Genomic DNA, 72,013 nt, shown 5'->3' with positions numbered 1-72,013 from the left:
AAATGGAGGACAGGTCCTGGAAAATGACATGGAAAAGAAAATGAAGAGTTTATTCCTGACATTTTGCCAGCATCTGTGGCTGGCTGGTATCTTCAGAGAATGCTGCGTATATATTCTCTTTGTTGATATCACTTCTTAACCTTCTCTTTCCCAGGCTAAACATATCCTTTAATTTCACCCTAATATTCCCAGGCCTTATTAAAGAAGGTTTCCCTATCAGTAGGCAAACTTTGTCCCAGAAATATTTTCACTTTTGCACGAATTTTGAGTCCTAAGTATAGTGTATCTCATCTATATATAATGTAGGGAAAGCCTTGATATGAGTCCCAATTGCGCTTCAGTGTTCTGGAACAGAAGCACTACCTCAAATGAAGATGTGGACCCATATGTATGGAAGAACAACATATTTATTGTATTGCATTAAACAGTGAAGTGGAAAGATACTGTACATTCAAAAAAGCATTTAGCAAATAAGGCTTAAAACAGAGATGGGATACTTGAATCCCTGGGGCTGCATCCAGCTCTTCTGAAGATATTTTCATAATATCATTGGTTTTCTCCCAGCCCCCCCCCCCCCCCCCCACACACACACACTTGAAAGTAAAATGCTTCTCTTAAGGCTTTGTTACTGATAGCAAAAGACAATACCAGCTAAAGTGTACTGGCATTTTAATCCTGTCCTTAGGTCCCACTCATCACTTGAAAGCAGCCCTGAGAAGTTCTCTCCAACTGAATTTGGCACTTAATGAAAAGATGTCTGACCCTTAACAATAAAGACACACATGCAGTCCAAGCATATTGGAACAACCCAACTCACTTATAAGATCTATTTTGAAAGTTTATAGGAAATCTCCCTGAAAAATGAATGTGAAAATCTGTGAAGAATCCATTTGCACATCTGAATGAGTGTGCTTCATTGCACAAATTGACTCCATCAGTAGATTGTATTGTACACAGTATCCCCAACTGCAATAGTTCCAGTCTTTTCAATTCCATATAGCCATCCAAAAGGCATGCTGTTCAGAAGGACCACACTTGCGATAACTATGAACAGAATAAGAAATTATAGGTTATTGATGGTAAAACAGAATAAAGTTAAGATTATATTGACACAAAATGAACAGAACACAAGATATGATAAAACAATAGCAAGCATGATAGTAAAATCACACAACCCAAAGGCAGATACATGCACACACGGTGGGATTCATAAGGTAGAATTTATTTTGTTGTTGTTTATGTGTCTTCAAATCAATTCAGACTTATGGTGACTCTATCCTAGGTTTTACATGAGTGTGTATATGTGTGTGTGTGTGCATTCAAGTCACCTGTCAACTTATTGTGACCCCATAAATTTCCTTGGATTTTCTTAGGAAAGAAATACTCAGAGGTGGTTTGTCAATGTCTTCCTCTGAGTATATCCTACAGCACTGGGTATTCCTTGGCAGTCTCCAAGTATAGGTGGAGTATCCCTTATCCAAAATGCTTCAGACCAGAAGTATTGTGGATTTTGATTTTTTTTAAATTATGATGTATATTGGAGATGGGACTCAGGCCTAAACACATAATTCATTCATGTTCCATACACAGTTTATACACATAGCCTGAGGAGAATTTTGTACACAATATTTTGTGCATGAAACAAAGTTTGTGTACACTGGGGCATAAGAAAGCCACCATTGTGGACAGTTTTGGATTTTGAAGAATTTGACATTGCTGGATAATCCATACTCAACCCATACGAACCAAGGCTAACACTACTTGGCTTCCAAGATCAAACGGGATCTGCTGCCTTCACAATATTTAGAGGGGGGTTGCCACTGCCTTTGTCTAAGGCCAAGAAAGTATGACTTGGAAGCACATAACAACTACAGTGATAGTAAAATATTAGTGAGCATACATTCTTATAGGAATGGAAATAATGAGCTATATTATACTAGTAGAATAATTTCTCACAATGAAAGGGTTCTGAGTAGCAACTGGTTGTGGCATAATATAAAGATTTGTTCTGTAGTAGATATGTACTGTGTACTCTGTTACTTAATCAGAAGCAGGAAAACGATACCAAGGTTGTACTTTACACTCCAAGTGCAATGTTGGACGAATCAAGGGCACTGTGTGCCCATTGCTGGAAGTTGGCTAATCCTCTTCCTAATAAAATGCACTGCTGTTGTATACAAGAAGAAGCACAGGGCCATTCCTCTTCTGTTGGCACTGCAGGATTTGGAAAAAATCTCAGTGGTCTTCTGAACCTTTCAAAATCTTCAAGCATATATGCCTTAAAACAAGCAGACATCCCTTGTGAATGGCAAAATCTTCTACAATGTTTCAAACAGCATCCCAAGGGATCTTATACAGGGTGTAAAGAGATCCTCCTTTTCCAGGACATGTCCTACATTTCAACCTTCTTTCCAGAAGGAATTTCAAAATGTCCTCCATTTAAGCATGACTAAGAAGCATGAATTTACATTTATATAAGGTTTTTTTAGCTTTTATTTTGTAAGGTCCTATATTTTTATTGAATGTTCTACATTTTGTGGTACCTTGTCCTTCTTTGCAGTTATGACATCTGGTCACCCTGATCTTGTAGCACTTTTGAGACTGAAGTCATAGACTTAAGTCTATGAAAACTTGTGTTACCAATTTCTTTCCCAGTTAAAGGTGCTACAAGCTTCCTTTGCATACTGATCCAGCCTAACACTTTGAACATTTTAAACAGTTGAGTTTTTAAGTGTCTTGCATTCTTACTATTAAACAGTCATAAACTGTCATAGGACTGTAAAGTCGAAGGCTTTCATGGCCGGCATCCATAGTTTTTTGTGGGTTTTTCGGGCTATGTGGCCATGCTCCAGAAAAGTTTCTTCCTGACATTTTGCCAGTATCTGTGGCTAGCATCTTCATGCCAGCCACAGATGCTGGCGAAATGTCAGGAAGAAACTTTTCTGGAGCATGGCCACATAGCCTGAAAAACCCACAAAAAACTATGTCATAGGACTGCTTCACAAACAAAATGAAAGGAAAAAGGCACCAGTAAATAAAAGAAGAGATGAAAAAATCTTAACAGTACACAGTAATCTAGGGTCTTGCAGAAGTATTCACCCCTTTGACTTTTCCACATTTTACTGTGTTACATCCTTGTGTGGAAATTGATTTAATTGGCATTGTTACCACTTGATGTATACAAATTGGACAAAAGAATCTTGCCAAGAAAAAACCCTGTGATATGTCCGTCTTAGAAACGACTTGAAGGCATATGACAACAAGTATGCACTGAAACATATAAATGGTCAGATAAGTAACAAAATATATCAGGTACCTTTTCAATGTTTTCAGTGGTTCTTTCTTATCCATGATTCCAGTATTTGGATCAATTGTTGTGAAAATGCATCTGGGTTTGTTTGTTTAAAAAAATAACAATGAATTTCTTGTTAACTGTGCAAGAAAAATCTTAATTTCATCTAAGAATAATATTTTCTAAGTATACTGAAAACACTTGCAATGGGGTGGGATCAAAAGACTTGACTGCAAAGACCAGGGCTCAACATTCTTACCTGGGGCAAGACATTCTTCCTTTCATCTGAACATTACCAATTAATATTTCAGACCAAGAATCCTATATAAAGATAAAATTATAGACAGTTATCCATGTATATTTAACTTCATGCATGCCCATACTAATAAGGACACCCATGTCCATAGTTTTTTTAAAGTAATAAATTCAATTATGTTAGAAAACCTATCAATATTAATCAACTTATATAGTACTTTTCGCTTGTATGTGTGTGCGTGTGCTCATGCATGCACGTATGCCTTCATGTCACCTGTTGACTTATGGTGAGCCAAAATAATTTGATAGAGTTTTCTTAGGCAATTAATACTTAGAGGTGGTTTTGCCAGCTCCTTCCTCTGAAATACAGCACCTGGTATTAATTGTTGGTCTTCAATTCAAGTACTAACCAGGCCTGACCCTGCTTAGCTTCTAAGATTAGACAGGATCTGGTGCCTTTAGGTATTTAGGTCCTGCTAGTACTCTTGTATTAGCTGCCTATTTCCTCTTCTAGGGAAATAGGATGATGATGATGATGATGATGATGATGATGATGATGATGATGATGATGATGATGATGATAATTTTGTATTTATATTTCCCACCTCTCCCTGCGGATCAAGAGAGTATAACAGAGAAATTAGGATTTTGAATCAGCTTTCACTAGACACATTAAAAGAGATTCATATTACTTACTTCCTCATAAGGTGTACAACCTGTAACAAAAATGTTTGGGCGGAAGTTTGTTATTGCAACTTTCTTTTCTAGCCTGTTGTTTAGATCATCCAAGGACGCTTCAGAGATTAGCAAAATGGGACTGTCTTCAGCATAAGCAACCTATACAAATAAATGCAAAAAGGTTTGCCATTGATAGGATCACGTTGGTCACAGTATAACTACAAAACAGGGAACATTTTTTATGGCACTAGTGTAAGTTCTTGTAAGAAAACACAGCCTTCATTTTTCATTAAGTAGAAAAGCTGACTGAAGCTTGAACATCTGAACCATTTTATTTCAGAAATTACTCCAATGAGAGGTTATTGTTGTTGTATACCTTCAAGTCATTTCTAATTTGTGGTGACCCTGAGGCAAACCTATCAGAGTTTCTTCACAAGATTAGTTCAGAGGAGGTTCATCATGACCTTCCTCTGAGACTGAGAGAGGATGACTAAGAGAAGGTCACCCAGTGGGTTTTTATGACCAAACAGGGATTCAAATCCTGGTCTCCTGGTGTCCTAGTCCAGCATTCAAACAGCTACACCATACTGGCTCTCAGCAAGAGAGTGCATTACCTATTTTGTATTTCTTAAGTGATAGAGAAGAGACAAACTAGTGGCATCACAAGATCATGTAACTATAATATCTCTACTCTGCTAGAAATAAAAAAAACAACCATAAGGGTAGCTAACTTTGTAATTAAAGAATATGCTTGAGCCATAATAAAATAATTTGAAGTTTAATTTTTTAAAAAACTGAAGCTTTAATTTCTCTAGCTGCAAACAGTGGGGCCTAACAGTGATTAACTTTGGTTGAATTATAGCCCAAGATTTTCTCTGTTATCCGTATTGGAATTCATACCAAAATATGCTTCATCATAAAAGAGTTCTTTCATCTCTCAACCCTGCTTGTAGCAGAATGCATGTCTGTTTTCTTGACATGATTAAAAGAAAACATGATCATTATGATTTTTCACAAAAAATATGAGATTATAAATGGATTGCAACATTACACCGAAAATACAATTAGATCCACTCTCCAAACAATTCCTGTGTATTCCACTAAGAACTGCCTGAATCACTATACCTTTCCACCTTAAAAATAGGACCTATGAATAAATATTAAAAAAACAGACTAAAATGACATACATATTTTTATGAGTATACTGTACTTGACTTTCTGGGCAGCTTTCCATTTAAAGAATTAGCAGAAAAATAGGTAAAAGATCAGCATTTTAGCTCTACAAAGAACCCTAATGTGGGAGAAACTAATGGAGAGGAAAGCCTTATACTTCTTGGCCCCAGTACCACTCTTCTGGCACTGATTTGTACAAGGACATGCCCTCCCAAATTGCATATACATATGGTTTTCCCTGTTTGTGCTATCTGCATAGGACTTAGGATCATAACCGAATATGAAAAAAAGCATAAATGTCCATGAAGATGCCATTAGCTTTGGTAAGGATGAGTTTCATGTTTAGTTATCCTTTTTGGTTACTTATCCAGAAGCAATGAAAAACATGAAATAATGTGATAGAAGGTTTGATTCATTGGTTTTACAACTGCTTGCCTCACTATGAGCTGCTGTTGGATTGCCTGGGTAATTGCAAGTAGTTGCAAAAGCAATGAATTGAATCTTCTATCAGTGGTGCGTTCCCGACGGGCCCTATGGGGCGCCATCGTTACACGCGAGGGGCAGCCCTTCCTGATGTGCCTTGTCCCTCGCACATAACGAGGGTGTCAAAATGGTGGCGCCCTATACAGATGGGCGCCACCATTTTGACGTGAAGGACACTTAGCGTCCACACATCTTGGCACCCTTGTGATGCCGCAAGGGCGCCATTGGTGCCTTGCGACATCACAACAGCATTGCAAGACGAAGCCGCTTTTGCGGTTTCTTTTTGCTGCGCGGAGGAGCCGCGTGGTTTGTCCGCTGCGGCTCCTTCGCGCAGCAAACAAGGGCCGCTTTTGCGGTTTCTTTTTGCTGCGCGGAGGAGCCGCGTGGTTTGTCCGCTGCGGCTCCTTCGCACAGCAAACAAGGGCGCCAGCAGACCGCCCTTTTGGGTGGACTGTAAAGCACCATTAAAAAAACTGATAGAAGATTTGATTAATTGGTTTTGCAACGACTTACCTCAGTGATCGCAAGTAGTTGCAAAATCAATGAATCAAATCTTCTACCATTTTTTTTAAAAAAGCATATGCCCATAGGTCACACCACAAGCACAAAGGCAGCGCGGGGGGGGGGGGGATGGTGGGTCTACCAAAAACTGAGGAGGGATGGTAAACACCCCTCTGCCATTAGTACCTCCCTTTCAGAATGATGTGATTCACATCTGTTATTCCCACTTGTTGAACACACCTTGGAATCGATTCTTTTCAAAAGAACCGTCAAAGAACTAGTGTCAGAAAAGAATGGGCTTTTTGCATTTGCCTCACTTCATTGTAATTGAAATCGATCACAGTAGGATCGGAACTGGTTTCAAATGGGAATGATGGTCATATAACCCAATCAGCAATTTGCTTTAAATCATAGTGGGAATGTGGCCTTAGTCTTTAAAATTAGTATGTAAAGAGGTCTTGTAGCACTTTTGAGACTAACTTCATAGACTTAAGTCTACTTTCTCAGATGCATCTGAGGAAGTAGACTTAAGTCTAGGAAAGCTCGTGTTGCCAACTTCTTTATTTCAGTTAGTCCCAAAGATGGTACAAGATCTCTTTGCATAGTAAGTATCATAGAAACTGGGGGTGAGGCAGCATCAAAATGGTTAATTGAAATAATAGTTTCCATCCTAAGCACTTCACTGGAACTCCCTATGAAACTACTAAACACTGTTGTTCCACTGCATCTATTCCAAATGTTCTTCCAGTTTCCCAGTCAATACTCTTTTGCCAGACATTGCTTTATCATTATGTTTACCTTAACTACTTGTTACTTCCCTTTAACCAGATCTGTCTCAAGATACGTTGTTCTCTGGTAGATCAGCTAATCCATCCCACACACCTCACTTTCCCAGATCAGTATGCATAGTAGCACCCAACACTGCCTAAGCCATTTTGGTACCCCTTTCCATCCCTGGATATAACAATAAAATAAATAATTATTTCCTGATCTTTTCATGTTTGTACAAGTAAAACCTGCTGGCTGAGGCAGTTGCTTCACTCTCTGCCTGCCTTCAATTATGCAGCAAGCTGCTGCTTCCCTCTTTTGATCTTCCAGAGCCCCACTCTTTTTAAAGTTCATATTCCACTCCTCTTGCCACAGATCTACCCAACTGTCCCTCTGGCTAGTTTTTCTTTCTCCTTATCTGTTCCTGGTGATTTCAAAACGTTAGCCCTGCTTCTTTTTCATGGGGTGGGGGAGATAGTCCTTTTCTAGTCCTGCTAGCTCAGAAACAAGTAGGAGCAGTTTCTTATTGCTGCAGGAGTGGATTTGCAACTGCATTATCTGTTGTAGATTGCATAACACAAGCACACAACATAAAAGGAGTAACCCTAGTTTAGGGACTGTGGGGTGACCATGCAAATCAATCAGAAACCTACCTTTTGGATTGCTCCTCCAAGATCCCCTTAACACTACACTACACTAGGATCCTGCTTTGATTGCCATGGCATGATGCCATGGACCCTGGGATTTGCAGTTCCAGGGAGGCACTAGAGCTCTCTGGCTGACGATTCAAAGTACTCCCTAAACTGCAAATCCCAGAATTCTGCAGGATGAACCAATGGCATTCAAAGTGGGGTCAGAGCATTAGAGACATTATCACTTGGGGATAAGAAATGGGAGAAAAACGGAATGCTCCCGTCATAATCACTCAATCGCACAAAGATTTTCACATAACGTCTTGCTCATCCAGTACTTCTCCTGTCAATAAACTAAAATGCTCCTGTAACTTCTTATTCATGGGGAAACCCCATGAATGGCTTGCCGATAGTGTTTCATTCACGCTATTGCGAAGGTGAGGAAGGCACTAACTATTCATTCATGCTATCGTGGAGCAATTTGGGACATTTATCCAGAGTGTATTTCAGTACAGGCAATTCCTCTTATTCCTAGGATTGTTTTGGGAGCAGATTTCTGTCTTATATCAAGGTGTAGGGCATAATTTTGTTCCTATCAGATAAAAATAATGTTCTTTAATATATACATTTTATTTTCTTCTGTTTGGGACAGAACCATGATTTTCAGACATGTGCAGTAGCATGAAAATGGTGCATGTGTGAAATACTCAATAATGCCATATCAATACAAGAATGGATGTATGTAGAATGCAGTTGAATTTCTCTTTTGTTTTTATATCATTACGGTGCGATTGTGCAACTATGTGAAAGTATCAATTGCTATAACACAATGGCCCTTATCACACGTGGGGGGTTGCAGCTCAGATCCGCAGTCACTCCTGTTCTAGCAACGTGAAAAGTGATGTTTTTTCACACCAGATCCAGAGTCACTCCTGTCTAGCAATGCCTTTCCATTGCCCTTCCGAATCGAGGGGGAAGCGGAGTCAGTTCGATTCCAAGCAAGTCACATGATGCGGATTCAAGCAAAGAGGAGTGAGTGCACACTGTATTACCACAACAGGACATGCGGATTCAACTTGATTCAAATTGGGACCCTTGCACATGCTCAGTGGGGGTCTGAACGCATCCTGAACCTTTGCACTTCCGGGGTGAAGAAGGGAGCCTAGTTCCACTTTCACGTGAATGACAGCCTCACATGAATGACTCCTATTTTCCCATCCCTGGCAGCCAAATTCAAACGGGTCCTCCAGCCCCCATCCATTTCAGCCACATCTACATCTATCCTCCTGTCATTCTCCTCATCTATTTCAGTTATATCTGCATCTATTTTCCTGTTATTCTCCTCATCCATTTCAGCCACATCTATATCTATCCTCCATGTCAGAGCCCCCATCCATTTATTATTATTATTATTATTATTATTATTATTAAAACAATTTTTGTTTTTTTTTAATTATAATTATTATTCTCCATGCTTCCTAAAGTACCACCTCCCTGAATCCAATCCACTCTCCTTCCCTCTGTAACAGTTGCCTTCTCTTAGGCTGCATCTGCACTGGGAAATAATCCGGTTTAACTCCACTTTCAATGTCCTGGCTCAGTGCTACGGAATTCTGGGAACTGTAGTGTTGTGAGACATTGAGCCTTCTCTGCCAGAGAGCTCTGGTGCCTCAGCAAACTAATAAAAATAAATTATTATTATTATTTTAAAAACTTTTTAAAATTATAATTATTATAATTATTCTCCATGCTTCCTAAAATACCACCTCCCTGAATCCAATCCACTCTCCTTCCCTTTGTAACAGTTGCCTCCTTTTTAACTCCACTTTCACTGTCCTGGTTCAGTGCTATGGAATTCTGGGAGTTGGAGTTTGATGCTCCCCTCAGCCTCCCATCTCTCCCCCCAGCCTCCTGTTCATTCCCTCCATCCCTGTCATCTACCCTTCTGAGCAACGGAAGCAATTGGGGCAAAATTGCAGTGCAGCATCATGGGAAATTTGCCTCTTTGGAGGTTTGGGGGGGGTGTACCGGGAGGGAAACAAAGTTGCATTCCACACCAGACCAATTTGGAGTGAAATCGAAGTGAGCTTGAATGCAAATTCTGTGAATTCACTTTTGTACTGAATTCACCAAAATGAGGAGTCACTTTGGATTCACCACGGAAGCGCCACGGAAGGAGCTCCCATAGAAATGAATCGCATGTGACAACACATTCACGTTATGACGTGAATCCACATCGTTGGACCCACAGTCACCACCAGAGGCAGGAGAAATGCTATGTGAAAGTTCATAGAGAAAAATTTACAGAAGTGTGTCGTATTTAAGCTCACTTTCATCAATGGAAATGAAACTGGTTGGAAAAGTAAATTATCTTTCACACCAACATATCCTAAAAAGATGGCATGGTTAGATTGTTTTGATTCTCTTATTTTCTGGCAAGGCTTCGAAAGAATTATTATTTTCTCAATGACTGTCAAATCTTGTTCCATTTCATTATCTCCATTGCCTTAACATAAGAGAAATCTATCATTTTCACATTCAAAACTAAGCAATGAAATCCTTTTGTTCCTAGTTAACAGTGCAGTCTTATGTTTAGCCAGAAATATGTACAGTGGTCCCCCGGGTTACGAAATTAATTCGTTCCGCTGCCCTTTTCGTAACCCGGAAGGCTTTCGCAAGCCGAATTGCCATAGGCGCTAATGGGGAAAAGCCGCGATTTGGTGCGAAATAGCGCCGAAAAGCACCAAAAGTTTTTTCGTAACCCGAAAAAACTTTCGTAACGCGGAACAGTTTTTTTAAATAATTTTTTTTCGTAACCCGGGAATTTCGTAAGGCGGCGCATTCGTATCCCGGGGTACCACTGTACTACTGAATGCTGTGGGGCTTGCTAAGAAAGTGTATGTCAGGCCCCATTCCCAGCATCGGATTGCTGAGCAAATTAAATGACCCTAGTTCCCATTTGAAACCGGTTCCTGTCACAATGTTACTGAATCTGTCATGATGAAGTGAGGCAAAGGCAAAAGAACCAGTTTTTTCAGACACCAGCTTAAAAGAGATTCTTTTGAAAAAATGAGATTCCAAAGCTTGTCGTGCAAATGGGAACGAAAGATTGGAATTGCAGCTTTCTGGAGGGGTGAGACTAATGGCAGAGAAAAGAAAAGAAAAGATGTCCTGTCCTCCTTCTCACAAATCTCCCTGAGTCCCAGTGTCCTCCACTTCCATCCTCCTCCTCCTCTTCCTCTTCTCCCTTTCTGGCCTGGTGATGTCCCTTCCCCAGCCCCAACCTCCCTTCCCATCCTTGCCTCCATGTCATCCTCCTCCTCTTCTACGCTCCCCTCCTCTGCCTTGCCTTGGTCCATTGCCATCCTCAATGTCACACTCTTCCAGCCTCAGAACACACTCTCTAAGCCTCCAACCCCCCCCCCCCCCCCATTTTCAAGCCAGGCTTACATCAGATGATTGACAGGGGAATTTAAAGCAGTGCTGCCAGTGGGAACCACAATCGCCTCAAACCCCCCCCCCCCAAAAAAAAACCTTCCATAATGAGAACTAGGGGTCTTTTGAAATTGCTTTCCAAACTGGGGCAGGAGCAAATCACGAAGCGATTAATCCTGCCAGCGAGAATGACCCCTCAGATTGCACTGTTGATCACTTTTCTCTAAGTTGCATTGTACATTTTGCTAAAAATGGATTTAAGAATAAAAGACACCATATTTTTTGCCAAGTCCTTAGGTTATAAAACTTCAAATTAGGTGTAAATTAAGTTTACTAGCAGTTGTAAAACAGATGTTAGAAAACAGGATTGTAGACAAATACATATGAATTTTCTAGCAGTTGTTTCAGTTGAATAATTACGTGGAAATCTCTTGTAATAAAAAATACACTCAAACAATATTTCCAATATCAGATTTATTTATATACATTGCAGCCAGTGAATTTGATTCTTTATAAAATGATTCTCAACAGAAATATATTTTGCAAAATTAGAGAACTTTTAAGAATGAATTAAGTTATGTCTTGAAACTGAGAATGCTTTTGTGTAGGGACAGCATGTGTGTATAGTGTTATTGTATTTTCTAATTGTAGTAATATAAGTGAAACGGAAGAAAATACATTGCAAGTGGTGCTGCAATAAAACAAGATGCTGAATATATACGGTCTTGTCCAAACCAGAAGTCATCACATGTAATCAAATCGTGCTGCTTATTCCTGAATTCTGAAAGAAGTCACCTCCAGTTTCTGATTACTATATATAAAAGGTCTACTATACATATATTTCTACTATAACAATTTGCTCTCCAAATCTCCAAGATCATCTCATTATGTACAACAGCACTGTTCAGTAAAATATTACATTTTATTACTGCTGAATGCAAGGTATAAAATATCCATTAGAAACACAGCAGTTTCCACAAAAAGGCACTTAGAAGATCCAAAATATAGTATCCATTTGGAAGACAGCTCCACCATCAGCTTATTTTGTACACAATGTCACCAACTTGAACTGTTCCACTTTTATCAATTCCAAAGTACCATCCAAAGAGAGGACTTGATTTGTATATATGCCGTTTAGAAGGCTCACATAAGCGATAACTGTAGAGAATATTAAACTGCAGTAAGTCACCTAGACAATAGTTAAATATACTTGCTTCAAAGAACCACTAAAGAAAGAATTTTGGTTATAAGAAGCTGATAGATAGAAACTGTAATCGATATAGCTATATGAAGTTATTACATTTGACAATCAGAACAACTTGTTCTGAAGGTAGATACAGAAGACATTGCCCGAGAATAATACACCTTCTTAACTCACAACCACTGCCAAATTAAGGCTGTAATCCTAAACACACTTGTCAAGTCATAAGTCTCAATGAACTTGGTGAGACCACTGAAAAAAACATGTTAAATGTTGCATTATACCATTTGAAATCAGTACCAGAGGTACTCAAAATATTTTATTATCTTTTTTAAAAACTAACCGTTTCTCCTTAATTAACATTGTCAGCTTATCAGTTTCTACATGTTCACCCAGTTTTAATAACCCTTTCAAAAAAGATGTTATGCAATTTTAAAGGAAAAAAAGGGGTTTTATTTCAGTATGTTGATTCAACTAATAATTATAATTCATTAGTAGTAGTAGGAGAGTTATAGTAAACCTATGAAGGTAAAGGTAAAGGTATTCCCTGTTAACAAGGTTGTCAAATCCTGTCCAACCATAGGGCTCATTTCCATTACTAAGCCAAAGAGCCAGCGTTGTCAGAGACTACTCTGTGAATATACTTTCAAGTACAGCATAGCCAAATGTTTTGGGGAAGAAAATCATATTTGTATTTTCTGTTTGTCTTTTCTCCTTTTTGAAGCTATCTTGTTAGGGTTTCCCCCTGCTTTACCTTGTATTTCTGTTTGATTTGTATGTTTATGTATGTAGAGAATGTATATGGTCATAAAAATGTTTAAATTTCAGAAACAAAATTTATTACCTTTTCAAGGTTTCAAGAGGCTCTTTTCTGTCCATAATTCCAGTATCTGGATCAACAGTAGTAAAAATACACCTAAAATGATAATACATGTTTTAGTTTATATTTTAAAAATTCTTTTTAAAAAAAACCCACAAAAACAGGACAATAAATGAAAAACAGCTTGTATACAAAAATTCCAAAACAAGACATATAATTCATTGAATAAAAAAAGTCAATATTGTATCATTTCCTTCCTTCTTTCTCCTGAATTTGTCTGTTAAATTGCACTGCAGTATGATCTGCTTTGCCAATTTTTTGGTTTTTACATCCATTAGAAATCTTTCTTTGATTTGTCTGTATATAAACCATGTACAGTTAGAACCTTCATAATAATAACTGCTCTTGATTTTCATATCTCTTGATTTTTTTATCTATCAAGTCTTCATAAGTTAACCATTTTCTTTATTCATTTGAAATCTATTAAAAAGGGCTTCATTTGTTGATATCTATTTCGGTATAATTGAACAGCATTTAAGTTTGACTTTCAAACCTCAAATATGTTTTAAAAATGTATTTATGCCTTCAAATGCAATCCAAAGTGCTTACCTAGGGCAGGCCAATGCTCCTTTCATTTCTACATCTCCAATTACAATCTCATCCCAGGTATCCTACAGAAATATACCATTTTGCATTTAGACTATTTCATACTGCAAAAAAGATGAAAGGGTGTAATAACAATTACTTGAGTAGTTCAGTCCATGACTATATTAATAAAATATTAATTTGTAATATTTAAAAAGGTTTGAAAATGTTTATAGAGAAATAAAAAAGTGGGATTCAATATGTATATTATACATACATACATACAACACATGCAAAGATAAGTGTAAGAACGTTGAAACAAAAGTTGGTTATACAATTATTCAAGGTACTGCTGTCTGTTCAGTTCATAAAAGATATTGACACATTAGGTAAATTATGTTTCTACATTGAGAACCCTCAATGGGTGGGGGAATGGAAAAGGGGTGCGATTTTTGCTGATCTTTCTTTCCTTCTGAAGTCCCAAACACCATTTCTCCTACCATTCAAAATTCCCCCAAGTATCTGGAGCAGATCAGGGAAATAAAGGACTAATTGGAAACTTGGCAAGGTTTGCCATTGACTGTTTCAATCTGCCATTGGGATTCTCCCGCTGGATCAGAAGATTCCTGAGGAGAGAAGGAGACCTTTGTGATAATTCTTCCATTCCATTCATGGGTGGGCAGATTCTGGATCCAGCTCTATGAATACATAAATGTATGCCTGGCTGATAACTGAATCCACCACCACTTTTGCATGGACTTCTCCAGTCCTTATTAGATTTACTATACTATCTTCTAGGCTAAAGGCTGAAACTGTGCATTATTCCAAATGTTGTTGGACTGCAACTCCTATCATTCCTCACTATTGGCTATCTTGGGTAGGACTGCTGGGACTGGAGGATTTTCACACAATGGGAAATTCAGAAAACTGCTAAAATAAAAATTCTTTGGTACAAGCCTGTTGTTGCCTGATATAATTTTTCCTCCCAAGAAAAAACGACTTTTCACATTTTCCAGCTCCCAATACTAAATGCAAATAAGTTACCTGACAAATCTGGCAGGTATATTCAAAATGATTTGCTGTGTAATAGCAGTAATGTACTTAACCTGCTAGATCTTTGATTTTTGCCTTTGGTTTGATTATTACATATTTCTAATCTTTCAGGATGGAAAAACTGATACTAGGCCATTTAAATGATCACTCAAAAATCTTCTATAAAATATCTCATAGTCAAGACTATTAACATTCACTTAAACTGGATATCCCCCCCACCCTGATACTTCACAGGAAATTAGTTCAGCAGTAACATTAGGTACTCAAAGATGTAGCTATGTTAGTCTGTAGAATCAGTACGTAGAGAGATCTTGTAGCACCTTTGAGACTAACTGAAAGAAACTGGCAGCATGAGCTTTTGTAGACTTCGGTCTACTTACAAATGCATCTGAGGAAGTAGACTGAAGTCTACAAAATCTCATGATGCCTATTTCTTTCAGTTAGTCTCAAAGGTGATACAAGATCTCTCTGAATTAGGTACTCAAGTTACAGTCAAATGTTAAATGAAAGAAGGCTTCTGTCTCCATAGTTTCTTGAAAACCATATCATTCATTTGCTCACTAGATAATGTAATATGATGGTTAATGTTTATCAACAAACCTGACACTCCTATCAAATAATTCACACTCATGTACAACCAAAGGTTGTTATTGTTGTTTTTTTAAAAGTTCTCTATTACCTCCTCATGAGGACCACAGCCTGTGACCAAAATGTTTGGCCTGAAGTTACGTATCTGCACTTTCTTCTCCAGTCGGGAATTTAGCTCTTCTAAAGAAGCTTCAGAGAGGACCATAACTGGACTACAGTCAGGATAGGCAATCTAGAAACATACATTTTAATGAAATGAGTACTGTAAAACCATTCAAAGAAAATGCATCTAAACTAGGGATGGCCAGCCAGTAGCCCAGACTGAACGAAGCCCTCAGAGTACTTGGTTATGACCTCTATCCAATTCATCAAATTGTTATTAAGATATATTGAATATTTGAAAACAGACCATAGGCAAGAAAATTCAACCTGTAGATGCAGAGGAAGGTCCAACAGTGGAAGAACTGTCTAACTGAATGTGGATAGAGTGGCACTTTTCCTTTCAATCATTTTTAACATCTTTTTCTAAATGTTTTCCCTCTTGTTAATTGTGAGAAGCAGAAAATGAATTATGGTTAGAATCCCATGAGGCACCATGCTAATTTGACCATAGTTTTACAAGCAGCGACTCTGTCTTAAACGTTGTGCAAATGCAGTTCTTAAAACACTCAGTCATTTCACAAACATTCATGTAGCCTCCTCTCTTTTTTCTTTTTGTGGCTGGAGAGCTCATCAACTGTTGTGCAACAGGTGAGTTCAAGGATGTTGCATCCATTGTATTATTAAGTTGACATTTATTCACACTACACTAAAAGTGTGGTCTAAATATCCTAAGGCAACAGCTCCCATCCAATCTTGGAAGCTAAGCAGCATCAGCCCTGGTTAGAAGTTGAATGGGAAATTACAAACAAATACCAGATGCTATAGGGTAAATTTCAGAGGAAGGAGCTGGCAAAACCATCTCTGAAAAGGTTATCAGACAAGGGAAATTGGAAGTATAATCCAATGGCAATCTGAACGCAATCATGGGGTTTAACGTTATTGCGTGATAGACTACCACATGCAATTTCAGGCAATGGGAAGTCAGTCTGAACGCAATCATGGGTTTTCACATTATTGCGTGAGAGGTGATCACATGCAATTTTGGGCAATGGCAAGCTATTTTCAGGCAATGGGAAGTCAGTTCGAACGCAATTCGAATTCATGTAAATTTGCTGAACTAGCTAACTCACGTGAATGTGTTCTGGCCCCACTTTCTTTTCATTCGAAACTAAGAGAAATGGCTCCCGTGTGATAAACTCCTCTGTTTCTCTTGCCTAAGAAAAACCCTATGGAATTCATGGGACCACCATATGTCTACAGGTGATTTGAAGGTGTGTGTGTGTGTGTGTGTGTGTGTGTGAGCGCGCACACACAAATATGTACAGAAAGTGTAAGTTGTTCACCTGTATAGGGAGTTAGGAGGGCTTTAGATAAAGCAGATTCACAGCATGTCAGCAAAATTCTTTTCTATACTCTAAAAATATCAGAATCCCAACACTGGATAACACTAAATGCACTTTTCTTCAGGCTCACAAAGAGGCTTGTGAGTTCAGAACTCCCTCTCCAAGAGTGGACATCTATTTCTACTCTGTTAGTTATGGAGGCTTACAATTACTGTTTCTGAAAAAAACATAATTAACAGTAACTGCTGAGTGACACTTAAGGTGACAACTATCAAATATGTAAGAATTTCCATTTATACTGAAAAGAATGAGTATCAGGCAAGTTGTGTTGCTGCATGCCTTCAAGTCAGTGACCTTAACATAAACCTATCACAGGATCTTCTCGGGCTGAGAATGTGTGAGGGGAAAAGTAAAGGAGGCATGCAGTTCTAAAACAGTGGCAGAGAGGTAACTGTATTCGTGGTGGTCTCATATTGTAAATATTGAGTACTATTGTAAATATATCACATATTTGTGCATTTTAACTCAACAGAATAACAGAATATTCATATAGCAAAAACAATGGTTCATCAAATAGGAAGAATCTGACTTTCAGAATTTTCTGAAAGTTAGATGGAGACATATTCCATGTACTTTAAAAGTATACCAGTGCACTTTTAACATCAACCTGCTTACACAGCATACACTCCTACAAATCATTTTTGAAATGGACAATAAATCCTAAACTGGTACACAGATAATTCCAAAGTTAACATGACAAACAAGAAAGAAAAACATTGATCTTAAAAATATTGACTGCAAACTATAGATTAATGCAAAGCTTGTTTTTTACCTTATCGCTTGGTCGAAAAAGCTCAATTAAATCGTTTGCATTTCTTGGACTCATGTTTGGTTCAAAGTGAACCAAACGATATGGCTCTGATTTCAGAAAGGCTGTGATCCATTTAGCTGCCTCATCTCCACAGTCTCTGCCCTGGATATCAAAGCCAAAAATTCTGTGGGGGAAAAAGGGAGAGGCATTCATTATGATCTCTGCTAGCTCCTGAAATTATTATTTTAAATTATTAATGAGAAAAATACTTTGAACCATTGCAAAATGTTACTTAAAAAGAATTTTGAATTTATAGTACAAGTCCTCTTACACCATGATGTTTATGAGACAAGTTACATGCGTTTGAGTAACACTAACTGACCTATCTTGGGTAACACTGGATTAAGGACCACACTAGATGTCAGATCTGAAAGTAAATGACCCATCTCTATTTTGTTGTTGTTGTTGTCATGAGGAATCCTGAACTGGATCATGATTACACTGGAGGAGGAATTAACATCTTTTGTAGAACCACAGAATGTTAAGGTTGGAATCAGCCATTTAGTCCAACCGCTTGTCATGCAGAAATCCACTGCTAAAGCATCCCTGAAAGGAAGTTGTCCACCTTTTGTTTAAAAACTTTGAAAGAAGAATCTACTTTCCTCTGAGGCAGCTATTCCACAATTTTCACTGGATAGTAGAAGAGAAATGTCAGAAAACATTTAAGTGGAGCCTCTTTTCTTGTTATTTGAATCCACTGGTTCATGTCCTAGTGTCCATAGTAGCATAAAAGAAGTTCACTCCATCTTCTACAAGATATCCCTTCAGATATTTAAAAATGGCTGCCATGTCACCTCTCCATCCTCTCTCAGATAAACATAGCTCACTAAGCTGTTCCACATAGGGCTTAGTTTCCAGACCTTTTACTATCTTGGTTGCCTTCCTAGGGATACATTCAAACTTCTCAATATCCTTTTGATCTGTGAGGCTCAGAACTGGATGCAGTATGCCAGGTGATGTGTGACCAAAGTAGAATAAAGTGGAACCATGTCTTCCCGCAATCTTGACACTACATTTCTGTTGAGGCAGCCTAGCATTGTGTTGGCTTTTGGGGCAGTGCACGACATTGTTAACTCATGTTTAGCTTATGGTCTACTAAGACCCCTAGATCTTTTTCAAGTGTACTGTTGTCAAGCCTACCCTATATTTATGCATTTTATTTTTCCTTACTGTTTCCCAAATGTAATCCTTCCCAGCTGCTATTTTCCCCTACAGAAAAAAAAAAATCCATGGCCCCACAGATTTATTATAACACACCACCACACTGTAGAAAACCCCATAGATCAAGAGCAGAAAACATGAATGAAGTATTCCTTTATAGGAAAGGTGTTATGTGATGGTTGGAGTAGTATACTGGGACTCAGGAGGCATAGATTTAAGTCTTCATTGAGCCATGAAATTCACTGGTTAATTTTGGAGCAGTTACTCTCTCTCAGCCTGACTTAAATCACAAAGTTAGTATGAAAATGAACTGGGAAGGAAGAGACCATAGAGGCCAACTTGAGTTCATTAGATAAAATGTGGGGTGCAAAGTACAGGTTGAGTAGCCAAAATGCTTGGGAGAAGTGTTTTGGATTTCAGATTTTGGAATATTTACTAAGGCAGGCAGAAGCAGCAAGTGCCTGCCTCTTGGAGATTGGGTTTGCCATTACTGCCTTACACTCCCCCACTGCTTCTGCCTGCAATGAAATGGAAAGCAGCATGGGCAAGCCCAAGCTCTGAGATTCTGGCACTTGCTGCTCCTGTATGCCTTAGTTAACTACTTCCCTGGATGGATTTCAATCAGCAAGAAGGGAGGAGGCAGTAAGCACCCCAAACACTATGCCTACATTCTTCTTGCTTTCTGGCTAGCTGCCCCTTCCTAACCAAATCAGAGAAACAGGGAATACTGTATGTCCCTGGTGCCTGGAGCATCCTGTCCAAGCCTCCCTTACCGCCCCAAGACAGCTTCTCAGCCTGGCTGCCATCAATCTCAGTTTTAAAAAATTCAGTGTTTCTTCATTTCATGCTGAAATCTGTAGATATCAAATCCACGGATAGCAAGGGCCCACTGTAAAAGTAAATACAGTTGTAACAAATAGGTAAAGTAGTGGGCAGATAGGGATCCATCAGTGAAGACATTCAGCCACATGTTCTCTCATGCACATGTATACATGCACACAGAGGCAACTGACATATGCTCAGCACTGCAACCTGTATTAGGTAAAAACCTCTTACACAGTACAATGGGAAGTTCCTCTCCCCTCCCCCCCTGCATCTAATGCAAAGTGGCAGCATAGAGGATCCAAACTGGAATCCTGCTGCATATGTGGGGAAGAGGACAGAGTGGAAGTGCTTTAACTGTTTGCCCCACAGTGTAATCCTTATCTGAGCCTAGCCTTCTGTAAAAGTATTGTCCATTAGGCAAACCTCCCACTGGGTCAAACTGTTTTTCTTCATGCAAGCTGCAAACCTGATCCAAGATTGGCAGCCATTTTGAGACCGTGTGCTTGAGACCGTGTGCTCGTTGCTGAAGGGGAGGAGCTTCTGTGAGTCACATCTGTGAGTCACAAGGGGGCGGAGCTAGCAGACTAGCTTTATATACCAACTTTTATATACCAAATTTTAATTTTTAATTTTAGTTTTCTTTAACTCAACAACTCTGCTCAAGTGGCACCAGGTTAGAATCAGATATTGAAACAGAACCTTCCCTTTAAGTGTAAGATAGCAGCCAGTACATTCCTTTCAAGAAGTATTCCCAGTAGATTGACTGTTATACTCATTACTAAAGACTTTGCAGTATGGACAACGAGGGATCTGCTGCAGTCACCTGCAACTCTTGTGGGATGTTTCTCTTCTTGCCTACAGAAGTGGAGAACTTCACATGCACCAAGTGCAAGTTGGTAGCACTCTTGGAGGAGAAAGTGCAGCAGCTGGAGTCCAGAGTAGCTACACTTCAGCAGATTAGGGAACAAGAGGATTTCCTAGACACAATAGAACTAACCATCTTGGATGAGTACCACGCAGAGGAAGATGCTAGGGTGGAAGAGGTCACTTGCCATACACAGGAGGCAGACAGCTGGAGGAATGTCACAAAGAGAAGTAAGCCAAGAAGGGATTGTTCGGGGAGCTTGCAGCTAGAGAATCGATTCGAAGCTCTTTCCCTTATCAAGGAGGATGAAGAAGAGCAGCATGGACAAACTTCAGGGACAGAGCAGGGGAGCCTGAGAGTCCCACCCGAGGGAACAGTCGCTGCTAAGCCTCGGAGGAGGCGTGTGGTCGTAGTGGGGGACTCCTTACTGAGGGGTACAGAAGCAGTGATTTGTAGGCCTGACAAGATGTCTCGAGAGGTGTGTTGTCTTCCAGGTGCAAAGATCCGTGATGTCACAGAGAGGCTGACAAGACTGGTCAAGCCTACTGACCAATACCCCTTCCTTTTGGTCCACGTGGGAACTAATGATACTGCAAGACACAGCATTCAGAACATCAAAAGGGATTACGAGGCGCTTGGTAGGAAGCTGAAAGGAATGGATGTACAGGTTGTCATCTCGTCTCTTCTGCCAGTTGAAGGGCATGGTCCAGGAAGGGAGAGGAAAATAGCAGATGTGAACAACTGGCTTCGCAGATGGTGCCGCCGAGAAGGATTTGGATTCTTCGATCACGGGCTGCGGTTCCATGAGGAGAGACTTCTTGCAACAGACGGGTTGCATCTCACGCCAGTTGGAAGAAATGTTTTTGCCAACAGTCTCAAGAACTTGATCAGGAGAGCTTTAAACTGAGTTCCGAGGGGAAGGGAGACAATATTAAGGAAGGCGAAAGGGATGGCAAAAATAGTCAAACTGACACAGAGGAAACAAGGCAAACAGTGCAAGGACCCAACAGTGGGAGGCAAAAAAACTTGCACAGGCAGCAAGTAAAAGGGAACCATGGTCTGCGATGTCTCTACACTAATGAACAGAGCATGGGAAATAAGCAAGATGAACTCGAACTCCTAGTACAACAAAGCAAATATGATATAATAGGCATCACTGAAACCTGGTGGGATGAGTCTCATGATTGGAATGTGGAAATAGAGGGGTATAACCTTATTAAGAGAAATAGGCCAAACAGGAAAGGAGGAGGAATAGCACTATATGTCAGAGATATTTACACCAAGTGAAGAAATCCTGGACATCAATCATGGAAGCCAGGTGGAGAGCATCTGGATAAGAATCAAAGGGGAGGGAAACAACAAGGATGTTACGGTGGGAGTCTACTACAGACCCCCAAGTCAGACTGAGGAATTGGATGATATCTTTCTAGAACAGATGACCACACAGTCAGAAAAGAGAGATGTAGTAGTGATGGGCGACTTCAACTATCCTGATATTTGCTGGAAGTCAAACTCAGCAAAATCCTCAAGGCCTAGCAAATTCCTCACTTGCCTGGAAGACAATTTCATGGTCCAAAAGGTGGAAGAGGCAACAAGGGGGTCAGCTATTTTAGATCTGATCCTAACCAACAAGGATGACTTGGTTAATGGGGTGCAAGTGGTGGGATCATTAGGTGGAAGTGACCATGTTCTCCTGGAGTTTGTAATACAGTGGAAAGGAGAAGCCAGGCATAGTCAGACACGCATCCTAGACTTTAGGAGAGCGAATTTCAGTAAACTTAGAGAAGTATTGAGGGCGATTCCATGGTCAGAAATACTAAAAGATAAGGAAGTTCAGGATGGATGGGAGTTTCTCAAAAGAGAGATACTGAAGGCACAATTTCAAACAGTTCCAGTGAGAAAGAAAAACGGGAGGTGTCTCAAGAAACCAGGATGGATGACTAAGGAACTTTCAACTGAGCTAAGTTTGAAACGGAACATGTATAAGAAATGGAAAAAGGGGCAAATCACAAAAAAGGAATTCAAAGAAATAGCAGGCATGTGTAGGGGTAAAGTCAGAAAAGCTAAAGCGCAGAATGAACTCAGGCTTGCTAGAGAGGTTAAGAACAATAAAAAGGGCTTTTTTGGATATGTCCGCAGCAAAAGGAAGAACAAGGAAACAGTAGGGTCACTGCGTGGAGAAGATGGCAAAATGCTAACAGAAGACAGAGAAAAGGCAGAATTACTCAACACCTTCTTTGCCTCAGTCTTCTCAGAAAAGGCAAAGGGTGCTCAACCTGAGGATAATGGAGCAGAGGACAGAATAGGGGAATTTCAGCACAGAATAAGTAAAGAGATAGTAGAGGAACACCTTATTAATCTAAATGAATTTAAGTCTCAGGGACCAGATGAACTCCATCCAAGGGTATTAAAAGAACTGGCAAATGTAATATCGGAGCCATTGGCAATAATCTTTGAAAACTCCTGGAGAACAGGAGAGATCCCAGCCGACTGGAGGAGGGCAAACGTTGTCCCCATCTTCAAAAAGGGGAAAAAAGAGGATCCCAGCAATTATCGTCCAGTTAGTCTGACATCAATACCAGGAAAGATTCTGGAGCAGATCATTAAACAGAGAGTCTGTGAACATCTAGAAGGCAATGCCATAATCACAAAAAGTCAACATGGGTTTCAGAGAAACAAGTCATGCCAGACAAACCTAATCTCTTTCTTTGATAAAATTACCAGCTTGTTAGATGAAGGGAATGCTGTGGATATAGTATATCTTGATTTCAGTAAGGCCTTTGACAAGGTTTCCCATGACATTCTTGCAAACAAGCTTGTAAAATGTGGGCTAGACAAAGAAACTGTTAAATGGATCTGTAATTGGTTGACCGGCCGAACCCAAAGGGTGCTCAACAATGGCTCCTTTTCATCCTGGAGAGAAGTGACCAGTGGGGTCCCACAGGGCTCTGTCCTGGGCCCAGTGCTATTCAACATCTTTATCAATGACCTGGATGACAGAATTGGGAGCATACTTATCAAATTTGCAGATGACACCAAATTAGGGGGAATAGCTAATACCCCAGAGGACAGGATCAAGATTCAAAATGACCTGAATAGACTAGAAAGCTGGGCCAAAGCTAACAAAATGAAATTCAACACAGAGAAATGTAAGGTATAGCACTTAGGGCGGAAAAATAAAATGCACAGATATAGGATGAGTGACACCTGGCTGAATGAAACTACGTGTGAAAGGGATCTAGGAGTCCAAGTAGACCACAAGTTGAATATGAGTGAACAGTGTGATGCGGCAGCTAAAAAGGCCAATGCTATTTTAGGCTGCATCAATAGAAGTATAGTGTCTAGATCAAGAGAAGTAATAGTGCCACTGTATTCTGCTCTGGTCAGGCCCCACCTAGAATATTGTGTGCAGTTCTGGGCACCACAATTCAGAAAGGACATTGAGAAACTGGAGCGTGTCCAAAGGAGGGCGACAAAAATGGTGAAGGGTCTGGAAACCATGCCCTATGAGGAACGACTTAGGGAGCTGGGGATGTTTAGCCTGGAGAAAAGAAGGTTAAGAGGTGATATGATAGCCCTGTTTAAATATTTGAAAGGATGTCATATTGAAGAGGGAGCAAGCTTGTTTTCTGCTGCTCCAGAGAATAGGACCCGGAGCAATGGATGCAAGCTACAGGAAAAGAGATTCCACCTGAACATTAGGAGGAACTTCCTGACAGTAAGGGCTGTTCGACAGTGGAATGCACTCCCTCGGAGGGTGATAGAGTCTCCTTCCTTGGAGGTCTTTAAACAGAGGCTGGATGGCCATCTGTCAGGGATGCTTTGAATTGGATTTCCTGCATGGCAGGGGGTTGGACTGGATGGCCCTAGTGGTCTCTTCAACTCTACGATTCTATGATTCTAAGATTCAGAGCAGCATTGCTTGGCAACTCTCCACAGCTGTTACTAGAGCTCAAACCTTTTCATCAGTTACATTACTACATTTACTTCATTAATACTAACAGTATATAACCTCTCCTATTGCAGTTTGAGGTGGGAAATATTACACATTAGCCAATAGCACCTGCAATTCTGCACTGGATTTTTGTTTGATAGAGTGGCAGGAACATGAAGATCTTTCATCTCTGGAGCACTCAGAATTAAATAACCATTTTCATTGGTGATGGAAATCAAGACCAGCCGAGGCTCTTGCCGCGCCGTCACCATGTGTCCATCTTCCTTTATTACAAGCCAGCACCTGAATAATAAAAAAGACTACAGTTCACTTAACACTATTGAAAACACAAATATTTATAGAACTTAACTTTGACAATGTTCGGCCAGTAAAAACAGCAATCATTTATACTGCATTATCTATAAGGGATGCAGTTAGTATTTCTACGAACTTTAAATATGGCGCCAAACATGTGGAAAAAGTTTATGGCTGCTCAGATTTGATATGCTTGTTCTAACACAAGTTCCCATGAGACTTTCTCCCAGGTATAATAAGGTTGCAACCACATTCTAACAAATTATACAGAGAGAGATAACGGACACCTTAAAGAGTGACATTTTATAACTAGAATTCAGAGACATCTTTGTGCAAAAGAAGTTGTAGAATTTATTTTCTTTCTATCTGCTTTCTTCACTGTCCAGCTGTCACATCTATTGGTGATGGTAAATAAAATGGGCTTGGACAAACCTCACTTTAGTGTTCAGAGTTATATCTTTACTCTTTAGGATTTTATCCAGTTCTTTCATAGCTGGCCTTCCCAGTCCTAGCCTTCTTCTAATTTCTTGACTGTAGTCTCCATTCTGATTAATATTTGGTCCAAGCTTTGGGGATTCTTTCACTTTTTCAATTTTCCTGTTATCTAGGATGAATTTTTGTACATCTTCCGTGATCATTATTTTTGTTTTCTTGATGTTCAATTTTAAGCCTACCCTGGCACTTTCCTCCTTGATCCTCTTCAATAATTACTCCAGGTCTTTCTCGGTTTCTGCTAGTAGTATTGTGTTTTCTGCATATCTTAGGTTGTTGATGCTCCTAATTCTGATCTCCTCTCCTCTAGATCTTCACTGGCCCTAGTGACTGAGATGTCATAGAAATGTTACTGTATGCTTTTAAGTTGTTTCTGACCTATAATGACTCTAAGGAAAACTTATCACCAGTTTTCTTGGCAAGATTTATTCAGAAGCACATTGCCATCACCTTCCTCTGAAGCTGAGAGAGTATGACTTACCAAGGGTCACCCAGTGGTTTCCTTAAGCAAGTGGGAATTGAATCTTGGTTTCCTGCCAGCACTGAGACCATTATACTTCATTGAGTCCCAGCCTGGGAGAAAGGCAGGAAATACACCCCTCAAATCCCTCCTCAACCATGGAAACCAACTAGGTGACCTTGGACAAGCCACACTCTCTCAGATTCAGAGAAGGCAATGGCTACCCCTTTCCCAGAACAAACATTGCCACGAAAAATCCATGATAGGTTCACCATAAATTGGACATGACTTGAAGACATACAACAACAACAATTATGTTGTGACCACATTCCCCATCACTTCATGAATCTCAAGGTCTTCCATGTGGAAGGAACCTAGTGTTACCAATAAAAAAGCATTGAGCAGATATTATATCTTTCCCTCCCTGGAAGATTTTCTTTATAATGAAAAAAAAAAAAGATGACAGTGGAAAAACAGGATTGCAACAGGAAGAAAACAACTTCTAGAATCCTTGTAAAATTCAGTGAACTTATCAGTAAAAAGCATCATCTGGAAACAAGGCTCATCTGCTGCCTCATCACACACAACCCAGTTGCAGTCTTTCCCCACATCTTGGGTAGTGTACTGAGTAATGTGCTACTTCTCCAGGCAGATGAAAGGGTGGGGTGGGGGTGCCCAGTTTTGGCTGGCTTGTAACAGTCCTTTGTCTTTGTGGCTGTCCTGTAACAATACTTGAATTTGACCTGCCACAATAACCATGTGAAGATGTTTAGAGCAATGTCATGAAAAATGTCATCTACCAACTTCAGCCTATCAAAGATCTTTTAAAAAGAGAGAGAAGCATGCCAGGAATATCAACTAGAGAGGGTTGAGGGACCTGTCCACTTTCAGATGTTAGACTGCTTCTTGCATCATCTCTCACCATTGACAATAATGGCAAGGACTAATGGGAGTCAGTAGTCCAACAACTTCTGAAAGGCCACACTTTCCCTAACACTGGAATGTTAGTTAGAATGAAGAAAGCTTCCCTGGAACAAGGTTCACGGTCTGGAAAATAAGCCAAAAGAAGAAGAAGGGAGGAGGAGGAGGGGGAGGAGGAGGAGGAAGGAATTCCACTGAATTAATTTGTGTATAATAGTTACAGATATGTAAAAGGAGAGAAGAAAGATTGGGGATAATGAGGTACTGTAGTATTAAGATTCAAAAGGCTGGAGCACTGCAAGAAAATAATCATGGTAAAGGAGAGCTGTAAAAGGAGAAAACAGGCTAAAATATATTCAATCCCAGCTTCTGCTTTTTCTGTGTGTGTGTGTGTGTGTGTGTGTGTGTATATATATATATATATATAGAGAGAGAGAGAGAGAGAGAGAAATAGATAATATTCTTTAAAAGGCAGCGACAGGGGAATAAACCCAATCTGAAACTTTTTAGGTGAAGTTTTCATCTGGGTATATGGATCTGTGAAAACAGACACCTGCAGTGATGTTAGACTAGGACTCTGGGAGATCAGGTTTCAAATCCCTGCTCAGCCGCAAAAACCCACTGGGTGACTATGGGCAAGTCACATTCTCTCAGCCAAAAAGGAAAACAATGGCAAATTTCTCTGAATCAGTCATGCCAAAAAAAAACCTACAGTAGGGTCAGGATAAATAAGCACCAACTTGACGGCATATAACATCAAACATATATCTGTATGCTGTTAAAAAGTTCACAGTTGTAATCTTTTTATTGTTTCCCTCAGTTCAGTCCTCAGTCCTCAAATCAGTGAGGCCTATTATGAAATCAGTATGTTCCTAAGCATATTTACTCACCAAATTTAATGCCACCACCTTTTCCCTGGTAAGCATTCAATGGACTTTAACCAAGTTACATAATTTATAACCCACATTTGAAAATAGTTTACGAAACCAGACACACTTATTTAGCAATAAGACACACTCCAGGGAATAATAACTTTCCAATTTCTGTTTCTATAAGCAGGTACTGGAATGGTGAAAAGTTACCTTTTTATTAGTATTTATCCTGCAAAAACATTAAGAAGGTGGAGGAGGGGAAGCTTCAAAGTGCAATTTTTACTGTTAGCACTTAGAAGGAACTTGTCTAAAAGTATCCCATGTCTATCCTAGAGCAGCTATAATTCCACATTTATTATAAGACCCAATGCATGTTTTAGGTTACTTCCAAGAAAACATTCGTAAGATCGAAGTCAAAGGCCTTGGCCCTATGCTTAATTTACTAAGGATTACATCAAACTCATTGGCCTTAAATTTTACATTCTCCAACCCTGTACATGCTTTCTTTGGATTAAGCCCAGATTGACAAAGCAGTTTACTTCTGAGTAAGCATACTCAGGGACATGGGGGGCGAGGGCAGCAGCGAGTGCACTCTCACCTGAAGACTTTAGCCCTCTTCCATTAAATTTGTCTTCAAGCCCCAAATTTCTAGCACTGCAACTGAGTATATATAGTTCAAATCCCCGTTTGGCCATGGAAAGCCAGTGGCTGTCTGTGGGCAAGTCACACTCTCTCAGCCTCAGGGGAAGGCCATGGCAAACCTTCTCTGAACACATCTTGCCAAGAAAATCCCATGATTCGCCTGAGGGTGGCCAGAAGTCAGAAAGAAAGGCACACAACAACAACAACAATAAAGATGCAGTAGTATGTTTGTTTGTTTAGTTGGTGGTGCAGTGCGTAGATGCAGGTTTTCTTCCATATAGGTTGTTTGACGCTCTTAAAAAATTGTGTTTTCTCTCTTGTGTAAATATGTATGTTTGTGTATGTGTATGGTTTTATTGTTGAATAAAGTAAATTATTTTGGGGGGAAAGCTGTGTAATAATAATAATAATAATGATAAGTAGCTGCCTTGATTCCCTATGCTGGGGGGAAGGCAGGATATAAACAAATATTATAATAATCATAATGATAATAATAATAATAAGAATGTAGAGAGATCTTACACCTTTGGGGCTAACATAACTGAAGAAAGAAGATGGCAGCATAAGCTTTCCTAGGCTCCAGTCTACTTCCTCAGGTGCAGCTGGATATACAATCATAATAATAATAATAAGTAAAGAGAGATCTTGCAGCTATTAGCTCCTTTGAGACTCGCTGAAAGAAAGAAGTTGTCAGCATGAGCTTTCATAAGTCTGTTTCCCAGAGGCATTTGGATACACAGTAATAATAAAAATGATGATGATGATGATGATGATGATGATGATGCAGAGGGATCTTGTGGCACCTTCGGGACTCACTGAAAGAAAGAAGCTGGCCGCATGGGCTTTCAGACTTCAGCCTACTTCCTCAGGTGCAGCTGGATAGACAATCATCATAATACCTTCGAGGCTCCCTGGAAGAAGGTGCAGCAGAGCTTTGCTAGGCTTCGGCCCAGGGCTTCAGGTGCAACTGGAGACATACAATAATGATAACGAGGAGGAGACCGAGGAGAAATGCAATGCAAGACGGCGCCGAGGGGCGCTGCAGAAGAAGCGGGATGGGCCCGCTTTCGCCCCCCGTAATACTACTCCTACTGCTACTCCTCCTGCTACTCCTGCTACTCCTACCTGTCTCCCAGGTCCCCGCTGCGGAGGCCCATGGGCGTCACCTGGGCGCTCTGCACAGCCACCCCGCGGCAGGACTTGACCGGGTAAACGAAGAGCCCGGAGACCGTGCCCACGGGCTTCAGAAGGGGGCTGCTTCTCCTCCGCCGCCGGCTTCGCGCCCATTGCCAGGCCGCGGCCAAGGCCAGGGAGGCCAGGGCCAGGCCCAGGAGCCATGAGGGCCGGGGCAGGAGGAGGAGGAGGCGGGGGTCGCCCATGGCGACGGAGGGCTCTGCGGCCCCGACTGTGAGAGCAGGCCAACGCCACGGAGGAGGAGGAGGAGGAGGTCATAGGCGCCCCTGGTATATAAGGCAGCCAGGCAGAGAGAGAGGGAGGAGGCCCTGGCCCTGACTCATGGGCCGCCGCCGAGGAGGAGGAGGAGGAGGAGCGGCCTGGCCTTCCTGGCAGCAGCCCTGGCCTCGGGCTGGCTGAGGAGGAAGCGGGGAGTGTGAGAGCCTAGGCCTCCCCTGAGGTGATTCTGCAGGAGACACCAGCCACTCTGAGACCGCTTTAACTGTCCTGGTGGATGCATCCACACCAGAGAAAGGGCCCGCCTTGGCACCGCTTCCATTGCCTCCTTGGCTCAAGGCGATGGCATTCTGGGAGAGGAGTTTGTGGCGGGGCCCCAAACAACGAGGCAGGAATAAGCCCAGTTGGAGGCCTCTTGAACTGCCCTGGCTCAGGGCTAAGGCATCTGGCAGAGAAGGCTTCTAGCATTCCCTGGCAGTTAAAGCGCTCTCAAACTGGATTATTTCTGCAGTGTGTTTCAGACCTTAGTTGTTATATCTAATTCAGGAGAACTGATCTCAGGCTCCTCTTGAAGATGGCTTTAGCAGCTAGGGCAGGGTTTAAAGAGCAAGGCACTGCCTGTTCAGCCTTGTTTAGCCACAGTCTTCCATAACCCTGATGCAATTTGTACTGACCACATTTAAAACTAATTTGTCTTAACACTTAGATTTTGTGAGGCTTGCTTTAATTCATGAATAGCAAACACTGTGCCAATCATTCATTTTGCAATGAATGTGGAAATGGCAAGGGGAATCCAGTCTGGCATGTCAACATGCGGATGCTTAGATCAAGAGTAGTAGCGTATAGAGGTGATGCCCATGGCCCACTGACTAAAAAGACTGAAAGATCCCTGCTCCCAAATCCTATTCTCCATGGTGTGCTCTTAACCCTTGTAAAGCCACCCTATTCCAGGAGAAAGGCAAAGTATAAATAAATAAGTAAATAAATACCTGTATAGTGAATTTAAATAAGTAGAATGAGTTGGAAATGATCAGTTATAAATTGATGTGAATCACTGCATCATTAAGGTTATCTTCAGTTGAGTTTTACCTGGGGAAAAGTCTCTATTCACCATGGAGGAATATTGAATCTATCTACCTATCTATCTATATCAGATGTTTAATTTTGTACTTAGACTTTTATTCTCATTGTTGATGCTGTTTGCACACCTTTGCACACTTCAATTGTCTGCCCCTACATTTTCCCATATTTGCCATATAGCAAGGTCCATTTCAGCATCAGGAAGAACTTAGGGACTATAAAAGCTGTTGGACAGTAGAATAGACCATTTTTGCTATTGTAAGTCCCCAAAGCATCAGTCACCAGTCCAGAAAAGAAAGAAACAATTGTAGCTATTGGGAATTACTGGTCCCCAAAATCACATAGCCTGAGAAATACTGAAACAGACTCTCTCAGAAGGTAGTGTGCTCTCTTCTTTGGAGGGTTTTAAAGAGAGGTTGAATGGCTATATCTCAGGAGTGCTTTAACGGGGGATTGCAGCATGGCAACATCCTAACATAAGACTACATGTTAATTCTTCCAAGTTTATGATTCTGTGATATGGCTCTCCAGATACTGTTGGAGTTACAGGCTCTCATCAATCCTGACCAATAGCTAAAATATCTGGACTGATGGGAAGTGCAGTCCAACAACATGCAGAGAGACACATGTTTCCCATCCCTGCATTAGAAAATCCAGTGTGGGGAAATGAAGTTAACACTGTTTTTGTTCCTTTCAGCGTACCCATTAGAAAGTAAAGAGTACTGCTTTATGGGTGACAGTGAGGACCTTGCTGGGTATAGTGACAGTTAAAAGGAAGTTGCTGGGTATAGTGACAGAGTCTTCTGACATCACAATGAGCCCTTAGCAACAGTTGATGCATAAACGCAAAAAACAATAGCCTTGTGAGCTCAGACCTGCCTTGGCTGGCTAAGTGAAAGAGGACTGTGTTGAACCTCTTGACATCTGAGACTTGAGGTGTTCAAGCTGATCTTGAACTCTTGTTGAGCTCAGGGTCCTGAGCTGAACCTCAGTCTTAAACTCTCCAGGGCTTCAAGTCCTTACCTCTGATCCTTTCAGGATTTCAACTCACTTTGCATCATTTAAAAAGTGCTGTGGAGTTGTTGTTTTTAAGGAGGTATTGTATGGGTAGATTATTCTTGGATTTGGGAAGATAGACTTTAGCTAGTTCAAGGTGGGACTGTGTTCCTCTTAACAGAACTTTTTTTATAGCGTTGGGGTTCTCCTAGACTGATCTCTCTCTTCAAAGTTATTTTTGGAGACTCAAGTGGAGTATGTAGGCTACATTTAAATGCTAGTCCCAACTACAAAAAACCTACTTTGGTAAATCTACATTTGTGTAATTGTGTAAATTCCATTGGTTGGGACTGTCTCTAGTTGGGGCTAACAATTGGATTTAAGTGTAAATTGTTGAATGTATTTGATCAGTTATGGCTGACTGACCATCTGCAGCTTCTCCTGAACAGTGATGTCATTGCCATAATTGTCCATATCGTGGAAATTTAGGTTACTAAAATGTGTTGCATGTTAGGCTGGCTTTGAAAACAGCTTGGAAGTTTCAGTTAGCTCAGTGGATCTGTCTGTACAAACTCATTTGAGTTATATCTTCCCAGTCTTAAAAGAGTTCTACTGGTTGCCTTGTTGCTTCCAGGACCAATTCCCTTACTCTCAAAGCCCAAAAGATACTGGGACCCAAGTGTCTGGAGGAACAGCAACTCATTTCTCAATCTGCCCACTCTGTAAGGCAGAAGCAGGGAATTTGTTTCAAGTCCTGGAGCTGGATTGTTGCCAATATGGCAATCCAGGTAATGCTGGGATGAGGTGAGAAATCCTGAGGCCAGAGAATGGGACAGATAGAGATCTCTGTGTAACCTCCAGTCAGATAACAAAATAATTTCCTCTGCATCCGGCTCAAGTTTGTAATTTGGAGGGGGAGAGGTTTTAGAGAAGGGCCTCCTCTGGTTCATCTGTGGACCAACAGCTGAATTATGCATGGGACCTCCCCTCCATCACTAGTCATTTGCCACCATCAGAAGTGAGGCAGATGGGAGGAAACCCTAGATGACAAGGAAACCTTGGTTAATGCCCTCCCAAGGCAGATTGCCCTTCATCAGTTGTTGTCGAGTTAAAAACTTTTTCAGTCAACCAGCTGTTTTAAGTGCTTCTCTCCTAACTGATATAACAGCTTCTGATGCTTTTCAAATCCTGGTATGTTTAGTATGTGTGTGTGTGTGTGTGTTTAACTTTATGCACATTCTTTTATAGCGTTGTTAACTCTTTGGACATAGTTTTGATGAAGGTTATTAACACTTTAAATTAATAAATGTAAATAAAATCTTATAGGATTAACTGGGAGTGCTGAAAACCAAGAAAAAAGCAACAGAAGACTTGCTGAAGAAAAACAATTGTGGAAGAGAAATCACCATGGGAGACTGGAAAGCCTACATAAATACAGTCCTGAAGGACAAGAACATTGAAGATGTGGCTATTGTGGGACACTCAGACAATAAATCTGTGTGGGCTTCTAAGCCAGGAGGCCTGCTGGCAGCCATCTCTCCCCAGGAAGTCGGTCTGATCACTGGGCAAGACAGAAAAGCATTCTTGCAGACTGGGATCACCATAGCTGGGAAGAAGTGCAGCGTAATACGTGACAACCTCCTGGTAGAAAAAGATGCCGTGATGGACACTCGTACCAAAGGTGGTGACAGCAGGTCCATCTGTATTGGGAAGACTCCAAAAGCTCTCATCTTCCTCATGGGCAAAAAGGGAGTCCATGGAGGAGCTCTTAATAAGAAAGTGCATGACATGATAGCAAGCATGAAGACAAAAGGCAGCTAGAACCAGAGACTTGCTTGAGTTGCTTTTCTCCTGGATGAAGCTCATGGGGGAATTATTGTTGCTTTAAAATAAAAAAGGCATTTAAGCCAACTCTGTTTCATTGAGTTTTGAGATAAACTAGATTAGTTTGAGGCAGACTTTGCCAAACCTATGCCCTCCATATATGTTGGACTATGAAGAGATGTGACACATTAGGTTGTTATCTAACAGAACCATCCATCTCCTACTTGAGACCATATTCCAGTGGAGTTTAGGGGTGGTTTATAGGGTTGAGAAGGAGATGGATCATTTCCCCTGTACTTTTTAAAGTGAGTGCCATTGGAAAGTTTAGTTTGGAAAAGTAACACAAAGATGTTCTTAATAAACAATGTGGTCTTTATGGGCTAGGTCATATGAATGTTTTGCATATTCAGGATTGCTTATTGACATGCACCATGACCCATAAAAGAAGGAGAGGCCAACGAAGAATGCATTGCAATACTCTTATACCAATGCTATCTCAATAGGTTCCCAATTTCCATTAAGAAACTTCATATATACTTTAAAGTCAGCCTTTTAAAGTCTTGGACCTTCAGTGGAAGGATCTTCTAAGTTTGAAGGTCTCTTTCACACTACACAATTATGCCACTTTAATAATTATTAAAATATTCCTATGTATTAAAGTGTTCTAAATGTATACAGTGGTCCCTTGGAGTTTCAGGAACACAAACACCAGAATACAAAAACCTGTGGATGCTCAAGTCCGATTGCCACAGAGAGTAGACAGCAGAAGCCAAGATGGAAAATTTGGATCTTCAAATGTCGTTGGACCCCCCCCCCCCAAGTGACTGTCCCTCAAACCCTCACCATTGGCTATGCTAGCTGAACACACAAACCTCATCCTTCCACTAAAATATCAAATTTTGGGAAATGAAGGCTAAAAGGGAAAGGGATTCCCTTCCTAACATACTATAAGAAAGTAAAGCATATCCCCACTTTATGGGTGGGGTGATATGAGGCCATAATGGCTTACTGGGTCTGGTGACAGGTGCAACTGACATCATAATGAACCCTTTAACAATAACTGAAGCTTTTGCCTTATGAGCTCAGGCCTGCCTCTGGCTGGCTAAGCAACAGTGATGTATGTTGCATTTTCATGACTTTTGATGCACAAAAATGTCAAGAAACATGCTAATGTTCAGCTGTCACTTAAGATTCTGAGCTAGAACCTGCATTTTAAACTCTCACGGGGCTTCTTTTCAGGTCCTTACTCAAATGCTTTCAGAATTTCATCTCAACTTATATCATTTAATCAAAAGCCCAATTTGTTACAGAGATCTAGTGGGTGTATGGATCTAGAATTTGGGGAGATGGTATTTAGCCCATGGTGAGGTCAAATGGCATGTCAAAGTGTTGGGATTCTTCTAAGCTATCTGTAGTCTACTGTGGAGTGTGCTTGACCAGTTACGGCTGCTACAACAGCCACAATCTCCTGGACAGGGACTGCCATGGCTGTTCATCCCCAGTTACCTAGTAACCCACAATTACTGTTAGTGTATGTAACTGTATCCTCTTGGCATCATGGTCAAATGTTAACAACTATCCAGTGACATGAAAAGTTAATTTCTATCAGTGAATTTGTAAGATACTTTTTGCAATAGCTTGACAGTGTGAGGATGAGAAGAGACATGAAAGCTGGGAATGGACTGAGAAAGTGATTTGTCCTCTGTTGCTAACCTGGTTGCACAGTTCTCATAGCTCTTGTGGGTTAGGTGGGAGTTGAGTCACATTTATGCCCTTTGATTTCTTTTGTCTCCTTCTGTACTATATAACCTTTCCCTCAGCCTTGGTTGAGAGGGTGCACTCAAGCTCCCATGTCTCATATGCCAGCAATAGAGAATTTGTCAGTCTGGGTAGAATTAGTTTGGGGGCCTAATTCTGTGACTGTGAGGGGATACTGGACCCTATAACCAAAAGGAATGGAATACATATCTGATGTGTACCTGCTGGTGGTGCATGTTCTTCCTTCTCCTATTTAATTATAGCCCACCTTTCTTATCTTATAGCAGTAACGTGTGTCGGTGTCAGACACTGAAAGAACCCTTGAGGAAAATTGGAGCTACACCTAGTTCAGGAATAGAACACCAGTGTTACCCCAAGGTCAGGTCCCAATCACTCCTATATTTGATATCAATTTAATATTAAAAGGGACACTGAGGTAAGTGACCTGGAAAGGTGAAACATGGACATACCATATTTGGAAATGCAGTTGGCTCTAGTAAGGGAGCAAGCAAAGGCACCCACCACAATGAGATAACCGAAGGCATCAGCTTCATCTCTTTTCTCTATGGAAAACAATGCACATTGATGGGCTTCTGGCTGAAGAAGATGGCTTAGCATGCATAGACAAAGGAAACTTCCCATTGTCTGAGATAGCCAATTGTATGAATATTTACTCCATCTCTTGACCATTCTATTCTCCTGGATAACAGTTTAGCAGTGAGTTAACCCATTCATTCTGAGATTACTGCCCCGGGATATGATTTTGAATATGTATACCACCACCTACACACTAGCAATTTGGCCTAGTTTGGGACTGGGCAGACACTCTGTTCGTTCTACTAAGCTGGCCACCTCACTTTCCGAGGTGGCTTTGAGCCATCTCCTTTCCAGGTGTCCATCAATTGGAACCATGCATCAGGATTAGTACCGTATTACCATTAGTAAAGCCTCCCACCTTTGCTTCGTTAGTTCTTGTGTGTGCGTGAGTGTGTGCTTATTCGCTTAATAACACTACAATGGTGGCAGCATTAGACTATAACTCAGGAGACCAAGGTTCAAATCCCAGCTCAGCCATGGAAACCCACTGGACCTTGGGCAAGTCAAATTCTCTCAGCCTCAGAGGATGGCAATGGCAAACCTCCTCTGAAGAAATTTGCCAAGAAAAACCCATTATACGGTTAGCCTTAGATAGGGTTGCCATAGTGCCGGACCTCCAAACCGGGAAAAATGTAGGACAAATTTTTCAAATGTAGGACACACATAAATGTGTCCTGCATTTGAAAATTTTGTCCTACATTTCCCCTCGTGATCGCGGCGGGGAGCAGAAGCCAAGCGGCGAGGGAAAGCCTCCACTTAAGGAGGCTTTCCCTCCCCATCTGGGCCCCGGGCCTCGCCGCAATCGGAGGCCAGGATCGGGGCCTCGCCTCCTTCTTGGCCCCCGCAGGGACCAGGAAGGAGGCGAGCAGGCCGCCGGCGATGGCCGGGGCCTCGCCTTGTTCCTGGCCCCCGCGGAGACCAGGAAGGAGGAGAGGAGAGCGCCGGCCATCGCCGGGGCCTTGCCTCGTTCCTGGCCCCCGCGGAGACCAGGAAAGAGGCGAGCAGGCCACCGGCCATCGCCGGGGCCTTGCCTCATTCCTGGCCCCCGCAGGGACCAGGAAGGAGGCGAGCAGGCCGCTGGCCATCACCAGGGCTTCGCCTCCTTCTTGGCCCCCGCGGAGACCAGGAAGGAGGCGAGGAGGCTGCAGGGAGGAGGGGAGGTTGGCGTGGCTGCGCCCAAGAGGCGCCGCCTCCCTGCAGCCTCCTCCGCCCCAGGCCTCGCTGCCCTCCTTTTCCTCCGTGCAGCCATGCACGGTGGAGGAGGAGGAGGGCAGCGAGGCCCCAGGGTTGCCTAGCAACCCCGCTGCAACCGGGCTTTTCCCGGTTTTTGGCTGCACCCGTGCCGTGACCGGGCAGGTGCCGCCAAAACCGGGAAAAACCCGGTTGCAGCCGGGTTATGGCAACCCTAGTTGCCATAAGCCAGAAACAACTTGAAGGCATACAACGATGTGGTTGATCTTGAGTTCTGTAAATCTCACTTTGGGAGGTGAGAGTGTTAAGTGTCTGACTGGTAGCAAAGCCTGAGCAAAGCAAAATAAAAATCTGGAAAGCATGTATTCACAGTAGAAGAATCAAAGGAGACAAAGTCCCATGTGCTATGTGATGGTCAACAACTTTTCTGTCTTAAAAAGCCTAACTGGTCTTCTTCAGGGAAGATTCTAAAAGTGCCTGGTAGCAGAGCCTGACAATATCTGCCTTTGACACCTGCCCAATGGTTGAAAAGCCCTGGATTTTCTCTGTGCTAGGTGCACATTACTTGGCTTGTGATATACTAAAGTTAACTGCTGAGTCACTCCACTTATTTTTCCAAGGAAACAAGGAAAGCCAAATTCTTCACCTTGGAAGCACAAAAGAACACTTCTGTACTGGCCACACTGGCTGCAAGATTCTTGGAACTGTACTCTAAAAAGCACTGTCCATGCTATCTGGGAATTTTAGGCGTTGTCATCCAATTTTTTTTTAAAATCCAAGCTGAGAAGAATACTCTGGGATTGGGAAAGTACTTGATATAGAAGGGCGAGTTTGCCTCACATCTTTCAGAGTGACATCAATCTTTATTTTAGGTCTTGCCTAAATTAAAACAGACTTTAATGGAGAAGGTTACCCCTAGGTTTACCAGATCTCAGGGCCTGGCCCTCAGTCTCCAATTTTCATGGATCATCTCCAGGCAGGAAACGGGTATAAATTCCTCAGTTTTCATGGGCTTAGTAAAATAGCAGCTTCCTACAATTTTGCAAAGCTTAAATGATTTGTTGCTACAACTTTCAGAGCCCCTCCAGCAGGTCTATGCATTTACACTGGGCCTTTAGTTTGGTTCCAGGACTGTTGCCAAGCCCCCATGGATACCAAAACCAGGGATGCTCAAATCACATTAAACACAGTGGCATACTAAAATGGTGTCCCTTATATAAAATGGCAAAAACAAGGGTGGCTTTTTGGAATTTATATGTCTTTAAAATATTTTCAAGTCATGGATGCTTGAATCTGTGGACAAAGAATCTGTGAATATGGAGGGCTGACTGAAGTTAGTTAGGTTCCCCCTTCCATCCCAGTTGTTTCAGTGACAAGGCTCACCCTCTGTTCTGCATTCACCTTCTGGTTAACGTAATGTCCCTTATCTTGTCTCTTCAGATTCAAAGTAAGAAGAAATAAACTCCCCATTTCACTAGAACTGGGAACATCCCCTTTAACTATGATTTTTCTCTTAAGCTCCAAGCAGGAAACTGTGTTTTGTTTGTGTTTGTATATGAGAGTGAGGGGGGAGGGGGGAAGAGTGAGCATGCTTGTGCACATGCATATATGTGTCTCTCTGTGTGTCAATTACAAGCTGTGAGAACTTGTGGTTAGTACTTAATGCATAGCTCTTAATACACCACACCAAGTTATTCCTAGATTTCAGATTTTGGCCTGACAACCTCAAGACCTGGGACAGTCCTGACCTGGCAACAGTTGCGTCCCTAAGGTGGGTGTCACCTGGTGTGGGGCGGGACTGCCTTGCTCTCTCCCGGACCCACCCAGACTGCTGCAGGCTCCCCACAAAGCCTTCAGAGTCCTGCATGGCTACTGCCATGGGGGAACTTCAAAGACTCCTTTCTCTCCCCCTTCCCCCAGCAGCTGCCACTACTGAGGGGTGGTGCTGCTTGGCAAGCAGGAAAGCACCGTTTCTCGCCTATCTGGTAGCCGTGCCTGTTCCTTTGGGTGTACCACCCCACTGGATGACACTCCCCTCCAGGGTGTCACCCAGTGCAGTCCGCACCCCCTGTATCCCCCTACTGATGCTACTGACTAGCAACCTTACCAGTGGAACAGTCTATGTCCAATGGTGCAAGATAACTTTTATGCAGGAGGAAAGCTTTTATCGCAGGCTTTCTTCTGCTACATGCAGTTTCACTTGTAATTTGCATCACAAATTATGCATCACTGAAAGCCACTACACCTGCCAAAGGGGTTTCTGCCAATGAAGCCCATTATCTCCCTTGCTTTTGCAGAGGGGCTCTCCTCTCACAGGCATTTATTATTAATGGATCTATTTTTAATTGACTCATGGGCCAATTATTTGGCAAAATCGCTCCCGCCTCTTCATTTAGCTGCCTTGGGTTCATCTAGAGTGCATGGCTCACCAGGCTTGTTCCCTGGTGATTATAAATGGATTAAAGATGTTTTCATTACTTTTGCCACTCTTTTCTTGAAATAATTTTATACGTAGTTGTTTTCTCCTGTTTGGGAGGAGGAGACTACCAACATTTCTGCAATGTATGGTTATTTTCTCTCATTGATTTTTAACCCCTCCCCCTTGAACAGAAGAAAAACTTTCAGGGGAGGAGTGAAAGAGTTCCCTTTCTAAAGGGGATCCATGTAACAAGGAGGCTTTTCTGTTTTGTGTCAGCTTCCCACATGATCCAGGACACTGGTTTTCCAGATTCTCAAATGCATGGAAAGCCAACCCAGAGAAGTCCCCCTCCTATTTCAGAAAGGATATACCTCCACCCTATGTAGGATGACAAGAATGGAAATGGAGAGTTATTTTGAAAGTTAATTTTAAATTTTGATTTTTTTAAAATTCTTTTTAAATTTTCTTTAAAAACATCACATTTTAACCAAATCTTCGCTGTGCATATGTAAACACATTTAGGTTGTGCATATGATATTGTAATTTGAAGGTATAATTTTAATTTTGCTAGTTGTTTATGTCACAACTATTAGCATTACACTCAGTGCTATATGGAAATTACGATTTATGAGTAACAGTGCAAAAAAGCATTGCTAAGGATTCTGTATGGTGTGAAACGGGAGGAGATCAATGGGGAGGTGACACCAACCCTAGGGATGCCACTGATGTCTGGCAGCTTTTCCAAACTTTTCATTTGAGTATGCTAGTAAGGCTTGCCCTAAAATTGCAGGGCCAAAATCAGATTGTTGTTGTGTGCCTTTAAGTCATTTTGGATTAATGGCAAGCCTAAGGCAAAACTACAATGGAGTTTTCTTGGCAGGGTTTGGGATAGGGATTGCTTTTTTCTCAGGCTGAGAGAGTATGACTTGCCCATATTCACCCAATTGGTTTCCATGGCTGAGTGACGATTTGAACTCGTCTCCAGTCATAGTCCAGTACTCAAACCACTATATACTGGCTCCTTTGTTGGTGTATTTAATCATAACACATTAAGCATAAATCATAGTTGTGTGGGGCATATAATTCAAATTAATATCACCAAGTCTAGCATATGTGAATATATTTATCACATTAGAAATTATGTTTCCCATATTTTTTTTCCAGGAAAGCTCCCCCCCCACACACATTTTTTGTTTTCTCTTTTTAACAACTTTGTGAGCACTGCTTTTGAGAACACATGGGAGTTGTAGTCCAGTCAAACAATTTTCCACACTCAGTTTGGACACTTTTCAGTGGCACCCAAGAAAACACAGATCTATGCCATTTAACTTTTTTTCTTTTTTTCTCCCTTTTGGAATTTCAGCAGCGGTGCCTGGTTTGTTTTTTCTCTCTTAAATATTCATTTCATATTTTCCAACAATGCATATTTAATACACTTAAAATACAGCTTGGTTACATTTTGCATAATTTCTTTCTTATTTCCCATTCCCTTTCTTCTTACATATATTTTACAACAGGAGTCTAAGCCCATTGTTATTAATTATAACTTATTTCAAGAGATCAGAGAGAAAGACAACCATATTTTGATGTTCTTCAGACTAATTTGTCTTGTCTATTTCTAATTCTGTTTCTGTCCCCATTATTGCCATTTCCCCCCACTTTTTAAACATGTATGTAAGGAATTTCCTTCACTCTTTTTTCAAAGCTTTATGCCACTCTTGTCCAGAAATTCCTCCTCCTTACCCTGAGAAGAAGAGCCAAACACTGAGATCTGAGATGTCCTTGGAGGCCCAATTAGTGCCAACACTGGTTCTATCTGAGCACCAAATAAAAACATTCACCAAAGCCTTTGGGGCTTAACCGATTCACTCCAAAATATATATGCATTAATGCATTATGCATTAAAATATTTTAAATACGTAGTTTTAAGCTTTTAAGACTTTTAAACTTTCAACTGTGTTTAGTATATTTTAATCCATTTAAATTATTTTTAATAATTCTAATTAATAATTTTAATACCATTTCATTATTTTCTTATCTTAAATTATTTAAATCTGTTAATATTGATTTTACTTGTACACTGCCTGATGAGCTTGTGATACAAGGTGGGATATAAATATGTTAATAAAGATATACATGCATAATTGTGTGCATATTTAGAACGATGAAAACATAATTTCCTGCTTTGTGTATTTGAAATACTCTTTCCCAGCCCAGGACTTTCCAGATGTGTTGGACTGTTATCTTCACATGTGTGCCAAGCTGTCTGGGGATGATGGGAGTTGTGACAAGACATTTGCCCTGCTGAAACAAGTGTACTTTCCTCCATCCTTACCTTTTTATTTGAGGAATGTACAGGTCCATTGTAATTTGTCAGTATGTATCTGTTTAGACTAGAGTTTCCTACTATTCACCAGTCTGGTCACCTGAGCTTCTGAGATTGCTGTGTCTGAACATCGTTGTAACCAAATTCTGCTCTATTCACTTTTGGAGGAGATGGCCTGGAAATTACACTTTACTGCAGCAAGGACATTAAAGCAACAGACTCCAGTGACCTTTGCAAATGTATTGTCAAGTTCGTCTTCCTTAGAATAATGACTCCTCTTTCCACATCAGTGATGCATAAAGTTCAGAATGTGGTTACACAAATCTTGTGTCAGAAGAGAAGTGCAAGCTTGCCCTTTGTCAAAGCTTTACCTGCATGATTTTTTGTAAAACATTACTTTACATCTTCCTGAAATCTAAATAATTGATACAGAACAACCCTGAGTAAAACAGTTTATAATCAACCAAAAAATGTATACAGTAGCCCCTCCTAATTTGCAAGGGATTTATTCTGGACTCCCCGCAAAAATGGCGACTTGCAAATATTCGAGTCCCATTAAAAATAATGGTGCGCACCACCATTTTATCCTTCCCCACTTATCCTCCCGCGAAGAGTGAGACTGCAGACTCCAAGTTCACGAAAAGGGAGGAACAAGTGCATTCCTTAATTTGTTTCTTTGTTACTTTTTTAAAAAAGAGACATATGGTTTGTCTCTTTCCTCCTTGCCCTGCTCTGTCAAACTAGACTATACGTTGGTCACACATCTGGCAGAGGTGCTCCCATATATGGTGAAAAATAGAGTCATGGAATCATAGAATTGGAACAGGCCCCATGGGCCATCTGAACCGGCTCCAGCTTGTCTATATCCTTTTTAAAATGAAGAACCCAGAACCTAACGAAGTACTCCAGATGAGGTAAGGCCTGACAAATGCAGAATATAATGAGACTATTAGTTCCTTCAGCTTGGAAGCTACACCTCTATAAATGCAGCTTAAAATAGCATTAATCTTGTTACTGTTGGCTCATGTTTAACATATGTTCTACAATAATCTCAAAATCCTTTTTGCAAGTAGTATTCCTGAACCATGTATCCTCCATCCTATACCTGTGCATTTGTTTTTTGTAGCCTAAATGTAGAATTTTTATTTTGTCTCTAATTCCATTTTATTAATTTGTGCCAAGTTTTCTAGTATATCTAGAAAACATATCAGTTTTTTACTGGAATGATGAGAATATCTTCACTTGTGCATTCCAGTTTTGTTATTCATTTTAAACGGCATCAATCTGCATCTCTTTGGGATTTTAGCTGGAGTCAGCAGTTGAGGAAGGGGGGGTCACCCATTGCCGGTCTTGGGCTTGTCCTCCGTGGTCTGAGGGGGCGCATGCCGCTTTCCTCCAAGGGAGCCAGCCCCTGGATGCCACCCTTTGCAACCTGTTGTGCAGGGAAAGCAGAGAGGAGTATTTCTTTGTAAAGCCAGCTAGGCAGAGTCTCAACCTGTCAATGAGTTGATGATACAAATGTATTCAGAACCCATTCAAGGTATGCTGAGTTTAATCCAGGTCTGTCTGCATTGTTATTCACACTGCCAACAATGCAAATCTTTTTTAAAAACTCAGAAAAATTCCTGGGTTCATTTGCCCCAGGTTAAATGGTGTTTTTGGTAGCCACCGCAAAACTGATTCAGGTGCATTTGGGGTACGTGTGAACAACAGGGATTCAACCCAAATTCTACTTGGATTATTTTCATTGTGTGAATAAGCCCTAGGTTCTTTAGAATTCTGTTTCTATCTTCCAATGTGTTAACCACCCCTCCAAGTTTTGTGTCATCTGCAGACTTGATTAGGATTCCCTGCTCTCCATCTAAGGGCCAGGGCAGATGGGCAGGAAAAAGTGGCTTGATCCTGGGTTTTCTGAAAGTGAGTCGAAACCCCAATGTCTGCACAGCCAGCTTCCAAGGTGGGCCAAACACCCACGGGTGTCCGTACCACATGATGTCAAGCTGTGCTGCATGTTTTGTTTTTTGTCGTATCCAAACATTGCATGTGCACTGCCACACAAACACACCGACTGCAACCTCCAATTACCTCCTTCCCGCCTAGTTACCATTTCATTGGATGTCCGCCTATATGATCGGGCACACAGTCTCACCTGCCATACACTGTCTGTACAGTGCATTGCTGCATCAGTATGCTGAATGATACATTGACAGGTAAAGTACAATAACTGAGCCCCCCCCCCCCCCAAATACTTGCCCCCTTCACCTCCTTCACCCCATGCCTCCTTGTTGGACTGTCTGGTTTATGTATGTTGTAATTACATCCATTGCATTACTGGCAACCTGCCCTGTTGGACATACTTTTGCATTTTTGCTTTGCCACAGTCTTACACTAGTGCTGCACAGTTTATATGCTGGTACGTTTATGTGCATTTTCCACCTTGAGTATGAGCATCACAATTTCTTTTTGCTCTGGTTTTTAGTCCTGGAGCACAGCTTTATGTCACTTCCCACCCATTTTTGCCTCGTGCATTGTCTAAACGTAGGGTTGCCATACGTGAGGACCTCCGAACCGGGACAAATGTAGGACAAATGTAGGGCAACATTTTCAAATGTAGGACACATTTTATAACAATGGAGGATGCACAAAAAATTGAGGTTTTTTTAAAAAAATGTTAATATAAATGCATGTTTTTAGGCATGATCAAAATGGAGGACATTTAGGCATTATTCTTAGACAGATGGCAGAAATGGACTTGCCCTCGGGTTCAACTGTACATCTCAGAAGTGTGTACTTGGGCAAGGGACTGTGGTTTTTCCTCAGGGCGCATGAGTTTGTAAAAATCACAGCAAGTTACATTGGCCGTGCCTCAGAGGCTTGTTGATATCATCATCATCATCATCATCATCATCATCATCATCATCATCATCATCATCACTATAATTGGCCAAGAAAGGCAGACTTGTTAGCATTCAAAGCACCATAAATACACAAAAAATGCACTTGCATATATTTAATAATAAAAAATAATGAAAAAATAAATAAAAAACAAGGCAGGGGTGTATATATTTGATAATAAAAATTAATGTAATAAAATAAAACAAGCAATAATAAAAATTAATGTAATAAAATAAAACAAGCAATAATAAAAATTAATGTAATAAAATAAAAACAAGCAATAATAAAAATTAATAAAATAAAATAAAACAAGCAATAATAAAAATTAATAAAATAAAATAAAACAAGCAATAATAAAAATTAATGTAATAAAATAAAACAAGCAATAATAAAAATTAATAAAATAAAATAAAACAGGCAATAATAAAAATTAATAAAATAAAATAAAACAAGCAATAATAAAAATTAATAAAATAAAATAAAACAAGCAATAATAAAAATTAATAAAATAAAATAAAAACAAGCAATAATAAAAATTAATGTAATAAAATAAAAACAAGCAATAATAAAAATTAATAAAATAAAATAAAACAAGCAATAATAAAAATTAATAAAATAAAATAAAACAAGCAATAATAAAAATTAATAAAATAAAATAAAACAAGCAATAATAAAAATTAATAAAATAAAATAAAAACAAGCAATAATAAAAATTAATGTAATAAAATAAAAACAAGCAATAATAAAAATTAATAAAATAAAATAAAACAAGCAATAATAAAAATTAATAAAATAAAATAAAACAAGCAATAATAAAAATTAATAAAATAAAAAATAAAAACAAGCAATAATAAAAATTAATAAAATAAAAAATAAAAACAAGCAATAATAAAAATTAATAAAATAAAAAATAAAAACAAGCAATAATAAAAATTAATAAAATAAAAAATAAAAACAAGCAATAATAAAAATTAATAAAATTAAATAAAAACAAGCAATAATAAAAATTAAAAAAATTAAATAAAAACAAGCAATAATAAAAATTAAAAAAATTAAATAAAATAAGTATTTTATATTTTAAAAAATAATTTAAAACCCCCAAAATACCAAGGCAGACCTAATGGCCACTGACTCAGCTTTCCTCTTCCTCCTCCTCCTCCTTCTGTGGCCCAATTCTGCCCTGGCCTTCAGGCACCCTTCCTCCGGCTCCTTCCTCCTCCTCCTCCTCCTCCTCTCCCCCCTCCTCCTCCTTAGGATGCCTGGTGCGGGAGGAAGGGAAGTGGGGCAAGCGCGCGCGCGGAGGGAATGGGGAAGGCGCGCGCGCGGAGGGAATGGGGAAGGCGCGCGCGCGCTGCCACTGGCCCCTACTGAGGCCTGGGCAGCGCGCAAGCCCTCCCAGTGGGGGTGCAGTGGCAGCGGCGCTTCTGCCACCAGCCCGCCGAGGAAGAGGAGGAAGGCGGAGCCGGAGGAGGAGGAGGAGGTGGGTCGGCGCCGCAGCAGCCGCATTAGCGGCAGCGGCAATGGCCGGAGCGGACCCCCCAAACCGGGAACAAGGCACGGGTGGGGGCCCAAACCGGACCGTGACCGGGAGGGGCCCCCCGAAACCGTGAATGTCACGGGGGCCGCCGGGTTATGGCAACCCTATCTAAACGCCAGGCTTCAAAACAGTTAGAAGCCACTTTATTTGGCTAGTGTGGACAACCTTCATGTCATGGGATAAAAATGTTGAAGAGTAACAGACCTAGGATAGAACTCTGAGGCGCAGCACTCAAGACTCCTTCCTATTTGAAGTGCAGCCACTGATGACAACTCTTTGAGCACAGTTTTCCAACCAATTTTGGAACCATCTGATAGTGTTTCCATCCACATTTAAACAGACTGAGCATGGGATTTTCCTCACCAATGTATCTTTTATGTGGTAGGTTGTGGGATTTTTTTTCCCAGTTGTTAGTTGGGAACCAAACATGGACACAGTTTACAAGACTGATTGCTGAGGCAAATATCTCAGAAATCTTTTTGTGAAAAGGAAAGCATACATTCCCTTTAATATCTTGTTTGACTCTTTATATGCTTGCTTACAGAGGCACAGCCACTTCTATGAAAATTTGAATTTCTGCATTATTGGATTGTTCTATAATTCTCAATTGAACAGCCAGTAAAAAATGACCTTTATTTTCAGCTGGATGTAACATAGGCCCAGTGCAAACGGGCCTTTCTGATGCCCTTGTCACGTGCTAGGGTTGCCTGGAGGGCAGAGTGCCCACATGCCCCGCAACCCTCACACGTGACGAGGACGTAACAATGGCGGCACCCTGTATACATGGGCACAGCCATTATTACATAAGCACTGCACTGCATCCCCCCTGCATCTGCACAGCGCTGTGCAATGCTTACATAATGAGTGCGCCAGTGGTGCACTTGTTACACCACCATTGCATCTTGAGAAGAACCCATTTTGCCGGTTCTTTTTCTGCCGGTGGGAAGCCATGCGGGTTTGCAGCTGCAGCTTCCCTCCGGCAGAAAAACAGGCGCTGGGAGGCCACCCTTTTTGGGTGGTCTGTACCACGCCTGAGTTTGGGCTGAGGTGTGTGTGTGTTTTAAATGTAGCTTGCAAGCTAGATATAAAATAAAATATTACAAAGAAAATAAACAAAAAGAAGCAAGGAAAAAGAGGGGGAAGGTGAAGAATACAGAGGATATCAGTGTCAGCTGGCCATATACATTAATATAAAATGACCATATTTCCAAAAACACATTTTCTAGACATTGGTGTCTATGCAATACACATTAATGAGTAGAAAAGCTCCCACTTAAGGTATGGATATAAATCATGAAATAGCCCACATTCTCAGATGTTTCAGGACAAACATGCCAGGTAGTTCACACAGACACTGAAAGGCAATACTGAGCTCATGTCTCTAGTCAGTTTATTTCCACCAGCAGTCTAGCCCTGTTTCTGTGACTTCTCTATGGAGAGATGGAACATTAATTTCTAAACTGTAGATAAATATCCTCTTGTGTGTACCTAACGGTCTGCCTGCCAGTTTCTTTCAGATACAATACAAGCCTAAGCAACCCAAAAACTGAAGAATGTTACGGTATTTGCATATCAAGACCTAATATGAAAATGAAGTTTAAAGGAGAAGAGAGTGAATCAAGGCCAACAGGTTTAGAACAGAAAGAACTATAACCTGTCCATTGTTTTAGGAAATGGTTTTATCAGCTAGCATTCTCTACTTTTCCAGGAGAAAGGCAGAAAGTGTTTATGAAGCAACTGTTGTGTAGGAGAGGCAATATGCTGGTGCTGAACATGAGTGTGCGGACTCTATTCCATAAGCCTTGCTTGTAGGCATCCCACAGGGATCTGTCTGCTTCTATGGAAAAGAGGATCCTGAACTACAGAAGCTTTTTTTTCCAATCCAGCAGAGTTTTTCTCATGATTTCATCTTTTAAAATAGTTTAAAACTAGTTTTCCTAATTCCCATGAGAATTTGAATTCTTCACAGTAGAGGGTGCTATAAACAACCCAACAATGCAGGAATTCAAATTTTAATTGAAACAGCTGTGTCTTAGTAACCAGGCCTAAAAAGTGACCATTTGAAAAATACATTTTCATTTAGGAGCAACAGTTCCCAATTGCATGTGACAGGTTTTTAATTTCCCACTTTTTAGGTGTATTTTTTGTTCCTTGATTCCTTGAACAACTGAACTCCATTAGGAAGTGATTAAGCATTTCATCTCATTACTTGTTAAATGAACATTGTACTTTTTTTTTTTTACTCTGAACTGAGGACAGCAGGCATGAGGCTCTCAGACACTTTTCTATCCAGGCACTGATCTACTTAGCTTCAGCAAAGAAGGGTGGCATTATGTGCTTTTGGATCAGAGTTGGCTCAAGACATTTGACTGTATGAGACAGAGCAAATGACACCTCCTGCTTGGTCAAAATGCATAAACGCCAAAGACAGCCATGTTATTTGGGCCTATTAAGTAGAAAATTCCACAATCAACTGTCTCCATATCAGGTCATAAAGACTCCATAACAAATTAAATAAGTAGTTTGTTGTCCTTTCATGACACTTAAAACCTGCTTTCTAAGACAACTGCCTCAAGCTAGGTAATGCATACCCTCCAGCTGTTCCAATTTGGCAGAGACTGTCCTGAATCAATCCTCTGTCATCTGACTTTTCTAGCTGCTTTTAAAGTGTCCCAGTTCTCTCTCCTCCTTCCACTTTCCCCTTTTGTCTTCAGCTTACTTCAGTTGCTGCAAGCTGAATTTAAAACGCAAAAGTAAATTTTAAATTTAAAAAAATATTGTCACTAATTTAAAGTTTATTCTTTTAAAAATTTCTTTTAAAATACATCGTACCTAATTTTCACTTAAACCACATGAAACTATGTAAATGCAAATACATTTAGGCTGTGTGTATGATACTGTAATTTAAAGGTATAATTTTAATTTTGTTAATTGTTTGCGTCACAACTATTACCATTACATTCAGTGACATATGAGAATTACGATTTATGAGTAATATTAGCACAAAAAACATTACTAAGGATTCTGTATGGAGTGGCATGGGAGAAAGTCAATGTGGGGATGACACCAGGAGTTACCACACTGGGTGATGTTAACAGAAGAAACATCCATAGCAAGTCCCAAGCCCTGCACTCCGACTGCCAGGGCTTGTACAAGATGGCTCACAAGTCACGATGTTGCAGCTGAATTCTCTGCCTTGCTCCAAATGCATGCACTCACCATCCTTTCCCTAATCCCCTCCCTTTGCTTTTGGCTTTTGGTGCACCCATGCCATTAATCTTGAGCTACGTCTCCCTGCCTGATGACCTGAAGAAGCACAGCAGATCATGAGATTTCAACCCCAAGGGTAATCCTTCCCTACAAAACTTCAATTTTTTGGACTCTAAGGGAGAGAACTTTAAGCAACAAAGTGTTGCATGATTGAGAGATCCTACATTATTCCACTTGCCTTTCCACTCACCTGTCGTTTATAAAAAGCAGGAAATTGTTAGAAAAAAACAAATAGAGTTTACATTCAAATTATATTCTGGTTTAATCTGTTAAATTTATTACATAATTTTATTTGTTTCTAGGTTTATAAATGAAAACAACAATAATGTAGTTAAGACTTCTTTCCAAAAGTACATGTACATTTTTACCTGAATACTGTAAGGCAGAGAAGAGATAAGAGGTATAGAATAAAAATATTTATTATCTAAGCAGAAGTTTATCATTTTGAAGTATACAAAAGCTGGGTTGTCTTGTCAATACCAGTAAAGGCCAAGACATACAATATTAGTTATATCTAAGCAAAAATATACCATTTTGGAATATATGGCTGGGTTCTCATCAATATAAACAAGACAACTCTATAAATGGCAGCACTGGGAGATTTCTTTCCACCTAGACTGTTAAACTGACACATAGCTTCATCCTTTTCCAAGAGATGTGCAAGTGATCCTTTTGATATCTACAGCATCTCAGGAAGATGTTTTCACTTACTCAGTGCCATAATGTGAACATCCATCCTACATACCCATGTAACATTCAGCTGTTTTAAATGCAGTTGAGCAAAGAGAGATTGCAGCCATGCTGACTGGGAGATTATGAGAATAATTTTCCCATTTCTGGAAGAGAGCTGGGACTCCACTTGCCCTTCTGCCTGATCCCTCTGTAAATGCGACTCTTGAAAGAGAGCTGTTCTGAAGGGGGTGATCAAAGCGGCACCCCTGGCACCACCAATAGTACATAATAGTCACTGTTAATGCAGTGTAAAGCCCAGTCCTTTTGTAGTCACAGGATTGGCAGGAGATGTTCCCCCTCCTGTTTGGAAATATTCATGCTGTGGAGAAAGTCAGGTATTTTAAATTAATACAAGTATGCCTAATGGACACGTAGTCCTGGCTTTTGGATACCCAGTGGAGACAAATGGACACATACAATTTAATCTGTGAGTAATGGGATTCCCACCCATTTCAATGCCTTCTGTTAGTCAAAAACAAAAACAATTCCCAAATATACATCTTTTGTGATCTCAGATCAGATGTGCTTTTAAACAATTTTTTCTAAGCTTTGATAAAAAAAATTCAGGGATTGCCCCCCCCCCCCTTTATTTTTAACTCAGATATTTTCAGATGGTGGAGAAGATATCCTAGGATATTGGTGTCTGCAACAGTATTCACTGCTTTGCATTGGCCTTTCCTTCTTAAAAAAATAATAATTTTCAGTACATGTTCATTAAACAGAGAATGTAAGGATTTAGAAAGGAATGCTATAACATCAAAAAGCTAACATGGGTTTCTAAAAAACAAGTCATGCCAGACTAATCTGATCTTTTTTTTTTTTTAGTGGGGGGGGGGGGAATAGAATGCCATGGATGTAGCATATATTGATTTCAGTAAGATCTCCCACAATATTCTGTCAACAAACTAGTCAAATATGGGCAAAACAATGCAATAGTTAGGTGGATTTGTAACTGGTTGACCAGTTGAAGCCAAAGGGGTGCTCCTTGGAGAGAAGTGACCAGTGGGATGCCACAGGGTTTTGTCCAGGGTCCAGTGCTATTCAACATCTTTATTAACAACGAGGATGACAGAATAGAGAGCATGCTTATCAAAATTGCAGATGACACCAAATTAGAGGAGTAGCTAGTACCCCAGAAGAGAGGATCAAAATTCAAAATAATCTTAATAGATTAGAAAGCTGGACCAAAACAAACAAAATGAATGTTAACAGGGAGAAATGTAAGGTACTATCACTTAAGGAGAAAAAATGAAATGTGCAGATATAGGATAGGGGACACCTGGCTTGACAACAGTACATGTGAAAGGGATCTAGGAGTCCTAGTAGATCACAAACTGAACATGAGTCAACAGTATGATGCAGCAACTAAAAAAGCCAATGCAATTCTAGGCTGCATCAATAGAAGTATAGTGTCTAGATCAAGGGAAGTAATAATGCCACTCTATTCTGCTTTGGTCAGGCCCCACCTGGAATATTGTGTCCAGTTCTGGGTACCACAATTTAAAAACGTTGAGAAGCTGGAGCATGTCCAGAGGAGGACAACCAAAATGGTGGAAGGTCTGGAAATCATGCCCTAGAAGGAGAGTCTTAGGGAGCTGGGTATGTTTAGGGGTATGTTTAGCCTGGAGAAGTGAAGGTTAAGAGGTGATATGATAGCCCTGTTTAAATATATGAAGGGATGTCATAATGAGGATGGAGCAAGCTTGTTTTCTGCTGCTCAAGACACTAGAACACAGAGCAATAGATTCAAACTACAAGAAAAGAGATTCCACCTAAACTTTAGGAGGAACTTCCTGACCGTAAGAGCTATTTGATTGTGGAACACACTGCTTTGGAGTATGGTGGAATCTCCTTCTCTGGAGGTTTCTAAACAAAGGCTGGATGGCCATCTATCAGGGGTCCTTTGATTGTTAATTCCTGCATGGCAAGGGGTTGAACTGCATGGTCCTTGAGGTCTCTTCCAACTCTATGATTCTATGATACCACAATCTGTATGTCAAGATTGTATATTGAATCATAGAATTGTAGAGTTGGAAGAAACCACAAGGTCCATCCAGTCTAATCCCCTGCCAAGTGTTACTTTGTATTGTTGTTATGTACCCTTAAGTTATTTCTGACTTATGGTGACCCCAAGGCTATCACGCATTGTTGATGGGATTTTTTAAAGATTTATTCATAGGGGAGTTGCTTTTGCCTTCCTCTCAGGCTGAGAGAGTATGGCTTGACCAAGGTCACACAACAGGTTTCCATGGCTGAGTGGGGATTTGAACCCTGGTCTCCATCACTGTAAGCCAACACTCAAACCACTACGCCATGCTGGTACTTTTGTCATCATCTGAATGCATCCCGAGGGGAGAAGTTACTTCTGGCAAAAATGTTCCCTTCAATGTTTTCCTCAGAGAAATGGAAACTACCATTCATGGAATCTGGTAAACCTTCCCTGTGGTTGTTTCACTAGGCTCCAAAGTATCTATAACGGACTCATGCTGGAGATAAGATGCATATTATGTGAACATTTTAATACAATCTCTTATAACGCCAAGTTCTTATTTTGCCAATCTATTTCCCTTTCAGATCCTGCATCTTTTGTCTTGCTTGTTTCTGGCCGTGCTCCTTTGTTTTAACATACAACCTACTGATACAGCTGTTCATACTAAGGAGAGGCAGTGCTGAAAATGACTGTATCTGTTGAATGCTAGATTGTCATGAAGCCTTGCTAGGGGGAAAATGCCAAATGTTTCTGTCTTCTATTTCCTTCTCTTTTTATTGTATATCTCTCTTTCCTTCCTTACTCTTGCCTCTTTCTCTGACTTACTTACTTTCCTCTTCTTCCACCATAGCTTTTGTGAGAGAGAATGTGTGCAGACTGCGTGCCTATGCCTGCTATGCTCAAAAGTACTATATTTTCTAAACCTGGCACAACTAATCAAAGCTAATCAAACCTTTGGTCTCACTTGTTCTGTCAATCTGATGTTCCAGTATACAAACAGAAAGAATAGTTTCTTTAAAACAGAGTATATCAGCTTATGCCCGAAATGTTCAATGTGATCTATTTCTTTTCCTTATTACTGAGCTGAAGTAATATCCGAAGACAAAGTGTGTGAGAGCAGGAGATACCGCCTTGTCCTTCAATGCCAGGTTCTTCAGCTGAGGTCTAACGGAAGGCTGTCGCTACTGAAACGGCCACTCCAAGTGGGGATGAATAGGCATTGGCTAATCCCTGCAGGCCGAGGACCAGGTAACGGCAGCCTTTTTGTAGTGCCTTGCCCACATTCTGAAAGAGAAACAGATTGATGCCATTAAAGAGCAGGAGAACATTCAGCTAAATTACTACTGAGCCACTGAAGTTTATTATAGCTGCAAGAAAGGGGTTATGAGGGGCAGTAGCTGATGGGGCAGAGGGTGGGATCACCTTCCTCAAAGCATAGGGGTCACTAGAGGCACAACCAAGAACATCCAGTACATTTGCTACCCAGCTTCCTCCCCTGCAAAGCCAAAGTACACCTTGTACTCCTCTTTGTTGATTAGAAGGAATGCTTAGGGTTAGATCAGTGTTGTCCCATCAGCCCCAAAGTTGGATCACTCCTGATATAATGGGTATTAAGTACAAGAACAGGGAGACCTGAGTTTGAAACACTGCCCCCTCACCCAGGAAGCTCAGATCTTGGGCTTGACTTTGTTGATTTACCCTGAGACTCTTGCAGGATAAGGTAGGATATAAATACTGTACACAATAAGCAGTTTTCACAGGCAACACTACCACATGGAGCTCATCTGGATGTGACTTCAGACAGCCACTTACAGCAGCTGGAAAGTTACATTTTTGGGTGACAACTCCCACACATTTAGAACATAATCCACCAGCAAGTGTTGTCTCTAGTCATACTGACAGGAGGATTCTGGGATGTGTGGTCATCAAAAGTTATTTTTTATTTATTGAAGTTATACCACACCTTTCTCTCTAGATGGGATTCAAGGTGACTTACATAACTGAAAACAAGAGTAAGCTGAAATCTTATTTTTCTAAAGTAAAAAAGAATTAAATAACATTATTATTTTAAAACCATGGTTAAAAAGATTAAAAACACATTTAGAACATAATTACCAATGAATGATTTAAAAATACAGCATACCACTTCACACACACACACATCACTGCTGTATAATTTAATTTCAAAGCCCTGACTAAATGAAAAGGTTTATGTGCCGTCAAGTCACCTCCAGCTTATGGCGATCCTATCCTAATGTTTTCTTGGCAAGATTTTTTGAGAAGCAGTTCTCCATTGCCTTCCTCTGAGGCTGTGAGAGTACTGTACTACTTGCCCAAGATAATCCAGTGGGTTTCCATGGCAGAGTGGGGGTTTAAAGCCCAGTCTCCCAGAGTCTTGGTCCACCACTCAAACCATCATACCCTCCATGTGTCCCAATTTGGCAGGCATAGTCCTGCTTAATCCTCTAATGTCCTGCTTTTAAAGTGTTCCAGTTTCTCTCTCCTCCTCCTGCTTTTTCTCCTTTTCCTCAGTTTATTCCAGTTGCTGCAAACTGAGCTCAACATACAAAAGTAGTTTCCACTCAACTCAGTGGAGAAGAGAGGAAGGAAAGCCACATCTGTCCCACTTTTCATCTGTGAAATGTTCACAGCTGATATGAAACAGAAATACACTCTTCTCTCCACATTTGCAGCTTTGACTTTTCCAGATATGATTATTCATGGATTTTATTAATAGGTTCTCTCTAGGAATATCTAGGTCCTTCAGTGCAATCCTATGATCAACTTTAACCAAAAGTCGCACTGAAGGACCTAGAGATTGCTACAGAAAACACTCCACTAGGCATTTGTAGCTCCTCCAGAGCAACTCTATAGTCAATGTCTGGCAAATGTCGACCACAGAGTTGCACTGGATGACCTAGAGATTCTTAGCAAGGTGTTTTCTCAGGTAAAAACATAGTGTTTTTGTTATTCGCGGTTTTCCCACATTCATGGGGGTCCTATGCCCCTAACCCCAGTGAATGTGGAGGGACGAGTGTAGCATTAAAAAAAAAAAGGTCACCACAAAATGATATACAGTGGTCTCTCCACATTTGCTGGGGTTAGGGTGAAGGACCGCGTAAATGTGGAACCCCCCCAAAAAAACCACTATTCTTTTCACCTGAGAACACCTCTCTAGGAATTTCCAGGTCCTCCAGTACAACTCTGTGGTCAACATCTGCCAGAGGTTGATCACAGAATCATGATGGATGACCTATAAATGCCTGGAGAGGTGGTTTCTCTAGGAACTTCTAGGTTCTCCAACACAACTCTATGGCCAACCTCTGGTAGAGTTGTGTTAGAGGATCTAGTGTTTTGTAGAGAGAACATATTAATCAAACCAGCAAATAATCAAATCTGCAAATTTATTTATTTATTTATTTATTTATTATATTTATTTGTTTCCCGTTCTTTTCCCAGGACTGGGACTCAGAGCGGCTTCACAGCATTAAAAATAGTACAATTAAAAACATTTTAAAAAGTACATTAAAAAGAAATTAAATTATTACGGAATTAAAACAGATAGTTATTAAAAGAATAAAACATATTTTAAAAAGATAAACTATATATAGAGAAAAAATTGTAGCTAATTTTTAAAATGGTCCAGTATCCCAGCCTATCCTTATAGTAATTCCTTAAATGCCTGTGTGAACAGGTAGGTCTTCACCTGCCGGTGGAAGGCCATCAAGGAGGGAGCCGTTCTGATTTCCCTGGGCAGGGAGTTCCAGAGTGTAGCAGTGATGGCGAACCTATGGCACACGTGCCAGAGGTGGCACTCAGAGCCCTCTCTGTGGGCACACATGCTGTTGCCCTAGCACAGAGTTTGCCAGAGTTTCTTACTAGAAAGCCATAGGGACGTGGCACTTTGCAATAAATAAGTGGGGTCTGAGTTGCAATTTGGGCACTTGATCTGTAAAAGGTTCACCATCACTGTAGGGGCAGCCACCGAGAAGGCCCTCTCTTGCGTCCCCACCAACCGTGTTTGTGATGGTGTTGGGACGAAGAGAAGGGTTTCTCCAGAGGATCTCAGAATCTGGGCCGGTTCATACCAGGAGAAACGGTCTGCCAAATAGTATGGACCTGAGCCATGTAGGGTTTTATAAGTAATAACCAGCACCTTTAATTGTGCCCAGAAACAAACTGGCAGCTAATGAAGCTGTTTCAACAGGGGCATTGGCAGCAGCTCTTTGGACCAGTTGAATTTTCCAAACACTTTTCAAAGGCAGCCCCATGTAGAACCCATTACAGTAGTCCAAATGTGATTTAACTAAGGCATGTACCACTGTGGCCAGTTCTGGCTTCTCAAGAAATCGGAGCAGCTGGTGCACAAGTTTTAAATGTGCGAAAGCACTCCTGGTCACAGCAGAGACCTGGGCCTCCAGGTTCAAAGCTGAGTCCAAGAGTATTCCCAAACTGCGAACCTGTGTCTTCAGGCAGAGTGTGACCCCATCTAACACAGGCTGGGTCCCTATTCCCCGATCTGCCTTCCTACTGACCAGGAGCACCTCTGTCTTGTCTGGATTAAGTTTAATTAAAACAAAAGTCAAAGCCGCAAATGTGGATGACCAATTGTATATGGGAATCAGGCCCTGTTAGGACTAATATCATAGGCTGACATCAGTGACTATCTGCCCATAGCCCAAGTTCTGCTTCTCCTTCTTTCTCTTCCTCTGCCTGTTGCCCTCTCTGAGTGAGGGAAGGTCAGCACATGAGGCCACAGCAACTAGAAGGAAAAGCTGCCTCTTCTGTTCATCTTGTCTTCTCCCTCTAGGAAGCTATGCCCACCCTGGACCCAGAGAGAAGCATGCAAGCAAATGAGAAGCAGTGGAAGCAGCTGGACAGCATGGAATTTTGCTCAGGAAGTCCCCTTTCCACCCTTGCTAAACAGTACTAGCCCTCATTGTCTTCCAAGAGGGAATTCCCATGGCTTCCATTCCTTGTGTACAGAGGGGGGACACTTAACAGATAGATCACCTCATATATTATTAGAAAGGGTGGGGAAGCTGTTTTGAATTCCATTTTGGGAGAAAGGCAGGATATTATCCAATAAACAAACAAACAAACAAACAAACAAAGCAAGCTGTGATACTTCAGATGTTGTTTAACTCCAGATCCCATCAACTCCAGCCAACATGGCCAATTATTAAGGTAGATGGGTGCTATAGTATAGCATCATGTAGAAAGTGCCAGGTTTCCTCCTGCCCATATTTTATTTTGGCAACTAAACCAAAGTATGAATAATTAAAATCACTGTATGTCCTGCTGGCTTGCAATGTCAACCCCAACCAATGTGGCCCATGATGGAGTGACAGAAGCTGTAGTTCATTTAATTCTGAAAAGCTGTTGAGTTCTCCAGTCCTGCTCATGAGAAAGATATACAGTATTGCCTTTTTGAAACCCTTAGAGTTAGATAAGATTATTCTCTTTATTTTTACAGAAAGAAACAAGCCTTACGGAGCTGAGCGAACTGAAAACAACTATGACCTGGACGTGACAGAAACAGCTCCTCTGACCCTTCCAACATGATTAATTCTGTCTTACAAAAACAATCTTACCACTGGCTCATGCAAAGCTGCTATACTCTGTACTGGAGGAATGTTTGTACTTGGAATCTAAACCATTGGAATCCAAACCATTTCCCTCAGTCTGGTGGACTATTGCCTCCATACAAAATTATGCAACAGCAACAATCTGCTTTGATTGGCTACAGGCCCATGGTCAGTGTATATTTGGGTAGAGTAGTCAGATTCAAGGACTGTAAGAACAGAAGCATTTCTCAACACAAATCCAATTTTATACTAAGGTTTACATAACACAGCACTGTTCACTGCAACATGACTGAAGCTATGAGACCAATATGTCATAGACTGAGATTTCCAAGGTGTACCACCAGCCTGAAGAGCCAGTGTGGCATGGCATATTGGTTTGAGCATTGAACTAGGACACTGGGAGACCAAGGTTCAAATCTCCACTAAGTCATGGAAACCCACTGGCTGACCTTGGGCAAGTCACACTCTCTCAGCCTCGGACAAAGGCAATGCCTCTGAATAAATCTTGCAGGGGGGAAAAACCACTATAGGGTCACCTTAAGGTCATCATAAGTTGGAAAGCAGACAACATCAACCACAACCAGCCTGAGTGGCAGCAGACTCAGTCAGGAAATACCAGGGGGATCTCAGCAGTGACAACTTCCCACTTGTTTCTCTGGAACTGGAATCCTGGAATTCCTATAGACTGCTGCCTCAGGTGTGATGGAGAACATGATCCAGTGTTGAAATGAGATTCACTTGCCAGTCCAAGTACAGTTTCCATATGTAGAATATGAAGGATACATCAGTTTAATGTTTGCTTCAGGCAGCAAAATTACTTGGGCTAACTCTGGTGTTCTCCAGTTGGGAGACTGAGTGTTATACTGACTGATACAAACCAACCAAATAGTAGGAACCATCATCATGAGTTCATAGGAATCACTCTTCAGCACAAGTCCCAAAGACCCAGTTATATAACAAGCACCACCATAACTACTTCTATAGGGATGGTGAAGTCTCAGTTGCTGGATATTTTCAAGCACTTGTTGGACAAGTTCTACCTCAGGATCTCCTGCATCAAGAAAAGTACTGGACTGGAGACTGAAAAAGACAATAACTCCCAGAATCTCTCAACCAAGATGGTCACAGTCCATGCTGGCCAGAGGATTCTTGGAGGTCCATTCCAAAAAAAGAAAACCTTTTCAAGTTTAACTATTTCAAGCTTTCAGTTAGCCTAGCTGACCTAAGGGACCATTCCAATTTTATGTTCTGAATCTTATTATTAGACCCAAATAGAGAAGAAACATTATATCAATGGTATTGACTCAGCATAATTTGTTCAGTGGTCTATTACAGGATTATTATTCCATTGTATTTGTGTATCAACAAAATTTGGCAGAACTAATATTTAATAAATCGTGGTTCATTGGGGGGGAAACCCAAGATCTCACTGTAAGGTATTCCTTAGCCAGTATCAGCTAAAATTGATTTAACAAGCTCCTATACCATTATAAATACTCAAGAGCATATCCTATACAAAAATTTCAAGAAAGGGTATGTTTTTTTGGTTGTTGTGTACTATGTGCTTCTGTTGTTATGTGCTTTGAAGGTGATTACAAAGGACTTCCAGAGGTTTGCTTTCCTCTGAAGTAGAGAAAGTGTGACTTGCCCAAGGTCACCCAGTGTGTTTCATGGCTGATCAGGCATTTGAACCATGGTCTTCCAACATTCAAACCACTACACCATACTGGCTCTCCAAGGGAGTATATTAAAAATAGAAAAACAAATCTGCAAGTATCCGAAAAAGTGAATAAGTGTTTGCATTTTCTTAAAAATTTCTTTAGACTGAAGAAGCCTGGAATAGAGAAGGATGAAGTCTGGAATCAGCTGATCTCTCTCCAACAGGCAGAGGTTGTGTCTGTCAAAGGCATCTTTGTGTCTCCTTCTACTTGACCTCAAGAACATGGCTTTACATTCTTGGCAGTGACTGTGCTGCATGAAACTCTCAGAACAATGCAGCCTGCAAGGACCAAAGTACGCTACTTCCCAACACAAATAAACAACATGCCTCCTCCCTTTGCTCTCACTTCCTGTACAAAGTACAGGAATATTTGCGAGATGGGATATGAGTCTCTCTGAAAGAGAGCTGTAGCAAAACATGAGGAAAACAGATTATGGCCAGCAAACACTTGCTTGTCAGGAGGATCACAGGACTGCTGTAAAATGTTGGGTTGAGAGGTGTGTGTGCTGTATTTTTAATCCTTACAGTGCTTTGAATGTGTTTTTTGGTGGGCTTTTGAATGTTTTTAACTTACATATTACATACTATTATAGCTATATTTTCTTTTAACATATTATAAGCCACCTTGAAATAAATGAAATATCATACACACTAATACATATATACAACAGGGATGAGGTTTGTACTGCAACTCCCAGTAATAAATATTAACATGAAGATTTCAAGTAATCTTTTAAATACAGAACATTTTAAAACAAACACAGTCCTTGTTTGCTGCTCAGTTAATCTCTGGCATGCCTCATTACAGATATAACAACAACAACAACAACAACAACATTTATTTATAACATCCTTTTCACCAAAAGGTGGAGCACCTGACATATATAATCAAAGACAACACAATAAAGCAAACACTATCATATACTCAAAATAAAATCCCCACCATCCCCCCGGTTGGTAGTCATCTCAGCAGCCTTAGGCATACTCAGCAGCTAAAACCAGACAATTAAAGAATTAAATATTCTCAGATGCACTATTTGGAAGCATGTATCATTGAGTTCAGGGAGGCTTACTTACAGTTATACACACAGATATACTTAGCATTGTCTATGTTTGCTAGAACAGATGGGAATTGCAGTTGCAACAGCCTCTGCATGTCTCCCACCCTTGCTATATGCTTACATAGGATTAAAAAAGGTAATGTTTTCCCCTTGGAAAGGTTTGTCTAGTTGTGACTGACTGTAAGGGGTAGCGCTCATCTCTCTTACTAAGCCGAAGAGCCAGTGTTAACACATATGACTCCATGGCCATGTGGTCAGCATGACTTCACAGAATGCTGTTACCTTCCCACCCAAGTGGTACCTAGCTGGGACTAATGATGGGAACTCATTCTGTCATGCAGTGCTTAGGTCTCAAACTGCTGACCTTGCAATCGTCAGAGTCAGTGTCTTAACTGCTGAGCCCCACAGTTTACTTTTACCTTTACATAGGGTAGAGCCTGCTAAACTCATCAGGGCAGACCTGTCATAGAACTAAATGACTAAAGAGCAACGTTAAATAGCAGATGTATGTGTATATGTGTCTTCCTTCACCTGTCACCTTATGGTGACCCCATGAATTTAATAAGGTTTTTGTAGGCAAGGAATACTGAAAGTAGGGTTGCCATACGTCCAGACCTCCAAACCGGTAAAAATGTAGGACAAAATTTTCAAATGTAGGACACATTTTTTGTGTGTCCTACATTTGAATAGGAGCCTTGCTGAGGGGAGGCTTTCCCTTGCCGCCTGGGCCCCGGGCCTCGCTGCGATCGTGGCGGGGAGCGGAGCCCAAGCGACGAGGGAAAGCCTCCCTCAGCTTGCCATATCCTGCACGGGGGCGGGGGCAAACCGGGGCGGGACCGTGCGGACCCACCCCAAACGGGAAAGTCCCGCCCCTAGGAGGGATATGGCAAGCCTACCTGAAAGAGATGTTCTGCCAGTTCCTTTCTCTGAAATATAAGCTACAGCGCTTGGTATTTGTTGGCACTAACACGGGCTGACTCTGCTTAGCTTCCAAGGTCTAACAGGGTCTATAGTTAATAATAATTTCAGTGAGTTTCCACAGGACCTGAAGCAATGATATTACAACCTTTTGTCCTTTCATCCTTGTGTTCCCCAGTACCACCACATACACACACACACACACACACACACACTGCCATGCTCAGTACCAGTCCTTACCATCAACACTTTTCTTTGCCAACATTTTCCCAACTATTATCCCCAGTCTATAGCTATGGGACTTTGAATCCAACAATAACTGGGTGGTCACAAGTTCATGACCTCTAATTTAGGCTGCTTAGGTGAGTGTAGAAAAAAAATGAAGGTAGAAGACTCTAGTCTCTCATTGCTAACAGAAGCAGTTATCTTGCGTTATCCAAGTATCCATTCTGTCCGGCATCTGATTCCTCTAGAACAGGACTGAGGGATATCTTATTCCACCTGATGTTTTGGACCACAGTTCCCATAAGCCCATAATACTGGCCATGCTGGGTGGGGCTGAAGGAGTTGCTGACCAAAACATTGAATGGACTGTGTTTTCCCATGCCTGCTCTGAAATGACCAGAACTACTGTCAGTCTGACACTGAACTTGCCCTAGTTCATTTTGACATACAGAGGTTAGACTAGCCTATTCCAACCTGGTGCCCTGTACAGTGGATCCTTGTTATATGCTGGGGTTTGGTTCCAAGATCCCCCGTGTATAACAAAATCAGTGTATGCTCAAGTCCCATTAAGTATAATGACATAGCAAAATGGTGTCCCTAATAAAAAATGGAACATCAAGGTAAATTTATACTTTTTTGGAACATTTTCAAACCGTGTATGCTTGAATCTGTGTATAAAAAATCCGTGTATAAGAAGGGCCGACTGTATTGGGTTACAATTCCTATCAGCCTGAGCCACCATAGCAATAGAAATAGCATTTACAGTTCCATGTTGCTTATAAGTGAACTTAGCACTCTCTAAGTGGTTTACAGTCTGTAAACCAATTGTCCCCAACAAGCTGGGTACTCCTTTTACCGACCTGTGAAAGGATAGAAAGCTGAGTTAGCCCTGAGGCCCTAGGATCGACTCACAACCTTGTGGTGCAGTACTGGCATTTAACCACTGTGCCACCAGGGCTCCCATAGGAATGGGGAGATAGGACATATAGCTCTACACCTGGCAGATGTTGGCTTGGGGGAGAGTGAGCTGGACGACAACTGGGCAGATCACTACTTCTCAGTGTCACCTGTTTCATAAGGTTGTTCTTGCCAGGAGAAAATGGGCTGGAGAACCATATTCTTCCCTTGCAGGAAAGGGAGGAACACAAATATAAGTATGGATAAGTATCCCTGTCTTTCTTGGCTGACCGTCCAGGGTGGTAATGCTGTAACATTACTGTTACAACGTATAATCAATGCATCATTCAGGGAGGGAAAATTTCCATCAAGTCTAAAACTAGCAACGTTTAAACCGTGGCTTAAGAAACCCTCCTTGGACCCCCTGGTAAGGAATAACTACAGACCGGTCTCATTGTTGCCGTTTCTAGGTAAGGTGATTGAGCAAGCAGTCGCCGTCCAACTCCAAGCAGTCTTGGATGAAACCGATTATCTGGACCCATTTCAAACTGGCTTTAGAGTGGGTTATGGAGTTGAGACTGCCATGGTCGCCTTAGTCGATGATCTCCGTCTGGGCATTGACAGGGGAAGTGTGACCCTGTTGGTGCTTTTGGACATCTCAGTGGCTTTCGATACCATTGACCATGGTATCCTTCTGGAATGCCTGAGAGAGCTGGGCATCGGGGGCACTGCGCTCCAGTGGTTCCGTTCCTACCTCTCGGGCAGATTCCAGATGGTACAGTTGGGGGACACTTGCTCCTCTAAGAGGGAACTGACATCTGGTGTCCCTCAGGGAGCTATTTTGTCCCCCACTTTGTTTAACATTTACATGAAACCGCTGGGAGAAATCATCCGGAGAAATCATCACACTCCCCCTGAAGGACAAAATTCACAGTTTAGGAGTACTTCTGGACTCGTCTCTGCAGTTGACATCTCAAGTAGATGTGACGGTCAGAAATGCTTGCTATCAACTTCGGTTGATACGCCAACTGCAGCCCTTTCTGGGCCAAAGGGACCTTGAAACTGTGGTACATGATCTGGTAACCTCTCGATTAGATTTCTGTAATGCGCTCTACATGGGGCTACCCTTGTACCAAGTTCGGAAGCTTCAGTTAGTACAAAATATGGCAGCCAGATTGGTCGCTGGTGCGTCCAGGTTTGACCATATAACACCTATCTTGAAAGATCTTCACTGGCTGCCCATTTGCTTCCGAGCGCAATACAAGGTGTTGGTCACTACCTATAAAGCCCTACATGGCTTGGGCCCGAGTTACTTGAGGGACCGCATCTCCCCATATGATGTGCCCCGCACACTCAGAACATCTGGGAAGAACTTACTGGTAATTCCACTTTCCAGATATATTGCCACATTCCAGATAGCCTTTTCAGTGGTGGCCCCACAGATGTGGAATGATCTACCCGAGGAGCTCCATCTGACAACCCCCCTTAGAAACATTCAAAAAGAGGCTTAAAGCTCTTCTTTTTTGTCAAGCCTTCCCCCCTGAAGAATGAAGTTATCTACCCTGTTGCTATCGATTCCCTGCTTACCCTTGAAGGTGAATGATTGTACTTAGAGTTCTGTAATTGTATGGTTTTATTATGGGATTTTATCCTTTTATGAAATGCCTGTATGGTTGTAATTGTCTGTACACTGCTTTGATCTTTGGAAAAGCGGTATATAAATAAAATTTATTATTATTATTATTATTATTATTATTAAGAGCAGGAATACTATTTTCAGTGGAAACTCTAACAATATACCAGCAGCAAAGTGTTCATGCTCAATTGCTTTCCTGGCCAGGTGTGAGCAGGGGGACCAGACAGCCTCCTTTTCCAGGACATGTCCTACATTTCAACCTTCTGTCCAGGAGGAATTTCAAAGCATCCTTCATTTTGAGCATGACTAAGAAGCATGCATTTACATATATATTAGTGTTTTCAGCTTTTAATTTGTAATGTCCTACATTTTTCTTAATGTCCAACGTTTTGCAGTGCCTTGTCCCCTTTTGCAACTATGACATCTGGTCATCCTGGGTGTGAGATGCATGTGGCAGTGACTCTCCTGCATTGCAATTACTAACTTTTTCACCATTGACTACATTGGTGAGGGCTGATGGGAGTTGCAGTCCAGTAACATCTAGAGGGCGATCATTCTCCCACTCTTCTTTCAGGATTAATGCAGAATCTGATCTGAAAAGGAATGCTATTATATTTTCTCTTTGTCCCTGTTGTGAGGCAGGTGGGTAGGTCGCACTTCTTGCTAATTGGGAATGTTGTCAAAATAAGGCTGCCAAGTGAAATGCAGCTCAAAGAGATGTAAGGCTTCTGTCACATGGATAAAACCCTGGAGTCTTTTTCAGACTGAAATGACAGATCTTGCTTTTGATCTACTCGAACATTAGCTTTTCTCAGCACCAGTTTCTTCTAAACAGGCAAGAAAAAAAAGGAGGTGGGTAAGAATCTGGTTTTCTTTTTTGCTGGATTTAACTAATTATTTGGGTTTTTTTTAAGACAAATCTGTTTCTGTACAAGAATAGCTTTCTGCTTTATAAATTACCCAGAAGATAACCATATAAACCAATAAATCAAACGACATTGCTATTTTGCAGTTATTCTTTTATCAGTATTTGTGGGTCTAGGATGCTTTGCTTAGTTATACTATATACAGCATGATTAAAAAAAAAAAAGTCAGGTCCCCCTCTGTTAGGTGGTTACAATCAAAACTGACACCAGGGTGGGGGGATAAAACAGGGTGAAAAGAAAAATAGTTTGGCTTTGCAAGAGACAAATATCAAATATTTATTTTTATATGTATTTTTTTTTATTGAAAGCTGAACATGGTTGAGTTGGAGAAGCAGTCATATACAAGGAAACAAGAGGGATAAAGAGCAGAACTTGGGCAAGCTCCTTGTGGGAGATTACAGTTCCCAGAATCCTTCTGGCAATTTTTCATATGATAAAGCAATCTGCAACCTTTATAGATGTGGCTGTCTTCTTTGAAGGATACCATCATGTTTAGCAGCCATCCAAAGCAGTGTTGTAAACTGCCACCTTGGAGACAGCTCACTTTTATTTTGAGCAACTGGAGAAGGCAGAAGCTGAAACATTATGGTAATTCATTTAGAAAGTCTTGTTAGTTAATCACTCATAGATAGTCAGAAACAGATAGATAGATGGTTCCAAGCCTGAAGGATATACTTTGCCTTTCTTTTCTTTCTTTCTTTCTTTCTTTCTTTCTTTCTTTCTTTTGCCACAACCCAAAGAATTATCCACTGAAGCAAGATGTGAAATTCTGACTTAGGGTAGCCCAGCTAAATCTATTTGTTCAGCCTCATGATGCCACAGGATGATAGGTGTACACAAGTACAAAAGGTTCATGTTACTGCAGATCAGGGATTCTAATTCTGACCTAAAAGTTATTGTTATACAACTGGGAATTGGAGAACCTTGCTGTAAACCTGCCAGAGACCTATCAGTAGGTCCATTGTGTGATCAGAGAGGCAGTTTCACATAAAAAAGGGAGAAGGTACAGCAAGAAGAGGCAAGAGATCTTCTGGAGTGTCCTGAGAGGTGAGAAAGCAGCCCTATGCAAGGAAACAATGACAAAAACTAGGAAACACAGAACAACGCTTAGAAACTTCCGTTTTGGAGGACTACATCATAGCATGTCCTTTGAGACTTTAGAGCCATTTCATTCTATCCTTATCTAGTAGCCTTTTTAGGTAGTGAGTCAGCTGCATCAGGTGTCAGGTGCTAGGAGCAATGAACTCCAGCAAAGTGTGGGGAGGATGGAAGCATATGCCATACAGCACGCTCTTTACCTTCTATGCCAGCCTGCTGCCCTCCCCTTGCCAGTGCTGAAGCTGTAAGTCTTTGTTTGTGTACATGGCATGAGAGGACATGCTGTCTTGTCCTTTGCAACAGGTAGCAAACCATTGAGAACTGGCCCTGATTCAAGATAATACACTTAATTTTTATATCCAACAAAAATGTGCAGTGCCTTTGTTTGGGGGTTTTGATAGACGTTTCTCTTGCTTTCTTTCTTTTCTTTTAGATTCATATTCCACTTTTCTTCCATGAAATGAGATTTAGGGATTTATCAGATACTTCTCCCTCTTGATACTTTAAATAGCGTTACTGTTTGCCAACTAAGAGCTATTAGTGCACTGATGATTGAAAAAACAAATTAGTTGTGACAATGTTTGGGGGCCTATGACTAGGGATTTACAGAGCCCTTTTTGATCAATGTCTGAGTCAGAGATTAAGTCAATCTTTTTCTAATCAAAACTTAAAAGAATTGAAAGAGTGAGCTTTTTGAAAATCCACATTTCTACAACAAGCTACGGCACTAGAGAATGTTCAAGCAGAATGGCACTGTGTGACATCCATCCGGCTGGATTTTAACTGGAGCATCACAACAAATTATGGCTGTTTTTCACTGAGTCAGCACTTCTAGCAGGCTTTGCTCTCTTTGTACTTAATAGCCACCACATTTTTCAGATTTGGAACTAAGCCTTATCTTTTTTGTGATTTGGACAAGGCAGCCCTAAAACAATTGCACTGTACTTGATTTAGTCACAGCAGGTTGTCATGTGTAAAGTACTTGGCAGGCTTTCTTATTCATTCTCAGAGATAGCTTGCAAAGTGATCATCATGATTTGTATATAGATAAAGGAAAGTTGGAGCAAAATATAGGAGTCTTGTAGCACCTTCAAGACTAATTTATTTATTTTAGCATGAGTTTATTTCTGGGCAAATGCAGTTATTTGTATTTTTCAGTTAAATAAGAGAGCTGTGGAAAACAAAACCTTCTCCCTCCAATCATCTAGTGAAATAAAAGTAAATTTTAATAGGAATCATTGCCATTAACTTGACACAATTTAAAAGAGTAGCATGTTATTATTCACTGCTGTTTCTGCTTTTTAAAAACCCCAGCAATCTAGTTTCTGTTGACATGTTTTACATGACCCAGCAGTGGCATTAAATTTGTGTGTGTGTTTGTGTGTGTTACTCATTGTTTTTGTTACTTTTAGTTCCTTTTGGGGGAAGGAGGGAATCAAAAATTAGTAAATGCCCATAAAAAAAAACTTCAAAATGTCCACTTAAGTATAATTGTCCCTCAATATTTATGTGTTTGGGTGTGTGGGTTTTTTGCCACAGTTAAACAGTCAAGAGTCAGAAATTCTAGGTGATGTTTTACAAATCACCTAAAGTAATATGAGTTAATCCAAATTTATCTTCTGCCTACCCCTTTCTCTGGGGCCAGATGATGATTTTTAATGCCAGTTTAATTATTCCTCGACATACTTGACCACGCTTTTATACTAAGCACACAAACGCAAGACTACTTAGCATGCATTCATTACTACCTCTTAATACATTTGAATTATCCTTTGAGCTGGAGTATTTAATGGCATTTTCCTTGGCTCAGCCTCTCAAACCCTTTCATGAATAAAACAAGAGTTCTTTCTCATCAAAGTCTGTTTCCAAGCAAAATCCACAGAATTTATCACTTAAACATTTGAAACAGCTTGGTGGGAGGGGGGCTTTTCCTTGCATGAATCTGCTCATTTGTTAAGATCACCTCAAATGCCCTGGTCTACTATCCCTGGCCTCCCCCAAGAGGAGAAAGCAATCAAAGACAGGGCCTTTTCAGTCATAGGCATTTATCACATGGGGTGAATCCTGTGCAGAAACTGGATTTAAACTGGGGGAGGGGGCAACAAAAGCGGGTAGTTTTTCAGATGACATTCAGGGTTAACCTGAACAGAAAGTAGAAAAAACGTGCAAAAGCAGGTTGTTTTTCAGATGACATTAGCGTTAATAGAATTAACCCAACATTAACCCAAATGGAAACTGGACAAAACCCACTCCTTTTTACTTTCAGAAACTCCCGAAAGTAAAAAGGGGTGGGTTTTGTCTACTTTCTGTTTGGGTTAATGTCACATTAACTCCATCGTGTGTGGAAAACTACCCACTTTTGCATTTTTTTTCCTGGTTTTTAAATCCCGTTTCTGCAAGATTTTTGCAGTTTGCCCCCGTGTGATAAACTCCTTAGTAACCGGTTTGTGAAATTCCTTCACTAGCAAGATTTCTGTTGAGTATCAAGAGATTTTTAAAAAATGGCCAGCCAGCCTGTGCCAAAAAACAAAAACTTGGGATAGTGAATATTTAACTTGCATTGCTTAATTCAGGTAAGGAATATTATTTGGCCAACTCTTTTTTAAAAAAACTGTGATTGTGTTATGTTGAGGGAAGGGGATTTCATGCACATTTTGAAAACTACTCCCCATGACCGATTTGCCATAGGGTCGCCATAAGTCAGAACTGACTTGAAGGCACAAAACACACACCCATGGAAAATGAAGTAGGGTCAGCTTTTATTACTTGGATGATAAACCACCAATGAATACCAGGTGCTGTAGGCTATATTTTAGAGGAAGGAACTGGCAAAATCATCTCTGAGTATTCCTTGCCTAAGAAAACCCCATGAAATTCATGGAGCCTCCATAAGTCGACAGGCTACTTGAAAGCACACACATATACATGTAGGGGCATCACTAGCGGGATTGGGGGGGGCCTTTGGACCACACTAGGTGACACCCAGGAAGGTGACACCACTGCTCTCCAAACATCTCCTTTTGGCAGAAATGGGCTTTGGCATTTGCTTGCACCCCTTTGAAGAGATGGTGTGAGTGGGATGAGGCTCAATGGCAGGAGAAAGAAGAAGCTCCAAACACACACACAATTTTAATTAAAAATAATTTAATTATATATCACATCTTGCTGAATTTTCACTTCAACCACATGAAACTATGTGCATATAAATACATTTAGGCTGTGCGTGTGATGTAAAGGTATACCTTTACCATTGCTAATTGCTTATGTCACAATTATTACCATTACATTCAGTGATATATGGGAATTACTAGTTAGGAGTAACATTAGTATAAAAAGCATTACTAAGGATTCTGTATGGTGTGGTATGGGAGGAGGCAGATGGCAGGGGCACACCATGAGTTACTGCACTGGGTGATAACCTTAGTGTGCTGCTGCATACACATATTTATTTTTAAGATCTGATCACAGAATCCTAGAGTTGAAAGAGACCTCAAGGGCCATCCAGTCCAGCCCCATTCTGCCATGCAGGAACTCACAATCAAAGCATCCCCAACAGATGGCCATCCAGCCTCTGCTTAAAGACCTCCAAGGAAGGAGACTCCGCCATTCTCTGAGGGAGTGTGCTCCACTGTCGAACAGCTCTTACTGTCAAGAGGTTCCTCCTAATGATCCTTGATTTTTCACTAAGAATATTTTCAAACCTAATTCCATGTAAAATTCTCAGACTGTGCCCTTGGTGCAAAGCTAATGGAATCAACCCCTTTATAAAGAACGCCAGAAAGGGCCTGGGCACCTCCCAGGAAAGCTCTGGGAAGGCTTCTTTCCTTCCTCAAAGGGCACTTTCAAAGGAAGGCAATGCTCCAAGTGTGAGCCAGTGTAGCCCAGTGCTTTGACTCTCGAGTTTGATTCCCAGCTCAGCCACGAAACCCACTGGGTGACCTTGGGCAAGTCACTCTCTCTCAGCCTCAGGGGAAGGCCATGGCAAACCTCCTCTGCACAAAGCTTGCCAAGAAAACCCCAGGATAGCTTCATCTTAGGGGTGCCATAAGTCGGAAACAACAACAATCTAGTAAGGAGGAAGGAAGAGGCTGCCAGCCAAGGTCTCCTGCCTGCCCTGAGCCCCCCGAGGATGAGGCCAGCCCTTCCCAAGCCTTGTTCCTCCAGAGCCCCATCCAAGGTGGCTAACAGCCAAGAGTTCTAGCAACTCCTGGAGGACCTACATTTGGGAAGCACTGAAGTACCGGAGGTGAAGGCAAGGCCCTTGGGAAGCTTGAGGGGCCCAGTCCTGACCAGCCAACTCCCCAGCCTCCCCCCCTTCTGTGTCTTCAAGAGAGGAGGCATCTGCCTTGTCTCAATGGGCTCCCTCTGAAGCCACAACAAACAAGTCCCAGAGCTCCCTAGCATTGAACCAAGGCAGTTCAAGTGGTGGGGATGCAGCCCAGATGTCCTCACTGCGAAGGAGGACAAGGCATCTCAAAATGGGATGCATCTGATGGACCTGAGGAAGTAGGCTAAAGCCTAGGAAATGGAGGACGTGTCCGGAGGGGGGAGAAAGAGGGCACCTGGTCTCACAGAGAGAGAGAGAGAGAGCCCTACCTTGCCGTATTTCCTGAGCTTCCTCCTGCGCTTCTTGCCCTTGCGCTCTGGCTCTGGAGGCCTGGGGAGCTGGGCCCCTTCTTCTTGACCCAAAGCCCCCTTCTGGGAGGCCCCCAAGGCCCTGGCCTGGCCTGGCTCTTTGCCCTCTCCGCCTCCCTCCCTCTCCAGGATGGGCAGCTGGTCCTCTGCCCGGGAGCAGGAGCAGGAGCAGGAGCAGGGGGCCCTCAGCTTCCCGGCCAGGGGCATGGCTCCCTTTGGAGAGGGAAGCCCCTTCTTCAGCCCCTTCCCTCCCAGCCCAACAGCTGGAGCCCAGGAGATGGCTGGGAAAGCAACAGTAGGGCCAGCGAAGACTAGGCTGCTTGCTTGCCTGCCTGCCTTCCTCCAGCGGCCCCTCAGCCCTTGGCAAAGGCCAGCCCTGGCCCTCCTCCTCCTCCTCCCCTTCCTGCCCAGTTGCAAGCTTTGCCCACAATTCAGGCCCAGAGAGGAAAGGCTGCTTCCCGCCGGAGACCCAGTAAAAAAAACCAAGGACAGGACAGTCCTCGCCCAGAGAGACTCATTGGAGAATACTGGCCCCTTCTTGGAGAACACCTGCCCAGAGGGACAGACAGGGCAATACTTGCCCAGAGGGCAAGTCTTCTCCTATGGTTCCCTATGGGCTAGGATTCCCCTATGTTTCTCTATGAGCGGGCATTCTCCAATGGTCCCAGATGGTGCAGCTGGGAGACGTGTGCTCCAGCGAGCGGGCCCTTAAAACCGGGGTCCCTCAAGGAGCCATTCTGTCTCCCATGCTATTTAACATTTACATGAAACCGCTGGGAGAGATCATCCGGAGACATGGGGCGCGGGGTTATCAGTACGCTGATGACACCCAAATTATTTTCTCTATGTCTCCGACTGATGCAGTGACCAAGGATGGCGTCTCTCCTCTCGTGGCCTGCCTAGAGTCAGTAATGGGCTGGATGAGGAAAAACCGACTCAAACTGAATCCAGAGAAAACGGAGGTACTTGCGATAGGTTCCCCTGGTCCAGGAATGACGGTAGTTCCACCTGTCCTGA

At 41.3% G+C, this 72,013-nt stretch overlaps 3 protein-coding genes across 10 annotated transcripts; 1 reads left to right on the top strand and 2 right to left on the bottom strand.

The window, feature by feature from the left end:
• Positions 1 to 11,683: 11,683 nt before the first annotated feature.
• On the bottom strand, positions 11,684 to 29,733 carry LOC149310637 (mitochondrial amidoxime reducing component 2-like). The gene is made up of 7 exons (XM_089529360.1): positions 29,393 to 29,733; positions 24,695 to 24,868; positions 17,742 to 17,904; positions 15,556 to 15,696; positions 13,848 to 13,909; positions 13,263 to 13,334; positions 11,684 to 12,375 (listed from the first exon to the last, which is right to left on the bottom strand). The coding sequence occupies exons 1-7, from the start codon at positions 29,644 to 29,646 to the stop codon at positions 12,252 to 12,254; spliced, it is 990 nt and encodes a 329-aa protein (XP_089385486.1). The 5' UTR covers positions 29,647 to 29,733; the 3' UTR covers positions 11,684 to 12,251.
• Positions 29,376 to 33,899, top strand: PFN3 (profilin 3). Of its 7 annotated transcripts, none has more exons than XM_089529363.1 (2): positions 29,376 to 29,475; positions 33,080 to 33,899. In XM_089529363.1, exon 2 carries the CDS (start codon positions 33,161 to 33,163, stop codon positions 33,572 to 33,574), a length of 414 nt encoding a protein of 137 aa, XP_089385489.1. In that variant the 5' UTR covers positions 29,376 to 29,475; positions 33,080 to 33,160; the 3' UTR covers positions 33,575 to 33,899. The 7 variants fall into 7 exon arrangements, with proteins under 7 accessions (XP_089385489.1, XP_089385491.1, XP_089385487.1 ...); XM_089529365.1 differs by lacking the exon at positions 29,376 to 29,475 and adding an exon at positions 29,515 to 29,730; XM_089529361.1 differs by lacking the exon at positions 29,376 to 29,475 and adding an exon at positions 29,813 to 29,900.
• A 15,289-nt stretch (positions 33,900 to 49,188) lies between these two features.
• On the bottom strand, positions 49,189 to 71,324 carry CUNH1orf115 (chromosome unknown C1orf115 homolog). Of its 2 annotated transcripts, none has more exons than XR_016281691.1 (3): positions 70,958 to 71,324; positions 53,372 to 53,576; positions 49,189 to 50,621 (listed from the first exon to the last, which is right to left on the bottom strand). XR_016281691.1 is itself a non-coding variant. In XM_089529359.1 (3 exons), exons 1-2 carry the CDS (start codon positions 71,201 to 71,203, stop codon positions 53,457 to 53,459), a joined length of 366 nt encoding a protein of 121 aa, XP_089385485.1. In that variant the 5' UTR covers positions 71,204 to 71,324; the 3' UTR covers positions 49,189 to 50,621; positions 53,420 to 53,456. The 2 variants fall into 2 exon arrangements, 1 of the variants encoding a protein (XP_089385485.1); XM_089529359.1 differs by having other exon boundaries at positions 53,420 to 53,576.
• Positions 71,325 to 72,013: the final 689 nt, after the last annotated feature.

Source organism: Sceloporus occidentalis, unplaced genomic scaffold (genome assembly GCF_023333645.1).
Source record: "Sceloporus occidentalis isolate IW3139 unplaced genomic scaffold, rSceOcc1.0.p SCAF_6, whole genome shotgun sequence".
Classification (NCBI taxonomy): domain Eukaryota; kingdom Metazoa; phylum Chordata; class Lepidosauria; order Squamata; family Phrynosomatidae; genus Sceloporus; species Sceloporus occidentalis.
This window is presented reverse-complemented; position numbering and strand designations above follow the sequence as displayed.

Coding starts and splice junctions, on each gene's coding strand:
- PFN3 (XM_089529363.1), top strand. CDS start 33,161: ATGGGAGACTGGAAAGCCTACATAAATACAGTCCTGAAGGACAAGAAC.
- LOC149310637 (XM_089529360.1), bottom strand. CDS start 29,646: ATGGGCGACCCCCGCCTCCTCCTCCTCCTGCCCCGGCCCTCATGGCTC. Junction 24,869..29,392: donor AGCGGGGACCTGGGAGACAG/GTAGGAGTAGCA, acceptor TTTATTATTCAG/GTGCTGGCTTGTAATAAAGG. Junction 17,905..24,694: donor AATCCAGTGCAGAATTGCAG/GTGCTATTGGCT, acceptor TTTCCCCCACAG/AATTTTTGGCTTTGATATCC.
- CUNH1orf115 (XM_089529359.1), bottom strand. CDS start 71,203: ATGCCCCTGGCCGGGAAGCTGAGGGCCCCCTGCTCCTGCTCCTGCTCC. Junction 53,577..70,957: donor AGCTCAGGAAATACGGCAAG/GTAGGGCTCTCT, acceptor TTTCTCTTTCAG/AATGTGGGCAAGGCACTACA.